At 35.0% G+C, this 72089-nt stretch overlaps 6 protein-coding genes across 6 annotated transcripts; all 6 read left to right on the top strand.

Moving 5' to 3' along the window:
* Positions 1 to 454: 454 nt before the first annotated feature.
* Positions 455 to 1435, top strand: LOC127207339 (olfactory receptor 10AG1-like). Its single transcript, XM_051166736.1, has one exon. It carries the CDS (start codon positions 455 to 457, stop codon positions 1433 to 1435), a length of 981 nt encoding a protein of 326 aa, XP_051022693.1.
* A 19105-nt stretch (positions 1436 to 20540) lies between these two features.
* Positions 20541 to 21503, top strand: LOC127207328 (olfactory receptor 10AG1-like). The gene has a single exon (XM_051166723.1). It carries the CDS (start codon positions 20541 to 20543, stop codon positions 21501 to 21503), a length of 963 nt encoding a protein of 320 aa, XP_051022680.1.
* Positions 21504 to 36830: 15327 nt separating this feature from the next.
* LOC127207351 (olfactory receptor 10AG1-like) lies at positions 36831 to 37775 on the top strand. The gene has a single exon (XM_051166749.1). It carries the CDS (start codon positions 36831 to 36833, stop codon positions 37773 to 37775), a length of 945 nt encoding a protein of 314 aa, XP_051022706.1.
* Positions 37776 to 43024: 5249 nt separating this feature from the next.
* LOC127207306 (olfactory receptor 10AG1-like) lies at positions 43025 to 43969 on the top strand. Its single transcript, XM_051166685.1, has one exon. The coding sequence runs from the start codon at positions 43025 to 43027 to the stop codon at positions 43967 to 43969; it is 945 nt and encodes a 314-aa protein (XP_051022642.1).
* Positions 43970 to 51069: 7100 nt separating this feature from the next.
* Positions 51070 to 52050, top strand: LOC127207607 (olfactory receptor 10AG1-like). Its single transcript, XM_051167042.1, has one exon. The coding sequence runs from the start codon at positions 51070 to 51072 to the stop codon at positions 52048 to 52050; it is 981 nt and encodes a 326-aa protein (XP_051022999.1).
* Positions 52051 to 60373: 8323 nt separating this feature from the next.
* Positions 60374 to 61345, top strand: LOC127207329 (olfactory receptor 10AG1-like). Its single transcript, XM_051166724.1, has one exon. The coding sequence runs from the start codon at positions 60374 to 60376 to the stop codon at positions 61343 to 61345; it is 972 nt and encodes a 323-aa protein (XP_051022681.1).
* Positions 61346 to 72089: the final 10744 nt, after the last annotated feature.

Raw genomic sequence — 72089 nt, 5'->3', positions numbered from 1 at the left:
GCCTTGAAGACATCAAGGTTATTTTTGAAATTCAAAGATAAATAATTTTGAATAATAATAAATATTTTGAAAGCTTCAATGTTTTTTAAAAGCAAGAACTAACTGCCTATAAAGGAAAACAAGCTATGAAAAGGGAAAGAGCCAGGTAGGCTACCGAAGTGACATAAAGTGGAACGTCAGGACCAAATCCATGTATATTAATTTTTCTGCAATGACAAGTGAATAAAAAAATATAGTTCTATGAACTTTGTTGATACATTAGAATATATATTTAACATGGTCACTTTATGTGGAAGACTTTATTGGCAAAAGTGGTTCTATTTTTATTCATGTGAATTCACTACTTCCAGTTTCAGAGTATGTCACCCAGATGAACAAACTGCAAGATACAGAAAGAAGCTTAAAACTCATAAAGACTAAAGCACACATCCCAATCAGAATCGAGAAGAGGAAAATGCAGTCCAGACATGTGAACCCACGAAGACCTAACAAGCTTAAAATCATACAAACAAATCTTACCCTACCTACAGAATTTATTCTCTTGGGATTTTCTGATATTCCCAGATTGCATTGGTTTCTCTTTGGTATCTTCCTGTTCATCTACATGATTATCCTGCTGGGGAATGGCATCATCATTCTCATCACGAGGGTTGAGCCCGCTCTGCAAACCCCCATGTATTTTTTCATCAGCAATTTTTCCTTGTTAGAAATCTGCTATGTTTCTGTCACTCTTCCTAGAATGCTTATGGATCTTTTCACATTGAAAGGAAATATTCCCTTTTTTGCCTGTGCTACACAAATGTGCCTATTTCTTATACTGGGGGCCACTGAATGCTTCCTCTTGGCTGTCATGGCCTATGACCGTTATGTGGCCATCTGCAACCCTCTGCACTATCCTGTAGTCATGAGTCACAAGGTGTGCACCCAGCTAGTGGTTGCTTCCTGGGTCATTGGAATTCCCATTCAGGTGGGACAGACATATCAGATTTTGTCTCTGCCCTTCTGTGACTCTAACCAGATCAATCACTTCTTCTGTGACATACCTCCACTGCTCAAATTAGCATGTGGAGACATCTTTGTAAATGAGCTTGTGGTCTTTATATCTGCTGTGCTGATTGTCACTGTTCCGTTCATGTTGATCCTTGTGTCTTACAGCAGAATCATCTCAACCATCCTGAAACTGCCATCAAACACAGGAAGGGCCAAAGCATTTTCCACCTGCTCTTCCCACCTTATAGTTGTGTTTTTATTCTATGGATCAGCTAGCATCACCTATTTAAAACCTAAGTCCAATAAGCATGAGGGCATAGACAAACTACTTTCTCTGTTTTACACCATTTTGACCCCAATGTTCAATCCCTTGATATATAGCCTGAGAAACAGAGATGTCACAGGGGCACTGAGAAAACTATTTACCAGGTTGTTAACATTGTGAGAAAATTAAAGTCAGATAAATTATTTTTATAGATTTTGTACATTTAATTAAAACAAAATTTCATTTTGAAAATGATTAATTGATAAATGAAAATTGATAATATGATTACTTCTTAATGGATCTATTTTTTATAATTATCTGCAAAATCCTTAACAACATTCTGCTTTTAAACATGTGTTTCTCCTTGCTTTATATTGGCAAATAGAGGTGCCAATATCAGCAAGAAATGATTGTGTTTTGGCTATGACAAAATGTCCTTACAAAACTCCTGTTCTTGCGTTCATTAAATTATTTTTCTTTGGACTCTTTTACCTGTTCTTGGGACACTTTACTCCTAGTGGTTGCCTCCTCCAGCTGGATGTGAGGGTTTGTGCCTTGTCTTATTGCAACTTGTTATGCAGTATTTGGTTAACATCCCTGGAAGAACTGTTCGCTTCTGAAGGGAAACAGAAGAGAAGTGGACTTGGGGCAGAGAAGAAGTGGAGTGGAGGGAGTGGGAGGGGTGGATAGAGGGGAAACTGAGGTCAGGATGTAAACCACGTGAGGAGAAGAAATTTTAAAAATATTCCTTCATCTCCCATATAGACTGCTACTGTCAATGCAAGGTTATCTTTAACATTATGACTTATTTTTTTGAATAATGGAAACCTTTTTATAAGGTAAAATCCCCACCCTAGGCTTTTTCCAGACAATGAAAAATTATATAGAAAGAGCTGTTGCTGCCAAAAGCATTGGTATAAAATATGATGTAATCAAGTTTATAACATATTATCTAAAGTTATTGAAATGATTTTCCACATTGTATATTGGTTCTGTGATGTATATATTATTATTAGCATTTGAATTTTGTTTATGCTTTCTAATACCACAATATAATTTATATTCTTAAAAGATGCTTAAAACAGTTATATTCCTAGTTCTATGCATATTTCAGAATTTATCTTACCAAATAAAACACTCCATTTTGAAATAAATATATCACTATCATCAATAATGTAGTCTTAACTTGAAAAATAAACATCTATGATAATATATTCTTATATCTTGACAGTACGACCAAAACACATGGGCTACGTAATTTTAATTCAGTATTCCAATCAATACTGTATGTATGAATTAAAGAAAATCACTTAGGGATAAAAATTGTAATTTTATTCTCAATATTTTTTATAAAATATACGATGTGATACATTGATTTTCTATGTAAGAGTAAATTCAGTTTTGATTTCAGTATTTGGAATTTGAAGGGAAGAAGCATAAGAAAATTTTGGTGAAATGGACATTCTGTATCTAGACTACTTAAATGGTTAATAATGGGGCACACACACCATTTATCCTTAGAGGCAGGTTACACAAGCCATAACCAATGGCAACTTATCATCAGCCTACTTCGTACACACAGGCTTATATTTTGGATATGAACTATTACCACCCAATGAAAGCTAACCATGCATTATATAAGACATTGGAAGGACTTCATTTCCAAACTTAGCATTCTTCCCCAGTCTTCATGGACATTTCATAACAAAATCCAGCTAATTATTGTTTTAAAATTTTTTTCCTTCATTATCTAATTAATTTACTTTACATCCTGATCACAGCTTCCCCTCCCTCCTCTCCTCCAAGTCTTACCCTCTCACCTCCTCTTTTCCCATTCTCCCTCCATAAAGTGAGGGGAGGCCTCATGTGTATATCAACAGGCCATATCAGGATGCCGTAGGACTAGGCACTTCTCCTATTGAGGCTGGACAGGCAGGTCCAGCTAGGGGAAAGGGATCCAGAGACAGGCAATGGAGTCAGAAACAGCCCCTGCTCCTGCTGTAAGAGGTCCTATATGAAGGCCGAGCCGCACAGCTGTTACATATATGCAGAGGGCCTAGGTCAGTCCCATGAATGCTCTCTGTTTGGAGATTCATTCTCTATGAGCCTATATGGGCCCACACCATATATATTTTTGTATATATATTTTTTTTCTATAATGTTTTTGTGTTGTCTTTGACATCTTGGATGGTTCAGTCTTTCATTCCCCCATTCCCTATTAGTGGCTGTGGGTTCATTAGTAACTGGGTGAAGGCTCTTAGCTTAGATCTTGTCATGTGTGTCTTTCTGGGTCTGGGCTACTTCATTCAGAATGATATTTTCTATACTTAAGAACTTAACCATTTGATATACCTATGTTGAGAATTTTCTGTTGAGCTCTGACCCCACCTCTTAATTGGGTTAATTGGTTTGTAGTGCTTGATTTCTTGAGTTCTTTATATATTTCATATATTAGCCCTTTGTCTGATGTATGGTTGGTGAAGAGCTTTTCCTAGTCTGTAGGCTGTCGCTTTGTTCTGTTGACAGTGTCTTCTGTCTTACAGAAGCTTCTCAGTCTCATGAGGTCTCATTTATTAATTGGTGCCCTTAGAGCCTGGTATTCTGTTGGTATTCTGTTCGGGAAATTGTCTAGTGTGCCAATGAGTTCAAGGATCTTCCCCACTTTTTATTCTAACGAATTTAGTGTCTCTGGTTTTATGTTGAGGTCTTTAATCCACTAGGACTTGAGTTTCGTGCATGGTAATAAATATGGATCTATTTGCATTTTTCTGCATGCAGACCTCCAGTTAGACAAGCACCGTTTGTTGAAGATGCTATTCTTTTTCCATTGCATAGATTTGGCTTCTTGTCAAAAATCAAGTATCCATAAGTGTGTGGACTTATTTCTGGGCCTTTGATTTGGTTCCATTGATAAACAAGCCTAATTTTATGCCAGTCCCATACTGTTGCTCTACATTACAGCTTGAGATCAAGGAGGGAGCTAACAGAGAATTCTCAACAGAGGAGTATGGAATGGCTGAGAAACACTTAAAGAAATGCTCAACATCCATAGTCATCAGAGAAATGCAAATTAAAATGACTCTGAGATTCCATCTTATACCCATCAGAATGGCTAAGATCAAAAACTCAAGTGACAGCACATGCTGGGAAGGATGTGGAGAAAAGGGAACACTCCTTCATTGCAAACTTGTAGAACCACTTTGGAAATCTGGCACTTTTTCAGAGAATTGGGAATAGAGCTACCTCAAGACTCAGCTATTCCACTCCTTGGAATATATCCAAATGTTGCTTCACCTACAGGAAGGACATCTGCTCAACTAATCTGGAAACAACCTAGATGTCTCTCAATCGAGGAATGGATAAAAAATTGTGGTACATTTACACTGTGGGATACTACTTAGCTATTAAAAACAAGGGAATCTTGAAATTTGCAGGCAACTGAACAGAACTAGAAATGATCATCCTGAGTGAGTTAACCCAGACCCAGAAAGATACACATGGTGTATATTGATTTATAATTGAACACTATCCCAACAGGGATGCCCTCTGAGAGTCTTCACTTGGCAGGTGATTGGGACAGATTGGGTCAGATGCTGAGTCTTCCTATTGGGACTCCAGGTGAGAGAGGTACGGCATAATAGGAAAATAGAAGGACACAGAGTATCCTGGAACCCGTCAAGAGGATCATCAAGGATGATGGATCTGAACCCAGGGGGGCCTACACAAACTGCTGTACAAACCAAAGACAATGTATGCAGTATCATAGACTCCCTATTCAGATTTAGCCAATGAACAGTGCATTCTGCACAGTTGTGTGGAGAGCAGGGACTGACTCTGACATGAACTCTGGTGCCCCCTATTTGACCACTTCTCCTTACTGAAGAGGCCTGGTGGCACACAGAGGAAGGGGAAGCAGGCTATCAGACCTCATCAGAATGAGACCTGATAGGCTGTGATTATAAGATTGGGGAGCCCCCTTCTGTCACAGGTCTAGGAGAGGGGAATAGGGTGAAATAGGGAGGGAGAGAGGAGGGAACAGGAAGATCCAAGAGAGGGGATAACAATCGGGATGTTATCTGAATAGATTTTTAAAAAAATTATTTCCTTAAAAAATCTCAATAAATTAGACACCAACCACCCATATAACCCAATTAAAAATGGGGTGCAAAAAAAAAAAAAACCAGAATTCTCAACAGAGAAATCTCTAATGGCTGAGAAGCACTTCAAGAAATTGTTAAAAAAAATTTTTTTAACAATTCAAAAAATTTCAAAATTGCATTATGAAAGTACATTCTGTGACCCAAGATAAAATCTTAGGCATATTTTATGACATGTCTTTTCTTGGGGAGCAAAAACAGAACTACTATTCATTTCAGATAGAGAACCCACAATAAACCAAAATATGCACATGATGAAAATCTAACTCACTAAATCAATTAAATATTATTGGGTCTATTTATAGGAGAATGGGTGAAGAATTATTTACAGGTGCAGAAACGACTAAACACAGATGTATTTCCAAATCCACAACAGAATGGGTGACAGTTCACATACTGGGAACCTGGAGCACACTGTAGAGCTTGCAAACAGCTGAATAATCTTTTCAAGTTCTCAGCTGTTCTAAGCCTCCAAATATAATATTGGAAATTGAGAAAGGGAGAAAAGACTCAACACCAGACCAGAACACAGTGAGGCAAACATTAAATAGTGGAGTTCTATGTTGAACAGGAGGTGGGTCGAACAAAATCTGAAGTTCTTGAAAAGCCTTGTGTCCTTTTACTTTTTAGTATATAACTTCATTGCACTTCTGGCTCCTGATCTTCCCTGAGAAGAGTCTTACCAAATGCTCACAAGCCTGGTTTCCCTGTCATCCTAAAGGTCCCCCATGTAGCTTAGGTTTCATTTTATACTCTCATGGACTTGTCTTTCGAAACTGTGATCTTTCCTTATGTCCTTGGCTTGCCAGGACTTTCTATGATATGTAAGTGGAACTTTTTTAATACTGTAAGAGTTGAATTCTAGATACTTGCAAAATTAACATCAGTAGAGGCTGGCAAGTTCTGTCATTATTTGGAGATAAATGTGTGACTTTTCAACCATGTTTGCCGCAATCTCTGTCTCTGACTAAATTCAGGAAAATATTTCTGTAAATTGTAGGGTAACAGGTCAGTGGAAAATAGCCCACTCCTGGACTGTTCCACAGCTGAAATTTGGAAATCCCTGCTCCTATGACTTAGTGTCAACAGCCAAGAGATACTTCTCACTACAGTACACTTTTCCATTAGCTCACTGAACATATTCCGCTTGCTCACTGCATATGTTTCAAAACCCTAGAAAAGCCCACTCCTCTTCCAAGCCTTTTACTTTTCCTGTTCCCACTCAGAGGTAACAGCAATTCTGTGTTTCTCCCCAATAAATCTCTTGTGTGAGGTTTGTTGTCTAGTATGATTATACGGTGTTCTTTATCTCCCTACTGCAAGATACACTTGTATCATAAAAACCCTTTCCTGATGAACATAAGTAAGGTTCAGAAAATTTTCATCTCAATGGAAATACTTCCAAATAATATATAATTTTATACTTTAAGGTTACCATGTAAGTCTGGACAGTTCTTTAGATACTGCCATGACATCATTTTATTGCCCTATTTTAAGATTTTGGTGTGTTTTTATTGGCTCAGTTATTGGTTTGCCATTCCCTCAATCTTTGCTCCATCTTTACCCCTAAACTTTTGTGTGCAAGACATAATTTGAGTTGAAGGATTTATGTGTAAATTGGTGTCCCCTCTGTCCTTTGGAGTGCCACCTGGCTATAGGAGGTGTATACTTCAAGCTCCTTAATCTTCAGTGCTAGCAGTCTCAGCTAAGGTCACTACCATAGACTACCTAGAGCTTCCCTGTCTCGGAAATGCTGCCCCCAACAGTTTCCATCCTTTCTCCTGGACCTCAACCACATCTCCCCACATGCTTGTTACTCTCCCCAACCTCTGCCCCATCAAGTTCCTTCCCTCCATCGACATCAGATGTATATATTATTTCCTGTTCTAAGTGAGATTCAACCTTCTTACTTTGGGTATTCCTTGGCTTCTTTGCAACTGAGGATTACAGCGTGGTTATCCTGTACTTTATAGCTAGTATCCACTTATAATTGAGTGCATACCATGAGTGTCTTACTGTGTCTAGGTTACCTCACTCAGGATAATCTTTTCTAGTTCTATCTTTTGCTTGCAAATTTCAATATTCTCTTGTTTTTAATACTTGAGTAGTGTTCCACTGTGTAAATATACTTCATTTTATTTATCCGTTCTTCACTTGAGGAACCTCTAGATAGTTCATAGTTTCTCTCTATTGTGAATAAAGCTGCTATGAACATTGTTGAGCAAATGTCCTTGTGGTATGGTGGAACAAATTTTGAGTTTATGACCAGGAGTAGTATAGCTGGGTCTTCAAGTAGAATTATTCCCAATTTTCTGAGAAAGTGCCAGATTGATTTCCAAAGTGGTTGTAGAAGTTTGTACTCACACCAGCAATGGAGCAGTGCTCTGAAACCTTGCCTGCACGTGATGTCACTTGAATTTTGGATATTAGCCATTCTGCCAGGTTTAAGATGGAATCTCAGAATTGTTTTGATTGTTTTTCCCTGATGACTGAGAATGTTGAACATTTCTTTAAGTGCTTCTCTGCCATTAGAGATTCCACAGGTGATAATTATTGGTTTTACTCTGAACCTATTTTAAGTGTGCTATTTCATTTGTGTTTTTTAATTTCATGAGTTCTTATGTGTTTTAGATAATAGCCCTCTGTCAGATATAGGGTTGGTAAAGATCTTTTCTCAACCTTTGGGCTGCCATTTTGTCCTTTTGACAGTGTGTTTTGCCTTGCAAAAGATTTTCAGTTTCATGAGGTCCCATTTATTAATTATTGATCTTAGTGGCTGAGCTATTGGTGTCATGTTCAGTAAGTCATCTTCTGTACCAATGAGTTCAAAGCTATTCCCCAGTTTTTCTTATATTATACTTAGTGTATCCAATTTTATGTTAAGCTCTTTAATCCACATGGAGTTGAGTTCTGTGCAGGGTGATAAATAAGGGTCTATTTACATTCTTCTATGTGGAGACATCCAGTTAGACTAAGACCATTTGTAAAGATGATTTCTTTTGTCCACTGTATGGCTTTTATTTCTTTGTCATATATCAAGTATCTCTATGTGTGTGGCTTTATTTCTGGGTCTTCAATTCAATCTCATTGATCAACATGCCCAAATTTGTGCCAATAAGTTGCAGTTTTTAATACTACTGCTCTGTACTACAACTTGAAAGCAGGGATGGTGATATCTCCAAAAGCTCTTTTACTATACAGGATTGTTTTGCTATCCTGGGTTGTTCATTTTTCCCCATGAAAGTGAGTCTTGCTCTTTCCAGGTCTGTAAAAAATTGTGTTTGAAAAAATATGGAAATTTCATTAAATCTTTTACTTCTGCAGATCCATGAGAATGGGAGATCTTTCTATATTCTGATATCTTCTTCATTGTCTTTCTTCAGAGACTTCATGTTGTCATATAGTTTTTTTCACTGGTTTGATACAAGTTACACCAAGATATTCATATTATGTGTGACAATTGTAAATGGTGTTGTTTTCCTAATTTCTCTCTCAGCCCATGGATCTTTTATATAGAGGAAGGCTGCTGATTATTTTTAGTCAATTTTGTATCCAGGCACTCTGTTGAAGGTTTTTATTATCTCTAGAAGTTCCTGGGTTGAATTTTAGGGGTCACTTATATATGCTGTCATATCATCTGTGAATAGGGAGACTTTGACTAATTCTTTTCCCTGATATCATTTAGTTGTCTGCTCTAGATAAGAACTTCAAGTGCTGTGCTAAATAGAGGAGAGAGTGGGCATCCTTGTCTTGTCCTTGAGTTTAGTGGAATTCTTTTAAATTTCTCTCCATTTAATTTGATAATGGTTAATGTCTTGCTGTTGTGCGTTTATTGTGTTTGAGTATGTGTCTTGTATGCCTGATCTCTCCAAGACTTTTAAAATGAAGAGGTATTGGGTTTTGTCAAAGGAGTATTCAGCATCTAGTGTGAAAATCATGTGTTTTTTCCCTTCAGTTTGTTTATAGGGTGGATTAGGTTGGTAGATTTTTGTATATTGAAACATCCCTGCATCCCTGTGATAAACAGTACTTGATTATGTTGGATGATATCTTGGCTGTGTTCTTGGATTTGGTTTGCAAAAATTTTGTTGAGCTTTTTTTTCATGAATCTTTATAATGGAGATTGCTCTAAAATATTCTTTTGGTTGAGTCTTAGTGTGGTGTACGTATCAGGATGACTGTGGCCTCATAGAATAAGTTTGGCAACGTTTTTCTGCTTTTATTTTGTGGAATTGTTTAAAGAGAATTGGTATTAGCTTCAGGCAAGTGTATGGAAACACGATAGATTTTTAAAAACCACTAGCTCTCCTGTACAGAAATGACAAACAGGTAAAGAAATAACTTAGAGAAACTACCCCCTTCTCAATAGTCACAAATAACATAGAGTGTCTTGGTATAACTCTAACAAACAATTCAAAGACTTGTATGACAAGAACTTAAATTCTCTGAACAAAGAAACTGAAAAAGATATCAGAAGATGGAATATGACTTATTATATTTTATTTTGTTATGGCGGGTTATTATCTGCTAGAAGCCTGTTTTCTTCTTAAATGAGAAACAGAAATGAAGTAGATATGGAGGGTAGGGAAGTAGAGAGAAACTAGGAAGAGTTGATGGAGGGTGAACTATAATCAGTTTATATAGCTTCAAAGGAAAAAGCACATAGATCTCTGTAAGTTTGAAGCCAACCTGGTCGACAGATCACATTCCAGGACAGCAAGGGCTATACAGAGAAATCTTTTCTAGGAAAAACAAAACAGAAGAAGAGGAGGAGGAGGACGAGGATGAGGATGAGGAGGAGAACAAGGAAGAAGAAGACGAAAAGGAAGAAGAAGAAAAGACCTCATAGCCTAAGCTATGGTGTTCTGTTCAGGAAGTAGTCTCTTGTGCCAATGAGTTCAAGGCTCTTCCCCACTTTTGCTCCTAACAGATTTAGAGTATCCAGTTTTAAGTTGAGATCTTTAATCCACTTCAACTTTAATTTCATTCCTGGTGATAAATATGGGCTTATTTGCATTTTTCTACATGTAGCCATCCAGTTAGACTAGCACCATTTCTTGAAGATGCTATCTTTTTTTCCATTGTGTGGGTTTTGCTTCCTTGTAAAAAATAAAATGCCCATGGGTATGTGGACTTATTTCTAGGTCTTATATTCAATTCCATTGATCAACCATCCTATTTCCATGCCAGTACCAATGGGACTTCATGAAACTGAAAAGCTTCTGTAAGGCAAGGACACCATCAGCAGAACAAAATGACGGCCCCAAATCAGCAGGAAGAAACTTTAAGAAATGATGACCCATTTCTCCTAAGGGGGTTGGGTAGGGTTTTTCTTTTCTCTCTTGGGCTACAGATACTTATTTTCATTGGGAGTTGGTTATAAGTTATTATTGGTCTTATTCAGAGAGAAAATGAGGTTGGACTCAGGGATATCTCTCTTTTTCTTTATTTCTTTTGTAGGTATGAAGATAGGGGTTGAAAAGAAAGAAGGGGGGGGATGTAGAAATATATAGAAGTGACAGGACAAAAAGTAGATTATTGAATATACTCACCAATTTAAGGCCTTAATTGTTACTCACAAGTAAGGTTATTTTTAACTCATTAGTATAGAATTTTGTATATTGATGCAAAGTAAATTAATTTTGATACATTGGTGTAGAATTCAAATTTAAGAATATTCTTCACACACATTATATATATATTTCTACTCTAGTATGAGGTATTTTCCACATACTATGCAATTATAATACAAAGTTTACTTCTAATACCTTAAAAGTGCTATTATAATCTGTTTAGGAAAACTAATACAAGATAATTGTTAGTTGATCATATCATGGTCATGTCAGTTACTAGTCTATTTTCCCACATGAATATATATTCTAGGTTTAAAATATAGATTTGATTTTATAGATACATAAAGTAAAATAGACAAGACCTTCAAAAGTCTCAGAGACCTACAGAATATGGCATTTAAAGATGTTTTTAATATTTTTGACAACAAGACAGGTTAACTCCTGACAACACCCAACATACCTCAAAGAAGATGATGAGCATCAAAGAACCTTTTTATGGAGATGGCTTCAAATGTGGCAAAGCAGCCACAAGTGTGGCAAACCAGCCACTGGGCAAAATTCTGCCTAAAATGGACAAGCTTGGATGTCAATGGCCAAACTCTGCCAAGACAGGGTAAGCAAGTCCTCAATATTTCCTGCCTCACAAGCATGTCTGTGATATATATTGGGCCAGAATGCTGAAGATGATGCTCCATTGTCATAGAGAGTTTGGGATGATTGTTCAGGCATCAAACTGTCTTTGTCGTATTTTCATTTTGGAAGCTGCTAAACTGCACTTCTGGAATACTCAGGCAAATAAGTTTTTTCCTTCTCAAGACTCTGATAGAGTTGAAGAGCAGATAGTTTGGTGATACAATTAAGCTTAGTTATTTAGGGCTTAACATGTTTTCAGGTGTAGATAGATGTGTTAAGTTGATAGAGATGAGATGAGAGATGATAGATATTGATTTAAATTCAGAATTTTGGACTTGCCATGAAAAGAAAGATGTTTTCTTTAAGACTGCCAAATACACAGAGCTAAAACACTATTAATGTAACATTTATCAATTCCTAATTTTTTGTGGGTCTTCCTGCTGTATGTAGTTACTTTTATTTATGTGTAATAATATAGATTTATATGTAAAAATATAATACATATATATAAAACAAACAAAACAAAATAAGAATAAGCAGAGACAGAAAGAAAGAAAGGAAGAAAGAAAGAAAGAAAGAAAGAAAGAAAGAAAGAAAGGAAGAAAGAAAGAAAGAAAGAAAGAAAGAAAGAAAGAAAGAAAGTCACACTTTATTCCAATTCTGCTATTAGGCTATGAAACAATATTTATTTAGCATTAAATTTGGCCACACATTTACATCTTTTCAAATTACAATCTTTGTAAACTTGAGAAACAACCATTAGAAGTTAGAGGGTTTTTACTGTTTGTTTCAATAAAAAATAAATAAAAATTTGTCTGCTTGTATTAAAAAAACTTTCTTCATCAATAATTTTCTTTCTAAAAGGAGGTTCTGTTTTATTTTGAGACATTGTTGAACACATGTTTATATGTAAAAGTAATTTTAGGTAAGAGAATTATATTTACATTGTGACATTTGAATGACAAATGGAAAAAAAGTTCTGGGTTTTTCCTCATCTTAGCTGTCAGTGCAGTGTGAAGGGGAGGGATGGTTGTTAAAAAAAAAAAAACAAGTCCCCTGATCAAAATTTTTCAAGGACTTATTTTGTTTTCTACGAAATAATGTCCAGTCATAGAAGGTGCCACATGGTTCAGGCCCAGGCTAAGCTACCATAACCCCTAAGCTCCCTGCACCTCACTGATATTGATCTCCTTTCAGAATGTACCCAGTTCTCACAAGCCCCCAGCTCTCTATGCAGGCTATCCATCTTCCTGAAGTTGTGGGAAAATATTACTCTTTCTAGAATATTCTGAAAATCGATTGCATTCCACATCATAAGTAGAATGTCCCATCCATGACTTTCATGCCATCTTCAAAGTTGCTCCAGTCCTTGCTGAATGGCCACAAGGCAGTTACTGCTTATTTTTGTCATTCTTAGTATACTTATTGTGTAAATAAACGTTTGAATCCTGTTTTCTCTCTTAAAAAAAAAAAAAAAAAAAAAAGGTTAGCAGTTAATACACAGACTTAGAACTGATAAATGTCCTGAGAATATGTTGCTGTGGATGTTTAGATCTAAATGGGATTTTTGTTTCATTCATCTTACACACAAGGGTCAGGGTACAGGACTGAAAACATGGTGGGAAGAGTGTAAATGCTGAAGGTTGAGGAGGAGTGTAAAAAGTTGTCTTTAGGATACGACATGGTTTTTGCAATCATGCACTCACATCATTAATGGTTATCTTTGTGAAACCTGGAGAAGATTTTGTCAGTTAAAAGTTTCTTCCATAGCTTCACCATTTGCTGAAGACACATAGGTTGCTCATAGTCCAGTGGATGTCATCACACACACGGACCTAACTAGCGACAGAGGAATATAGAAAAAACAAATAAATATAAATACAGGATGTCAGGATCAATAGAAAATTGGAAAACTTTGTGGAAATTGAAGAGAAAAATGGGAAGGGATGCACATAAGCTTTACATATTATATATGAATGAAATTCTCAAGCAATGTAAGTATTATTTAAAAAACAAAGCAAATATCATCCACTAGCTTTTGAAATGTAAAGTAACATAAAAACTTTGGAATACATTATGAGTTAACTAAAAAGTCAGCATTCGCATTATCATTCCAATACTAAGTAAGACTTGGAAGAAATTAAAATATTGCTAAATACAATATTTATTAATGATTATACAAAATATAAGAACAGAAACTTAGTGTGTCTTAAATTCTGAATGAAAATCAATCTCCATCACATTTTGTCATTAGCAACTTAAAACATCTATGTAGACCTAAAAACACCATAACCCTTAAACAACTAAGCTTCATTACAAAACTAAACTACCTGGTCTTCAACTCCATCAGAGTCTTGAGAAGTAATAAACTTGATTACCTGAGTATATCGGGAGTGCAGGTTAAAAGCTTTCCAAATGAGATGACAGAGACAGTTTCCTACCTGAATAGTCACCCAAAATTCTTGATTATGTTGAAGCATCTTCTTCAGCCTTCTGGCTCAATATACTTGAAAAACATATTTGTGAAGTAGGAACTATTGAGGACTTGTTTACCCTGGCTTGGTAGAGTTTGGCTGTTGACTCTTCTTGTGTCCAAGATAGGAAAGATGTTTTCTTCAAGGCTGTCAAATACAAATACTCAAAACAGTAAGAGTGTAATATTTATATAATTCCTGGTTGTGTCATGTTTCTTCTTGTCATCAGTAGTTTAGTGTATATATGTGTAACAATACAAATATATATTAAAAATAAAAAATGTTTAAAAAATGAACAAAAGGTTTTCACTAAAAAAAAAAAAAAAGAATAGAAACTTGAAGTCAACCAAAATTTCAATAAGATATGAGTAAATGCATATACCAAAGATTTCTCAGTCAATAGATTTTATTCTAAAGTGAAATATCGGTTTGCTATACTGATAGAACTAAGATCCACCTAGAATCTTCATACAGGGCAAAAGACTTCACATTTTTAAAGTATACATTCTCACAGATTATGGAATATGTATACTTGACATAGCTGATACTCTAAATAGAGGCTTTAAGGGAAATATGCCTTATATTGCTGTGAAAGAATATTTGTGAGTGATATAAAGATTATAATTTATAGTTGGAGGTGGCTTGAAATATTTTTGCATCTTTAATATCACATATTCATAAAGATATTTTTATTTTAAGTGCAGAGTCAATTTTGTAAAAAAAAGACTTGTCTGTCAGTAGTTTTACAAATTTAAGACTAACATGAGCTGGCAAATAATGAGATTCTATAAAACTCAACTGAAATTTCAAGACAGTTAAATACTTGCCTGTGTAAAGTTATTGTTTTACTTCTGTTGAAAATATTAAATATAAGTGTTATCATATCACAGTATGCTTTTCTGATTTTGAAGATTATGTTTAAATATTGAATTTTGTATTCAGTAAACATGAGCTTTTCCTTCTCTTTAGCAACGTTTGCACTCTCTGGAATTTTAGTTTATAGACTGATGTTGTGATTGACATTGACTTTATGAGAGAGTTGATCAGAAATAGCTGTGTCCATGATATGTCACTATGAATATATAATATTTATGCATTGGAAAACTTCATCATAGACACTATCACAACTACTACTGTTATATTCTACAAATCTACTCTAAAATGTTTTAACTTAGGGATTAAAAAGGACAAATTTTAAAAGCATTGGCTTTATATCTGTAAACTACGTGTCTACGTCTTCGGTCAAGCAATATTGAGTTGTAAAATCTCGACAAGAAAGTTAACTTTTATGATTAAATATTATAGATAATCAAAGACAGAATGCTACAGAACTAGAAAAATTACCTTTGAGGTTTTGAAAAATATTGACACATTCTCTCTTTTCCAACAAAGGCAAGGATTTTGGTAGAGAAAGCAGATGTTCTCCAAACATATTCATTTTACACATGACTGTATTTCTTCTTTTTAAAAAATTTACATATTTATTCACTTTACATCCGAGGCATAGACCCCTCCCTCCTCTCCTTCCTGTCACAGCTTCGCTCCTTCTTCTCCCTGTCCCCATCCCACACCAGTACATCAAGCTACATCAGGACTGAGTCCATCTTCTTCACCAATGACCTAGTGAGGCAGCTCCACCAGTGGGAAGTGACTGAAAAGCAGGCAACAGAATCCATGTCTGAGTCAGCTCCCTCTCCCCTTTCTAGGGGAACCACATGAACACCAACCTATATATTATCTTTGTATGTGTAAAGGGCCTAGGTCAAGTCCTTGCGTTGTCCTTGGTTAGTGCATTAGTCCCGACAAGCCTCCCCGGGCCGAGCCTGGTTGGATTTGTTGAGCTTCTTATGGAACTCCTGTCCTATCCAGGTCCTTCTATTCTTCCTCCAACTGTTCCACAAGATTCCCTGTGCTCTGCCCATAGTTGGCAATAAGTCTCAGTATCTGTTTCAGTCCACTGCTGTGTAGAGCCAAATAAGGACAGCTATGCTAGGCTCTGATCTGCAATCATAGTAAAGTATCATTGATAAACTCAAGGGTTGGCCTTTTCCCATGGGATAGGTCTCAGACTGGGCTAGGCATTGGGTGTGCTTCAGAGATGCCCCAATAGATCACCAAAGGACAGCATAGGAACATACTCAACAAAACCCAGGTCTAAAGTGCACCAACAAAACTCAGCTACCCTACTACAACAAGCCCTGGGTATCATAAAACACCTGAAGCACAAGAAAACAACCTTAAATTTAATCTTATGACAGTGGTAGAGACCTTTAAACATGAAATGAATTAATCCCTCAAAGAAATACAGGAAAATACAAACAACCAAGTGAAGGAAATAAATAGTTCCCTTAAAAAAATACAGGAAAATACAAGGAAGTATGAGAAGGAAATGAAAAAATAAAACTATTCAAGACTTGAAAAGAGAAATAGAAGCAATAAAGAAAACAGACAATGAGGCAATCATGGAGATGGAAAACCTAAGAAAGAGAACAGGAACTACAGACATAAGTATCACCAAAAGACTACAAGAGATGGAAGAAAGTATCTCAGGTATAGAATTTAGATAGAAGGCATCGATACACCAGTTAAAGAAAACAGTAATTCTAAAAATGTTTCTTTTTTATTAAATAATTTTTTTATTCACTTTGCATCCTGATCATAGCCTCCTCCTTCCTCTCCTCCCAGTCTCACCCTCCATCCCCTTGTCCTCAGAAAAGGAGAGCCCATAACCTTCCAACCCCAGATAATCGTAACATCAGGGTTGAGTTCATCACCTTCCTCTGTGGCCTACCAAGGCAGTCACCTCAGGGGGAAGTGACTGAAAAATAGGCAATAGAGTGTAAGTCAGAGATAGGCCCTGGTACCCTTAATAGTGGACCATAATGAGACCTCAGCTGTCCGTTGGCTACATCTACGTAGTGAACCTAGGTTCTGACCCAAGGTACATAACTGTCTTAAAGCATCAGTACCTATCTCTGTCATAGCCAATGATATGATACAGCTAGGCCTACTAATAATATTTTTTAAAGTTACAGACAAGTTGCACAGATCACAATTGACCCCTTTATGTTTGGCGCACACAATTAGTGAAATGACATATATGTTATTAGTTAAGGCTCAAAAGAGAACTTGAAGGACTGGAGTGTAGTTTAACATTGTAAATGCTTGCCTGAAAGCATAATGATGACTTTGACCCACAGGCTTTTAAAATAGCCTGAATCAATGGTTGTGTGCATCTGTATTCATATCATTTCTACATTAAGGTTGGGGGCAGAAACAGGAGTTGGAATCTCAAGGATGAACTAGCCTAAAGTATACACTGCAGCTCGAGAAAGAAAAGAAGAGATCCTTTTTCAAGAAGGGGAAGGAGAGAACTGATTCCTTGAAGTTGTACCCATGTGCCTCTTGTCCTCACAGATACACACACACACACACACACACACACACACACACACACACACACAGAGAGAGAGAGAGAGAGAGAGAGAGAGTGAGATAAAGAGAGAGAGAGAGAGATACACACACAGACATACACACACACAGACATACACACACACACACACTTATATAAGTACCCATGTACCCAAGCACAGTGGATGATTTTCTTATGAAATTTTTATTTATAACTCTTTTCATGAAATCCAGTTGTCTATGTGACTATGATGGTTGTTTATGGTAGAAGCAGAATTCCTATTTACTGACCACACAACTGTACTACATTGTAAGTGTAAGATACTTAAGACAACATTTTAGTTTCTGAGATATTTTCTGGTTGTTGTGATAGTTAAATTAATGCAAAATATTTAATTAGCTTTTTAGAAAGAGAATACAGGACAGACCAGAACGCATACCATTGAAAGAATGTATGCAGAGGTACAATTCATAATAGTCATTTTATTGTAAAAATAAGCAGGATTCAGAGCACAGAGAAAATGAGATTTAAGAAAAAGAATCTCTGTCCATTGGCTAGATCTGGGTAGGGGTTTGAAGTTTATGGCCTGTATTGTCCTTGAGTGGTGCCATAGTTTGAGCGGGAGCCCTGGGCCCAAATCTGCCTGTCATAATGTTCTACTTGTAGGTTTCTAGGACCCTCTGGATACTTCTACTTTGCTATTCTCCTATGCTTCTCTCATCTAGAGTCGCAATAGGATGTCCTGCCCTCTGTTCCAGTTTTCTGGTAAGTGAAGGCTTTCGTGGGACATGCCCCTTGGGCTAGTATGCAGATATAAGTGAGTATATACCATTTGAGTCTTTCTGCTTCTGAGTAGACTCACTCATTATGATCATTTCTAGCTCAATCCATTTATCCACAAATTTTGGGAAATCCTTGTTTTTAATAGCTGAGTAGTATTCCATAGTGTATATGTACCACAGTTTCTGACTTGATACCCTATGAGCATATACAGGGGGAGGAAATCCCCCTCAGGAACAGTCATAGGGGAGGGGAATAAGGGGAAAATGGGAGGGAGGAAAGAATGGGAGGATACCTGGGATGGGACAACCATTGAGATGTAACAAGAATAAATTAATTAAAAAAAAAAGAAAAAAAAAGAAAGAAAAAGGATCTCAAACAGACTGTGTAAGCAGGATGAACAAATATAACCCCACTCATGAGTCAATTGCAGAGTGATTATGTCATGTTTAAGCTGTGATTCATAAACACTGAGAAATGTCTAAACTGTGTTAAAAGTCATGATGATGGTTATACTTATATTTTCTTAAAAGCTAATTTAGGAGTACAAATTTCACTTCTGAAAAGAGCTTATACTACTCTCAATATGAAAGACAGAGAGCTCAGTGCAGGTGGCAGAAAACAAGGCTCATTGTCTTTTTGCACAACTTAGCCCGACTTTATGAGTCAGGAGAAATGTAACAAGAAGAAAAGCCAGATCAATGTAAGATCCTCAACTGCAACAGATGGAAATAATTCACCTATTTCAATTAAGTAAAACTAAGCAATTATTTAGTATTTCCCTTTGAGAAAAAGTCTCTAAGAAAGGAGAGTTGTCTACTCCAGCAACAGATGATGACAGAGACGAGTCCACTCAGAAAGCATGGCTCTGAAATAGAGCCAAAACAATATCATTTGAGTGTCTACCAGAAATTAAATTCACACATGAGATAAGTTGGTCTCTAGTGGTAGTATATTTATACTTTAAGAGTGCTGGGTGTCCAAAGCCAAGCATCACTTCAGCTGGGTGAGTGAGATCCTGAGGAGGGTTTGAAAAATCACAGGATAACAGGTACTTTTTTTTCATAAGTATTTGATGAAGTTCTATAAAGGTAATATTTAATTGTGTTTCTATAGTTTATTAATTATGATATTTCTTAACTGGAAAATCAAAGACAATAAAGCAAAAAACATGAAATTATGAGAACATTGTACTAACATAAGTTAGTTACTTAGTATGGTTACTATATTTATTCAGTTTCTTAATTGTGAAGTGAAATAATTATTTCAAAAAATATTAGTAATACTAAGAATGATGTTAATATATTTGACATTGTCTTAAAACTAGTACTAATAAATGCAAGGAAATACAAACATAATTTTCTGTTGAAACTTATTTAATGGTATATTAGTTCAAAGTAAATATTAACCAACTCAATTATATGTAGGTGAAATAGACTTTAGAAGAAAGGAAAATATACATTACATTCTCAGAATTTTAGAGAAAAATCATAGATAACAAATTCACATGGAGAAGGGCAATACAATAATATACTCAAAGTAGCAGCTTCTATTCATTAACATAAAGTTAATTATGTAACAAATATCATGTTTGTTTTTTTACAATGTCAATTGACCTTAAGTACTCTTTGAACAGGAAAGTTCTGTAACTCTGCCCTGCTTCATGCCCCGCCTGAATTAATAATTTTCATACACTGGATAAGAGCTGCTAATGGATAAGTTTGCTGAAAAGAGTGCAGAGGCTAATTTTTTCATGCCTGGCATATTTGAGAGGAGAAGGATGAACATTAGGGTCATGATTTATTGTCTTTTTTTCAGAAAATAATATTTTAAGAACATTGATTCATAAAATTATTAAAAGGAAGAGTTACAACCTCATTTTAAATGAACAAATTCACGGAAAAAAATCTTTGTAGGAAAAAGGATGGACTAGAGAGAAAAACATTATAAACTCGGACAAAATAGTTAAAAATAATGTAATGCAATTATATCTCAGTGGCAAAATAATGTTTGTCCACAATATACACTAGTAAATTAAATACACATCATAATATATGTCAATGAGATATATTATACTTATGTACTGAGTTGATTACAACAATATAGTCACTAATTTTTGAAATATCAACCATAAGAAGAATCAGAGTACAGTGAATGGGGAAATAATGCTCACATGGAATATCTCTATATGGTTCAGTTATCTTAATACTTGAATGTGTTTCAAATTGCAATTGCATTGATTATTTCAAATTTAGCATGTGGGATGATGAAGATCAATTTAAAACAGAAATATTGAATGCCTCTACACTGATGGAATTTATTCTTCTTGGCTTTTCTGGTTTTCCTCATCTGCAGTGGGTATTGTTTATGATATTTTTGTTCATGTATATAACTATTCTGACGTGCAACAGCATAATAATTCTGTTAGTAAAAACTGACCCTGCTCTCCAGACCCCTATGTATTTTTTTCTTAGCAACTTTTCCTTCTTGGAAATCTGTTACGTAACAGCTACTATCCCAAGAATCCTTTTGGATCTATACACCCTAAAAGGAAACATTTCTGTGCTTGCTTGTGCAACACAAATGTATTTTGTCCTTATGTTGGGAGGCACAGAGTGCCTCTTACTGGCAGCAATGGCCTATGACCGCTATGTGGCCATCTGCAAACCTCTACAATATTATCTACTCATGAAGGACAAGGTGTGTTTGCAGCTAGTAGCTGCCTCCTGGATCAGTGGGATTCCAGTAGAAATTGGGCAGACCTACCAGATATTCTCTTTGCACTTTTGCGCTTCTAACAAAATTGACCACTTCTTTTGTGATATACCCCCACTACTCAAGCTTGCCTGCGGCGACACTTTTGTGAACACGGTAGCAGTCTATGTTGTTGCAGTAGTGTTTGTCATGATTCCATTTCTGGTGATCATTGTCTCCTATGTCAAGATTATCTGCAACATTATGAAACTGTCCTCAGCCAAAGGGATGGCCAAGGCCTTTTCCACCTGCTCGTCTCACCTGATAGTTGTAGTCCTGTTCTATGGAACAGCTAGCATCACTTACTTACAACCCAAACCCAGGAAGTCAGAAGGAATGGGGAAGCTACTGTCTTTGTTCTACACCATTTTCATTCCAGCTTTGAATCCCATCATATATACTCTGAGGAACAAAGACATCACGATGGCCCTGAGAAAGTTGCAAAATAAGTTACTGACATGGTGAAAAGAAATTTAAGAAAGAAAACTACAGATGCATACAAATGAAAGTCAAGCAAACCTTCATAATGAAAGTAGTTTAAAAAACATTATCTAATTCCATTGTTTTAAAAGCTAATTATTTCATGGAGTTTACTGTGCAAATGCATTCAGTATAAAAATTAACTAACTCCTTGTGAAAATGTTATTTTAAGGACCTGTTTGTGTCCACATTGATAACTACTGTCTTTCCAGGCTACTTGTGCAGCTCAATGAAAGAGTTAATTGCATCACATCTACAAGGCTTGGGGTCATTTGCTAACATGATCTATTTCTGACCTTCTTAGTTCTGGGATTTTGGTCCTTGGTTCTAATGTTTGAGTATTTCAGAGCCGTTCCTTCCTCCAATATTTATTGTTCTTTCATATGTGGCTAAGTGTAGCTGACCACTAATTCACCTTCCCATGATATTCTCTGCGGATCTGTGCTTGTTCTCTAAACTTTGCCTTGGTGTTTTGTGAATATTTGGTTTGACTGCATTTCCATTATAATCCATAATGATCATATTTCAAAAATCTTTTGCTACAAGAAACTAGCTAGCTAAAATAGTGAACATTTTTTGCTTGGTCTTTTATCTGTTTTTTACACATTTCTCTGTATTTGCATTTTCCACAGCATTACCAAAGTTTATATCTGCTCATATATATACATATATACATATAATATACATATAATATACATATATATATACACATATATATACATAATATACACATAATATACATATATACATATAATATACATATATACATATATACATATAATATACATATATATACATATAATATACACATATATACATATATATACATATATATATACATATAATATACATATATATATATGTTCTTAGAACCTTCAACTATTTGTTCTGCTTTAATGCCTTGTTTTAGCAATCTGTTTAGAAGTGTAAGTAAAGATTACACATGAAAGTATCTAAATGTAATACATTATTTGAATGCTAGATTTTATATATTTTTAGATAAACATATGTACATGTACACATATGTATGCACACACACACACACACACACACACACACACAGAGAGAGAGAGAGAGAGAGAGAGAGAGAGAGAGAGAGAGAGAGAGAGAAGAAATGGAGGGAGACAGAGACAGAGAGACAGAGATTGAGACAAAGGCAGACAGAGACAATGACAGAGAGAACTTTTGTTTCCATATTCAGTGATAAGACAAGTCAGAAATCTCTGCCTTGTCCCATTACATGAGAGATAAAATATCTGTGCTTATTTATATTCACAATTGAAATATTTTTTTTGCTTTTCTATATCCTTGTTTTCCTGAGCTTTTACTATGTTATGTGGATACTTAGAAATAAAGACGTCATAAAAACCTTAAAGCTGTATGTGTGTATATATATATATATAATTGTGCAAATATATAGCTGTTTTAGTTTCATATAACAATGTATGTTACTTATACTTTCTTATTCATGATAATTTTTATATAAAAAGGGAAAATAATAAAAATGCCAACTGTAATAAGTCAAAGTTGCACTTCTTCCAAAGATATCATTGAAAGTGAAACTTTTGAACTGAAAAAAGTTTAAATATGATACAAGAAATTCTCCAAATAAAAACCACAGAAAAGTCAGATTAGTTTCAACAAGAATATCATATGATTGATTGAGATACAGTCAATGGAGGACACGAAGAAAACAGGGCTCTCTAAATAAACATGATGAAAGCGTCAGATGTAGTTTGTTAGAAAAAACTATTTTCAATAAAATGGAAAAACAAACAATGAGATAAAGAATGACTGAAGATGGCACTCAGTGTTGACTTTTGGCATCTACATGTGCACACACAAACACCTACATTAGTAGTAACACACACACACACACAAACACACATATATTACATGCACAAGACTATAGGAATAGGAGGACAATATGTTATAAGACTTTCAAGGTTTGTTCAAGAGTGTGTATTTCATGAAAAGTCAATATTTTACAAATAAGATAAAATATTTCAAGTATATACTAATAGTCTTATAGTAGGAATTAATGTATGTTATAACATAATTTGTTTGAGATGTAAATTACCAAATAAATTATTTTGTGCTGAAAACAACTCCAAAATGACTCTTTCATTAAAAATAAGCAAGATTGAAAGTGAAATAAAATGAGACATGCACATAGCCATCAGAGTGATAAAAAAAACAAACTAAAACTAAAAGACAGGTTTACCTTTATGCAAAAAGCATAACAGTAAAATATCAACCAATGCTGGCAAAATACTAGTTATCATACTTTATACAACAGGCTGTCTCTATCTAGGTATTTACCCACTGATGATATATACGCATTCCCATCAGTGTTTATCATTAGGGAGGTTTGTTTTATATATTCATGTTATGAGTATTTATTAAGAAATTATAAAATGTATGATGATTTTACAAATGATAACAACACAAAGTTATCAAATGAGAAATTGTTAAAAAACAAAGTGAGAAAAGCATTGTTAGTGAAACAAGCTATAACTACATTATATAAATGGTCATACGATTCGATTATATTTATAAGATTAAAAGTGTGTGGTAATGCATAGGTTTTTTTTAGATGCACTGTAGATGTATAAATTTTATAGATACTAGTATCATACTCATGGTGAAAAGATAAATTTAAAATGGACTTACTTCTGATTCTCCACCACAGGGTGTGTGGAGAGGGGAAACTTCTGTTGAACCTCTGACATGAACTCTGGTGCCCATAATTTGGTCATTGCCCCTTGGCAAGATGGCCTTGTGGGACACAGAGGAAGGGGACACTTGCTATCTTGCTGAGACCTAATAGGCCGTCGCCACACAGTGGTGTAACAACCCCCCAACGTCCATCTCAGGTCTATGGGAAGGGAACAAGGAAGAAGAGGGAGGGAGGGTTGGAACAGGAAGATAGGGGCGAGGGATAGCAATATGGATGTAACATGAATAAAATAAAATAAATAAAATATATGGTAGAAAAGAATGAGGAGTAAAACGAGTACTGCCATTGCTTGTGTGAGTGCAAACCTATACATGTACTGTGGAAATCAGTGTGGCAGTTCCTAAGGAAGATAAGAATCGATATATCTCCATATCCACCTATACCACCTTTGGACATATACCCAAAGGATGGCTAATTCTACCACAAAGACATTTGCTCAACCATGGCCTGTGTGGGTTATAGTCATAAGTATTGAAACACCTAGATATACATTTATAAAAGAATGGATAAAGAAAATGTGGTGCATTTCTATAATGTAGTATACTCAGCCATTTAAAACAAAATGACATCATCAAATTTTCAGGAAAATAAATGGAATTAGAAAAGTGTCATGCTGAGTAATGTATCCATGACACAGAAAGACAAATATGGTATGTATTTTCTCTTATTTAAATATTATCTGTTTATTTAATGATAACTATGATATAAGTCATATCTCTCAGAAGGTAGGTATAAGGCAAGATGCTCAAAATATAGGTCATTACCCACTTAGGGTCACATATCAGATATTCTGCATCTCAGATATTTGCATTATGATTCATAACAGTAGCAAAATTATAATGATAAAATATTGACAAAATAATTTTATGTTTGAGGTCAACAGAACATGAGGGACTGTATTAAAGTGTCACAGAAAGAGACATAGAGTAGACAGGTGTGGCTGGAGTCAGGGTATTGAAATGGGATGATCAACTGGGCAAAGAAAGGGCAAATGAAGTGAGTTGTAGAGTAAATATAAGAAGAGTCATCTAAAATTAAGGAGTATTTGCTGGGTCATATCAAGGCCATCTAAATGAAATCACCAAATTATGGAGGAGACAATTTCCTAACTTGTCATCAAAATTTTGACACTAAAGGAGCCATGGCTGAAGACAAAGCCTACAAAACACATTGAAAATGAATATGCCTTCCTAGCATCTACATAGACTCTTCACACATATACCACACAGTCTCTGGTAGAGGACCATACTCTGGCTACTGTCAAACTTAAAATACAAGTCAGATATAAAACCTTTATCCAGAGAGGTGGACTGCCTGCAGTATGTGCAAGGATAATAGTGGCACAAAGCATGTGGGTGTAACCAACAATTAACTGACCTGATTTAATGCCTAATCCATGAGATGGATTCCACTACAACTGAACATTGGCGATTATAAAGTATAAAGTGTTGAATTTTCCGTTGAAAACAGTATTTTTAAGGCAGAGGAAAAATAAATAGGGCTTTTTGTTTTTATAATACAGATACTCCTTCTATCACAAGTCATTTTAGTAGGTGGGTCATGACACAGGCCTTCTCTCCCCTCATTGTTCAGGCCTTAAAAATGTGAGAAAAAGTGTCTATCAGTAAAGAGGGTGGTTGAAGACCTGCACTGCAGAGTTAAGAAAGTGATTGCTCATAGTCTCTGCATCCTGCCAGATAAAGGCCACTAGAAGCCATGATGACTCAACAGCAAGAGTAGTTTTTTATATCATCTCTGGCAAAGCAACTGATAAGAGAGAGACCATGCAAAAATAAAATATGAAAGTCAAGGGAAGACATCACTTTAGTCTTTATGAAAACAGCAGGCAGTCTATGAGTAAGACGTGTACAGTAAATATTGTTGGGATGAAGGTTAATAGGCTGATTGTCTTTTATATTTATAAGTACAACTCTAAATGTTGTGAGGATGCTCTTCCTGGAGTGGTCTTCTACAACTGAAACTCTTGGGTAGTTGTACTGAGTATTATATAAACCATTTCTCCATGGGAACTGGCATCAGTGAATATTTTATCTGCTCCAGGTAGTTTTGTAGCCACCAGAAGAAACCTCTTTAAAGTGTTTTCTTTAAAACTGGTATGGGCTTCTTTGGAGAATAATGCTTATTCAATCGTCCTCAAAAACCAAAAATATTATCTGAAGCAAATGATAATTACTATAAAAAGAATCAATTATATGTTTAGGGAAAGGCCCAATAATAATACCTTTATCATAACAGTGAAATGAACTGCTCTGTGTCTTATCCATGGTAAAAAGTTACATAACATAACCAACTGTGTCATAGTATTTGAATGGAAATTTCAGGATGAATGAATGTACCCATTTAATAGGATGATTTGTATTGTGAAACATTAGTCTAGTGGGAATGGAATATCTTTCAGACAATCAGCTACTTAGTGGGATCCCATCACCATAATTTTAGTGAATTTAGTGACTCATTGTCTTGCATAGAGAAAATGGAGCCTTCTGATCTACGAATCTCATTGAGGAAGGGTCCAAGGCCCCTTCAACTATCTGAAAGAGGGGAAGCAAGTCACAAGTAGTGGCCAGTAGAAATGGCTGATTCAATTAGTGTCTTTCAATAAATTTTTGAAGAACATTTATATTATTTGGCAAGTGATTTGAAATTGAGGGCTTGTGGATACTGTCCATAAATCAGTAAGGGATCTCAGAAAAATAAAAGGTGAGACACATTATATTATTCCAGAGGCAACTCTGAAACCCATATTGTTTAAACTAGTCAGAGTTAGTGGAACATACTTCTCTTTCATATTAGGATCATAATGGACAACAACAAAAAAAATCATTCTCCTAATGAGTAAATGTGATAGAGGTGTCATTTAACAAAGCTTTAAAAAGCTAAAATACCTGGGTCTTGGGGTAGAACTATTCCCAATTTTTGGAGAAAGCACAAGATTTATTTCCAAAGTGGTTGTACAAGTTTTCACTTCCATGAGCAATGGAGGAATGTTCTCCTTTCTCCAAATCCTTGCTAGCATGTGCTGTAATTTGAGTTTTTGACATTAGCCATTCTGATAGGTATAAGATGGACTCTCAGAGTCTTTTGATTTTTATTTCCCTGATGAGTAGGGATGTTGAGCATCTCTTTCATTATTTCTTGGCCATTTGATATTCCTTTGTTTGAATCCTCTGTTTAGTTCTATACCCATTTTTTAAATTGGATTATTTAGTTTGGTATCATTTGATTTCTTGAGTTCTTTATATATTTTGGATATCAGCCCTTTATCAGATGTAGGGTTGGTGAAGATCTTTTCCCAGTCTGTAGGTGGTTGTTTTGTTCTGTTTACAGTATTCTTTGTCTTACAGAAGCTTTTCATTTCACGAGGTCCCATTTATTATTTGTTGATCTTAGAGCCTGAGCTGTTGGCACTCTATTCAGGAAGTTGTCTCTTGTGTCAATGGGCTCAAGGCTCTTCCTCACTTTCTGAAATACTCCACCCAGCAAATGCTGAGACTCACAGCCATACTTCAGGGTGGAGTGAAGAGAGTCTTATGCAAGACTTGGGACATAAAGAGACCTGGAGGGAACAAGAACTCCATGCAGAAACCAATGGGGCCAATAAATCTGGGCAGAGGAGGGAGGTGCTGCAGAGAATAATGCATCAACCAAGGACCATGCATTGTGAGGACATAGAGTCTTTGCTCAGATGTAGTGGATAGGCAGTACAGTCTTCTGTGTATCCCATAATATGGGAAGTAGTGATTACTTCTGACATGGACTCTTGTATCCACCCATTAGTAACTTCCCCTTCATTGGGTGGCCTTGCCAGGCCACTGAGGAAGAGGATACAAGTAGTTCAGATGAGACTTGAAAAGTTGAGGTCAGATGATAGGGAAGGAGGGCTTGCCATTTCTGAGGACTAGGAGAAGGGGAGGGGGCATGAAGCAGGGAGGGTGGGACTGGAAGGTGATGAGCGAGGTGCCTAAAATTAGGAATGTAAAGTGAACAAATTAAGAAAAATATGTCAGATGCGGAGTACAGATGGCAGGGGCTTCAAATCTTTTGTTTTCTTGCCTAACAATTCAGTTCAAGTTTAAGACGTGTTAAGTGACAATGTCAAACCGGGGGTGAGGGGGATCAATACCTGTAATGGAATAAACAAAATCTATATTATGCACTGTACACATTCATTCATTTCATCATTGTTTCTCCATTCAACACACCTTTACAGCTCTCTTGGTATCATGCTGCAAGATGATGTGATGGTTAACCATCGTTGTCAAGTTGATGAGATTTGGAGTCAGCTAGGTGACATACCTCTGAGTGTGTCTGTAAAGCTGTCTCTAGGTAAGTTTATCTGAGCAGAGAAGACCTGCATATGGGCAGGACCACTTAGAGTGTACACTTCTCTGTTTATTCAGGCTGAATAAAATGGAAAAAGGATAAAGTAGGGGGAAAAGCCTGAAATACATAACACTGGCACATAGTAAGGATATTTTTCATTGCTTGTGGCAACACATTCCATTGTCATTTTTGATCAAAGCCTTCCTTATTCCCTATTCCCTTGATGTGTGTTAGAGTTAAAACTATCTTTTATATCCAAGACTATAATATATCTATCAAGGGTTGCAGGGCCTTGTGCCAGGCTCTAATGTCCCATCTTGTTCATCTGTAGCTAAAAGTTCTTAAATAATGTAATAATTTCTGTTGCTCTTTAGCTTTTTTTCCTGAATGACAAATTGGAGGGTTCCAAGCACCGAGGCCAAGTTTTTTTGTTCTTCTTCTAATTTCTGAACATGTGGCAATTTCTCTTTACTTGAAGGCCATTGTTCCACCCATTCAAGTTCTCTATTGAATCTTATGGGCTCAGGAAGGGAAACAGTGGATCCTCGTACTGAGGATCAGGCTAGTTCCTCTCTCATAAGCCCTGAGCTATCGTAAAAGGCTTTATCGTTAGTGGTAAGCATGGCTCCAGCCATTTCTAATAATTGTCCTTTGCAGAAATGATTAGATAAACCGTCAAGACTCAAGGGCTTAGTTTTTCAATGTACCTATTGAAGCCGTTCCATTTAAGAAAGATCAAGAATATTTAAAAATGGACCTGACCACCACACCATCCATGGCAGAAAGGTGTTAGAACCACAGAGTACCTCCCTGATAATGGAGACATCTGTACCGGTGTCTCTAATTTCCTTAAATCTGTTTTCTTCCCCTTATATAAATATTTGTGGATTTACTGACTCAGTAGTTCCAGTCTAGTAAAATTATTTGTGACATATACATACCCATTTGATTTTAGCTTAATATTTGGAAATACTTTCTTGTGTGCAAGGCTGAAGGTTATTCTGTGAGGAGTTCAAAGGTAAACATAGCATCATAGTTAGATTTACCATGTTTTATGCAATGTTTGCCTTTGCAGCATCTGAGACACTTAGTAGGTGGGTCTTTGGAAGTAACTTTTTCAACACTGGATGGTTATTTATTGTTATTGTTATTATTATTATTATTACTATTATTATTATTATTAATTCACTTTAGAACCCTATCACAACCTCCTCCCTCCTTTCCTCCTTGTCCTACCCTCCCACAACATTCCCATCATGCCTTCTCTTCAGAAAAAGTGTCCTTCTGCACTATCCTGCTCCATCAGCACTAAGTGCATTCTCTTCCACTGAGGCCAACATGGTAGGCCAGCTAGGGGAAAGTGTTCATAAAAAAGCAGGCAACAGGTACATGTCAGCGACAGCCCCTACTCTAATTGCTAGGAGACTCACATGAAGACAAACCTGCCCATCTGCTGTCAGGAACCTCGGTCCAGTCAAGGCATGCCTCTTTTTTTTTTGGTGGTTCAGTCTCTGTAAAGTCCCATGGTCCTCCGTTAGCTGACTCTATTGGCCTCCTTGTGGAGTTCTTGTTCCCTCTGGGTGCTTCTATTTTCTCCATAAATATTCTGCAAGACTCCCTGAGCTTCTTTGAACTGCAACTGTTGAATATGATTTTTCGTAAGTCTATAATAAAATAATAAAAATTACTTATTTTTATATCCCTGCCTATTTCAGTTTTTAAACAATAGTACTTCAAAATTCAACTTTATGTGTAATGCTGAAATTAATTTGTGTAGATATTTTGATGGGAATTGTATTTTATCTGTAGATTATATCTGGTAAGATTGCCATTTTTGCTATGTAGATTCTCCCAATACATGGGAGATCTGTCCATCTTCTGAAATCTTCTTCAAATTCTTTTTTCAGAGATTTGAAGGTTTTTTTTTCACACAAGTATTTCACTTACTTGGTGAGAGTTACACAAAAATACTTTATACTATTTTGACTATTGTGAAAGGTGTAGTTTCCCTAAGTTCTTTCTCAGCCTATTTATCATTTGTGTTCAGGAGGCCTACTGATTTTTTTTTTTTTTTTTTTTTAGTTTATTTTGTATCCATCCACTTTGCTGAAGGTGTTCATCAGCTTTAGGAGTTCCTTGATAGAATTTTTATGATTACTTATGTATGCTATCATATCACCCACTAATTGGGATAGTTTGATTTCTTCCTTTCTAATTTGCATCCCTTTGGTCTCCTTAATTGTCTTATTGGTCTACCTAGAACTTCAAATGCTATAATGAAGAGACACAGAGAGAGTGGACAACTTGTCTTGTCCCTGATTTCAGAGGAATTGATTTACGTTTCTCTCCATTTAGCTTGATGTTGGCTACAGGCTTGTGTATATTGCCTTTACTATGTTTATATATGTGCCTTGTTACTCTGATCACTCCTAGTCTTTTAACATGAATGGTTATTGGATTTTATCAAATACTTTTTCAGCACCTAAGGGGATGATCATGTGGTTATTTTCTTTCAGGGTGTTTATATGATGGATTTCCATATGTTGAACCAGCCCTGCATGCCTGCAATGAGGGCTACTTGGTCATGGTGAATAATACTTTTGATGTGCTCTTGGATTCAGTTTGAAAATATTTTGTTGAGTATTTTTGCATCAATGTTCATAAGAGAAATTGGTTTGAAATTCTTTTTTTGTTGAGTTTTTCTGTGGTTTATGTGTCAAGGTGACTGTGGCTTCATAGAAGGAGTTGTTCCTTATGATTCTATTTCGCTGAACAGTTTGAAGAGAATTGGTATTAGCCCTTCACTAAAGGACAGGCAGACTTCTGCATTGGAATCCATCTGGCATGGACTTTTTTTTAAATGGGAAACTTTTGATGACTGCCTCTATTTTCTTAGGAGATATAGGAATATTCAATTTGTTTATCTGATCTTTATTAAATTTTATTAATAGGTAGCTGTCAAGAAAATTGATCATTTCATTTAGATTTTCAAATTTTGTGGTGTATATAACCCTTTGAACTGAGACCTAACAATTATTTGGATATCCTCTATGTCTGTTCCTCAGGGACATGCAAATCAAAATGACTTTCAGATTCCATATTACTACCTACTAGAAGGGTTAAGATAAAAAAAATTCAAGTGACAGCACATGCTGGAGATGATGTGGAGAAAGAGAAACACTCCTCTACGGCTGCTCAGATGGCAAACTTCTACAACAACTTTGGAAATCAATCTGGTGCTTTCTCAGAAAACTGGGAACAACACTGCCTCAAGACCCAGCTATTCCACTCCTGGTCACATACCCGAAAGATATTCCACTATTATAGGACATTTGCTCAATTATGTTCATAGTAGCTTTATACATAATAGCCAGAATCTGGAAACAACCTAGATGTCCTTCAACTGAGGAATGGATAAAGAAACTCTCGTACATTTGCACAATGGAGTATTATTCAGCTATAAAAAACAAGGCAATTTTGAAAGGAAAATGGATGGAACCAGAAACAGAAGACACATCTGGTATATATTCACCTGTAAGTGGATATTAGACCAACATAGATGCCCTCTGAGATACTCCACCCAGCGGAGGATGGGGACAGATGTTGGGACTTGCAGCTGTGCTCACGGGGAAGAGCTGCGAGTTCTATGAAAGTGATAATGGATGTAAGGATGGGAGGCACTGTCAGGATCTCCACAAGAAGAGTATCAAGGCTGATGGATCTGGACTCAGGAGGGCCTGCACCAACTGATACACCCACCAAGAACAGTGCAAACAGGAGGCCTGGACCACCTCTTCAGGTGTAGCCAATGGACAGCTCATTCTCCACATGGGAAAGAGAGGGAATGGACTGCCCTGGATTTGATCAATCCCACTTGGTAGAGAGGCCCTGTGGGAAGACAGAGGAGGGGTATACAGAATGTGTGGATGAGATCTGATGGGCTGTGGTCAGACTGCGGGGGAGGAGGACCCCATCTGTCAGAGGTATAGGGGAAGGGAATAGCTAGGAGGTGTGCGGAGGGGTGGAAACAGAAAGACAAGATGGAGGGGAATACAATCTGGATGTGATGTGAATTAATAATAATAATAATAATAATAATAATAATAATTAATAATAATAATAATAATAATAATAAAATCACAAAAACAAGCTAATTTGTTCTTAGGTTTATGAATGAAATGTTTATCACAAATTCCAATTCATTCTATGTTAAATTCCATTAAATTTGGCATGGTTGACAAAGTTAGTTATATTAGAGGGTTATTATTTGTTACATCTTGTATTGGAAACAACAATTGAGTTTCATGAATTAGTGACACTTTTTGAAAACTGACAAACATACTAACAATGATCATTAAATGAAATAATAAAAATTAATACATTTCTAGATGCAGTGAGTTTGATTTATATATGCCTACCTAAATAAATCATTTATCATAAAACATCCTAGGGTTTGTCTTTTGTTTTCATTCTGGGGCTACAAACCTTAAGAATGATATATCACATGCTGGGATTTACTCATTACATAACCGTGTCAAGTCCCTAAATGCACTCAGTTTGGTGCATAAAACTGTATAACTGTCATTACATTAAGAGTAGTTGAGAAGATTCGTGTTTTACATACAAATACAAATAATAATTATTGTGATGAGTGTACCTAGAAGTTACAAAAAAATCAACAGACTCATTCTGGGAACACATACAAATGCTTTGACAGTAGATAAAGACAAATTATATTTCAGTTTTCATATATTTTGTGAGAAAATATAAAATATAGTAAAATTAGTAAAAGGGCCATGGTGTTTTATTTTTTATTTTTTAATATTTATTCAATGTTTTTATATGTGTTTGCCCTCATGAGTATGTGTTGTATGTAAGTGTGTGTGAGTATCTGTGTGTGTGTCTGTGTGTGTGTGTGTGTGTGTGGTGTGTTCAACTGAGTGAATATATGATTTAAAGGAACTAAAGAATTGAGAAAGTAGACAACTGGGAGAATTTTTTTCTTTTCTTTTTCTTTTCTTTTTTTTTTTTTTTTTTTTTTTTTTTTTTTTTTTTTTGAGGGGTGAGCCTACATAATTAATGCCCTTTCCAGCCTTGAAAATTTTCACTCTATGGAAGTTGTGAATTACTATGTTCATAAATAGATTTTAAGTGATTTATTTATTATGTATACAGAATCCTGCATGTACACTTGCACACCAGAGGAGGGTACCAGGTCTCACTACAGATTCTCTCTTAGCATGTAAGTGTCCTTGGGCTCTATGCCCAGCACTTCAAACATAGAACGCAAACCCTGGTTAATGTTGTTACAACTTTATTGCGTGTCTGCTTTTGGAACTTACATTTCTCAATAATCACACACAAAAACAGACATACTAAGCATATATAATAATGACAGCCCAATGGATTTTTTTCATTTATTCATTATTATTACTATTTTAAACTCCTTGAGTGGCGAAAAACTTGTCCCACCTAATTAAAATTAACATGGGAAAGAAATTTATCCCCAGAGTAGCACACATCATCCACTTAAATCGCAGTGTGTCTTCTGCCAATAGATTATATTAGAAGATGGCCAGTGTCTGACAAAAAAAGAAAATTCTTAAGAACAGTTAAGCTAATTTTTAATAACTTTCTGAAATTTATCAATTAATAAAGGTAAAAATGCTAAATTTTAAGGTCCAACTGATAATCTTTAGCTACTTTGTGCAAATATCAAACTTACTTTTATTTCTACTATTATTTTTTAATATTAGTATTAAAATGGAATCATACAAAATATTGAAAGAAGCCTTGAATTTCTGCCTTCTTCAACTACAAGTATGGTATCACGCTGACTCCCTATTGTTCTTGTATTTGACATATTAGACGTATTAGATCAAATGAAAACAAAATTTAAACTTTTAAAATAGAGGGAGAATGGGTTAAGGTATTGTAATGAGTATAATTAACTTATGTGCTAATATGTACCAAGTCGTTTTAGTTATGGACTAGGAATATATTTAAATGTATTTGTATTAAGTATGAAGTTCCAAGTATATAACAGATGATGAACTGTTGATGAACATGATTGAAATGAGTTGATAACCAGAGTGTTCCTGATTATTAATTCATTATTACGTGATGTGGAAGCATTTACGTGTTTAGAGACATGAAACATCTTATTCACCATCTTTAATATACTCTTACACTTGATCAGAGAAACAAAAAAAAAAAAAACGGAGTTTACTCTGATGTTCCACTTAATATCACAGTGAGAGCTACAGTAACAGAAATTAATATTTCATAAAGAATGCAAATTAAATAAAGGTAAAGTAAATGAATCCAATACGCCTAGATTTACCTGAAATGCTACTGGTTTTCTTTTTCTTACTATAATCACACAGTTCTAAAGGTTTCCAAAAACTTTTTCCAATTGGTAGAGATATCAAACTGATGGGTTGTAACATTTGAAGAAATGTTTGGAGAGTTTGTACGGAGGGAAGAGACTATTTGTAAAGCTGTTGTCATTAAGCCCTGCATTATAGCAGAACCACAAACAAACAGGAAGAATGCAAGAAGGTCTTGATCTTACAATTGCAGCACCTCTTTCTTTCCATGTAGTTTTAAATGAAGAAATTTATAAATGTAAGTAAAATTATTTGTTCTTTTAAGAACTAAAATTGAGGCTCCCTCACCTAAAACCAAACAGAAAATCAATGAGATTTAATAAATAAGTGTTTAAAAAATTATAGTGATAGAGAAGAAATGAATCTGCTCATGGTAATTTTTCTTAATATGTTACAAGCCTAGTTTGGTTCAATGTAGAGATGCATTCTTCTTAAGCAGTGAGAAATGATGGACAAAGCTACAATATGGAGTACACACAATGAATAGAAAACCAAGATGGCATTTTCTCATTGTGTGATCTTGAAGGAGGCAGCTGTATGGGCAACATGTGGCTGAGCAAATGCTGAACATATAATATTTTCCTCACTTCAATAAATAAGCAAACATTTTAACATTGTTTACATAATTAATTTTATATTGAATTACATGGGTGAACAAATATTTACATAAACTTTTATCATTTAGTGTTGAAAAATAAAAACACTTGTGCTGTGCAATTCTGACTAAAATATCACAAATTGCCAAACCTTACCTACTAGTTTCTGCTCATTAAATATTCAGTCAATTTATTTTCATATTTTATTAATTATTTTTATCTATTCTTGGTATTTAACATTAAAATTTTTGGAAAGGAAAGAAATTATAACTTCACATTCCTATCATCATAAAATTCTCAGTGTTTTAATATATTTGACATGAGCTCAACTTGTCGCTGTTCCTTACAGCTAAACTCTGGGAACACCATCCACATGTAAGTGTTTAACTGTGACTGCTGTTCTTCCTCCTGTTTGCTGTGGATATCATCTTTCTCTTTGGCTTAATTTTGTAATTCAATAAATATTGAAGAGAAATGAGGTTCTGAGCTATTTCTGTAAGAGTAGATGAAAGTAAAGTAATTCCCACATACCCATCTACAATTGATATCTGCTGGGAAATGGGTAAGTCAGTATTCTCTAATGGAGTGTTACTGGGTGTGTAAACCACACACCATGCTCAGGATGCGCAGGACACAAAATAGACTGCTTGTTTGTTCGGTTTTGGGGGCCTATTGTTTTTTTTGTTGTTGTTGTTGTTGTTGTTTGTCTTATTCTTTTTTGGTTTTATTTGATTTTCAGGTTTTGGGGAGAGTGAGGCAGAGAAATAACATAAAGTTGGATGGTAAGAAGATGAGGAGGATGTGGACGAGGGTAGGCAAAAAGAAAAACATTACAAAAATTTATTAAAAATAAGAAAATAAATATTTATTAACCTTAAAAACATTAAGTGTAATAATTATTACACATATACACATTAGATAAGAAGAAAACATGTAAACTAAAAGAAAAGAATCATTATATAAAGGAGTATTAATTTGGAGTGCTGTCTCTGAATAGGGGATGGTTGAAAAGTGACATGCCCTATTGCTATACTAGAACATACATTAACATGCAATCAAAAAACAAAACAAAACAAAATTAATAAAATTCTTTGTGGCCCTATTTAGTACCCAATAGTATAGTTTACTACATTTTAGTTTCTTCTATGGAATTGAGGCATTGTGTATGAGTCCATTTTCAGTTTGTAGATAAATCAAAGACAATGACAAGAAAATAATTGCACTTCTGGTTAAATCTCCACAGATGGAACACACAGAGAAGAAAACAGAGGAAAATGCTACCACGGTGACACAGTTTTTCTTCCTCGGGTTCTCTGAACTTCCCAGCCTACAAGGATTTCTGTTTGGCATGTTCTCCATAATGTATGTGATTATCTTAATAGGAAACGGCTTCATAATTGTGATAGTCAAAATTGACCCTGCTCTACAGAAGCCCATGTATTTTTTCCTTGTCAATTTTTCACTTCTGGAAATCTGTTATGTATCAGTCACTCTCCCTCGGATTCTGTACAATCTTTGGACTCAAGATAGAACAATTTGTCTTCTGGCATGCGCTATTCAAATGTTTTTCTTCCTAATTCTAGCAGCAACGGAGTGTTTCCTCCTGGCCGTGATGTCCTATGACCGCTTTGTGGCCGTCTGCCATCCTCTGCACTATCCTGTGGTCATGAACCCAGCAAAGTGCACTCAGCTGGCAGCAGGGTCCTGGCTTGGCGGCATCCCCGTCCAGATAGGACAAACCTGTCAAATATTCTCTCTACATTTCTGCAATTCTAATAGAATAGAGCACTTCTTCTGTGATGTTGCCCCGATTCTCAAGCTGGCCTGCGGGGACACTTCAGTGCATGAGCTGTCTGTCTATTTAGTGGCGGTGCTATTTGTTGCCTCTCCGTTTATGATGATACTTGCGTCTTATACCAGAATCATCGCCACAGTTCTTAAGTTACCAACAGGCAAAGGTCGTGCCAAAGCCTTCTCCACATGTTCTTCACATTTGCTGGTAGTAGTTTTGTTTTTTGGGTCAGCTACCATTAACTACTTGAGGCCAAAGTCCATTCACTCTGCGGGAACTGATGAATTGCTCTCTCTGTTCTACACTATTGTGACCCCCATGTTCAATCCTCTGATATACAGCCTCAGGAACAAGGAGGTGATTGCCGCACTGAGAAGACTTTTACTTAAAATATAGAGCCATAGATTTATATATAAGTGAATGAATGGTTTCTTCCACACTTATCAGAAATGTTCTAACTGTAGATTCCAATTTACATGGCAACTCTTTCTATGTTATCATATGTACTTACCTTTTAAGTGTAATATATTTTAAGTAAAATATATTTACATAATTTTCCCTGTCAATTTCATCCTTCTAAACTCTCCTATGCTCCTAACATAATCTCTTCCAAGTTACATGTACTGTCTCCCTCTCAAAATTTATGGCTTCTTTTTTCTTTTATTATTATTTGTACATGGATAGACATATAGATATTGATATTGATAGATGATTGATAGATAGATAGATAAATAGATAGATGATAAATAGACATTAAAATGTGCTGAATCTGTTTGTGTGTTTTTAATTTTAGGGCAGATTTCTTCGTCAAATAATCTTTCCTTTATAAAAATTAAAGACAATTAAACAGAAAAAGTATAATGCAGAGAACAATAAAATTTTGAGGAATCAGGAAAACTAACATATCTTCAACTAAATTCCTGCACCCAAGGCTCAGGGAACATGGCAGAAGGGGAAGGAGATGCCTGTTGGAAAACTAGAAATGGCTACCAGAATAAGACTTAAAGAGTGACAATATCAATAGAATTAAATTTGTCAATTTTGTCATTGCTGTTACCTTTGAAGTAAACTGTGATGCTTGATATAAAACAAACAAAACAAGCAAACAAACCAAAGCAGCAGACACACCTTCCCCTAACTTTTGAACTACCTTAAAATGTCCTCTGCCGTAAATTATGCCTTACAAATTAGTTGATCCTCAGGCATAATTTTTATTTTATTTAATTTGTTATGTATATCACATTTTTCATAAATTTAAGGGTGTAAAAGATTTGAGGAAGTTTTAAAAGCAAGATTATCCTAATATTATGTCTTAAATTGCTCAGTGGTGGAGTGTTAACTTACTATGTACAGTCATGTTATTTTTCTGTAGCCCTGGAAATTACCAAATGAACAAAAGAATGTACTGCCTAAATAAATATATTAGCCACAGTATATGTTCTCCTATACTTTCCATAAATTAAAACATATTTATCCACTTACGGCATTTGTATTATGATGGAGTAAAGATGAGATATATTACTCCTTTGCTGTTTATTACAGAATATGTATGTGGAAAATCAATGATTTGATATTCTTACTATTATAATGGAATTCACATGAAATCCAAGTTTATCACAACTGTGGATATTCACAGTTTTCCTCAAAGTCTTAAGCTTGGAATCAAGAGCACAAACCACACATATCTTTTGAAAATTGAGTATGATTTCTTATTTGCAGTGAATATGCCTGTATCTCTTTAAAGGTGCAATTCTTTGTGTGAAAATGAACATAGGTGATATTTATTTGAAGACATATCTTTACGTGTTAACTTCAAATGCTTTGGGTAAATAGTAGTATATTTGTGCCATATGATAGATTAAATTTAGTTTTGTAATATCTTTTATACTGTTGATACAACAACCATCAGTGTCTCGCAGTGTCTCGGGTCTCCCTCTTATTCCTATCAACATTAGAAACTCATTCATCATTTCAGTTCTTTTAAAAATAACATTGAAATAGGATCATATCAATTTCTGCCCTCCCTTTTCTTCCTCTATCTTTTCGCAGTTACCCCCTTGAGTCCCTTATACTGTCCTTCTCTTATTGATTGTCTCATTTCCTTTTGTTATTATTGTTACAAACACACTCACACACACGTGTATGTATTCACAACCATATGTAAATACAGCCTCTGTATGCATTTTTGCTGTTGTTGTTCTTTTACATGAGTGGTGTCAAGGTGGACCATGCCGCTCTGCACATCCAATAAGGTGAATAGTCACTAGGAGGTAGCAGCTTTCCTTCTCCCAGTAGTCGTTATTTTCCTGTATTCCATTGTCTCAGGTTAGAACCTCAGGAAATTTTTACATTAGAAATTAAGCTGTCCATTGGGGTTGAATATTACCAGACAGAAAAGTAGGACAGGAAAGAAAATGTTGAAAAAAATTAATGACTATGCTAGATATTGAGGACAACACTGAACCAAACATGGTGTGTCTAACACTTATCCAGACATGGTGTCTAACACTTAACCAGACATGGTGTCTAACACTTAACCAGACATGGTGTCTAACACTTAACCAGACATGGTGTCTAACACTTAACCAGACATGGTGTCTAACACTTATCCAGACATGGTGTCTAACACTTAACCAGACATGGTGTATAACACTTATCCAGACATGGTGTCTAACACTTATCCAGACATGGTGTATCTAACACTTGTTGATCTTGAATACAATGTGAAAACAAAGCATATTTATATGTAATGAGTTCTTGTTTTAATTACATAGATAGATGTGCGTGTTTTATTTCCTTACAGTAAACAACAAGAGCAAAGCTATTGACAGTGATATTTAAATCACTGTAATTATAGCATGGCAGCCATGACTTTAATGATTTCTGTCCTACTCAGCACTGATTCTATTGCTTTCAGACTTAACACCAAATTTCATTATGTCACATTTGTTGTAATGGAAGAAGAATGAAATATTTTAGTTCCTTACTTAGTATTGTTTTAACTTGGAAAAAGTAGTTTAACTGTCATAGAGTAGATAGGAAGATATAGGGAGTGAAGTGTAAAGATCATTGTGTATTTGTGTATTGTGTATAGGCCACTAGATATTCACTGCAGAAGACGCATTCACAGATGTGAACTCACAAATGCCTCTGAGAAGTAAACATATACTTCCTTCCTCTCCTCCTCTTCTCCCTTCTTTCAGTTGTCAAATATAAATTTATTTTTTGTTTTTAAGATTACAAAATAATTACATTATTTCTCTTTCCTTCCTCCAATATTTCCATTCTTCTTTGATTCCATCACATCATTTTCACTAATTGTTAATACATGCATTACTATTTATTATAATCTTATTATGTGGTTGCATTCAGTAAGCTTTAAAAGTTATAAAATAAAATAATAAAATAATTTTAAAACATATTTAGTCAACTTTAGATCCTTATCCAAAATATACATTGTAAACATTCATATCGGTATTCACCCACAGAACATATGCTAACAATGAAGAATTAAATATCCATGTCTCTAAATAAAAACTTTTAAGAAAGATGCCTTCTGAACATTTAACTCAATGTAACAAAAATAAAAAGAACTTCTGCAAATCTAAAATAATATATGGGAATGAACAAAATAATATACAGTTTAATAGACATGTGAAAGATGGTTAACATCATTAGGTGGTAACCTAAAAGATGGAAAAACAAACTGACCTACAGATACAGATATGTTAATATTTAGGATGTAACCACTTTAACAATTAATGATTAAAGTAGAATGCTCCCATCCTGGACTATGTAGGTTTGAATGGGAGAGTAATGTTGAAGATATTAAAATGTTTTTGGATTTATGATGAAAGAAAGTTCATTGTAATTGGCTCTAAGACAGCGCACACTTTCAGTTATGTTATAATGTCTTACCATACATAAAATGCAGCTACACTTAGGGATATGTCAGGAGCAACTGACTCCAGCACTATGAATACATAAGCTGATTGATCACAGCACATTTTTCATCCCGTGGTCTCTAACTTCAAAAAATAATAGCACCGAAAAAGTGACTCGTTGGCTGAGTGTTTCTTTCCAACCAGGAAGCCTTAGTTTCAATCTTTAATACTTCAAAAAGTGTTGTTACCAATTTCTTATATTTTCAATTCTGATATTTCTTAATAATAAAAAACAAAGCCTGACTATATGCATAAGTGCCAGTTTGTTTTGTTTCATTTAATTTCTGTTTCTTGGTATGTTAAATTTATGATTGACAGGAACACAGGGCTCTGTACAATTAGAAATTAACATGGGAAAGAAGTTGTCCCCAGGGCATAGGAGTTCCTTGGTAAGTAGAATAGCATGCTATGACAGGGTAATATATGGACGATGCTTGGTCTCCTCTCCAAATAAAAGGACACTCTTAAGCTTAGAAAAATAATCATTTTTATTATTTTACTATTGTAGGTCAATAAATCAAGGTAAGAATCATAGGCTACATTTAATGGACAAGAAAATTGTATACATTTATTTTTATATTTTAATATCAGCATTTAGATATAATTACACAAAATAATTAAAGGAAAATTTAAATTATTTATTTTTGTTGTTATAAACACTATTTTAGCTTAACTTTTTACTAGTTTTCTGGCATTTGTAATTATATGATTCAGAGAAAACAGTATTTATAATACTTTTTAATATGAAAGACTGATTTATTAAGGGTTATGTTCATTAACATCCACATAGTACGGGCTAAGGTGTATCAAGCCATAATTTTCACTTAAGCATATATTAAAATGGTTCAATTATATGACATCTAGGGTTCACATATCCAAAAATATACCCATATACAACAGAGTATTAAAGTTTTGAGTGAAGATCGTTGACATGGGCCTACACCTACTATGATCAAAGCAACCCCAGTTGATTGTTATGATATTTTAAATGTGAGCTATTAGCATATTTTTAATTTTGTTGTACAGAATTTTGCTATAGCCAAAGTCTTGTGAATTAATAAAACAGTGTATATAGACACATATTTTCAATATATTTCATTATAATATAATTACCACATAAATAGATTTAAAGACACTGTCTTAATTGATTCAGAAAAGTTTATATCTACTTTTATTTTCATATAAATTTCAATTTACAAAGCATATTAATAAAGCATAATACAATACACAACAAAGGTTTTAATTTATTATACAAGTATTTGAATAAAACTAAATGCATGTAATTACTTGAAATTACTACTGAAAAATTGATTTGTGATAATAATAAGAAACAAATTTGGAAGAAAATTAAAGAGCCAACTGAAAATGAAATCACTGATTCAGGACTTGTCACTTTGGTTATTTAGATAATCAATTAAAGCAGCATGTGTTATTGTGCCATTAACAATAATATAAATTGCATTAGGTAGAGAGGGAAAAAGGACAGTGATACTTACCTTAGGGATATATAGTCAGTGACAGAAAATATATACCATGACATATGTATACATATATATATATATTCTATTTAATATAATATTATACAATGTGTAATTTTGTAAACATACTGGAGAAAGGTGCAACTATGATAGCATTACTTTCTGAATGATATAACATGGCTGAGGATAAGGAATTATGTTTATGATTGAATCGTCCCCACAGATGAGACACACAGACATCAGGGAAGAGGACAATGCTTCCACAGTGACACAATTTCTTCTTCTTGGATTTTCGGGCCTTCCTAACCTCCAGGGCTTTCTGTTTGGGATGTTTTTCATAATGTACTGCATTATCCTAATTGAAAATAGCTTCATAATTGTGATAACCAGGCTTGATCCTGCATTACACAAACCCATGTATTTTTTCCTGGTTAACTTTTCATTTCTTGAAATCTGTTATGTATCAGTCACTCTCCCTAGGATTCTGTACAGCATTTGGACCCAGGACAGAAACATTTCTTTTCTGGCCTGTGCCACACAAATGTGTTTCTTTCTAACGCTGGCAGCCACTGAAAGTATTCTTTTGGCCGTGATGTCCTTTGACCGCTATGTGGCCATCTGCAACCCTCTGCACTATCCTATGGTCATGAACCCAGCAAAGTGCACACATTTAGCACTAGTGTCCTGGTTTGGTGGTATGCCATTCCAGCTCGGGCAAACCTGTCAGATATTCTCTCTACATTTCTGTAATTCTAACCAAATAGACCACTTCTTCTGTGACATACCCCCTGTACTTAAGTTGGCCTGTGGAAACACGTCTGTTAATGAGCTGTATGTATATATAGTTGCTATCTTGCTTGCTGCCATTCCTTTTATGTTAATACTATCATCTTACAGCAAAATCATTGCCACCATCCTGAGGTTGCCAACTGCTGAAGGACGAGCAAAAGCCTTCTCCACATGCTCTTCCCACTTGGTGGTGGTGGTTTTGTTTTTTGGCTCTGCATCTATTACTTACTTAATGCCAAAATCAACTCATTCTGCAGTAAGTGACAAGCTGCTCTCTCTGTTCTACACCATTGTGGCTCCCATGTTCAATCCCATGATATACAGCCTTAGGAACAAGGAAGTGATTGCAGCTATGAGAAGATTATTGCTTAGAACATAGTGCCATGGTCTTATAATCAAGTGACATAGTTGCAACCCCAGTTCTCACATAGTTTTCACACATGTACTTTCCCTTTGAGCTGTTGAAAACTCCCTGCAAGGAACTACCTTTTTATTTGAAAGCTAGTATAACATTGCTTTTCAGGGAGGAGGGTCTCCCTCAGTCACAGACATAGGGGAGAGGAGAAGGGGAGAAATGGGAGGGAGGGAAGTATGGGAGGAAACAGGGGAAGGGCTAACAATTGGGATGTAATATGAATAAATTAGTAAAAAAATTTAAAAAAAAAGAAATACACTAACCAAAGAGATATATTGTTGATGTGCGTCTAATGAAACATTTTAATTTCATTAATTAAATTTGCTCTTTGCCATTTTTCTGCATGTTTGTAATACAGTCCCTATTCAATCAAAAACCCAGTTATTCCATTCAAATCCTTTCCTACGTGTAGGTCTTTTCATTTAGTTTCATGACTCATGGAGCTTAAATGAGGGCCTCTCTGTGACAAGTTTGAATGTCTTATGAATACTCTACTGAAGGCACTGACTCTTGCTCTCACTAAATGTTTAGTTGACAGTATTTCTGAAGACAGAATATGTTTTCTCCTCATATTTAAAACTTTCTCTTAACAGGGCAAATTTTATACATTCCCCATGAAATGAAGAGTAGCTGCTGTGAGGTCAAAACATCACTGAGTTGGTCATGCCCACGTGTTGGCAGACTGTAGCCAATCTCTCTGTCCTCTAATACTTGCACTTCTTCTGGACTATATATTTTTTCATTTTTTATTATTATATTTTTCTTTAACATATGCATTTATATTATTACTCATAAATAAAATAAACTACGTACAGCAGGAAGAACCGTGAAACAATTAGGAATTATATAAATGTTACATCCATAGTGATTAGGCTATTTGTATTTGTCAAACTTGAAGTAAACATCTTTCCTATCTAAAATTCTGAATGAAAATCCATGTTTATCATATCTCACCTCTGGGCTATCAATTTTAATATTCCTAGAACTTTATGTGGTAATATATATGTCTTGTATTGGACTGAGTATTAAATTCTCTCTTATTAGTAACTGTTTATGTGGCTGTGTGTTTGAATTCACCAGAAATAAAATGTAATATGTATGGTGTATTTAATATTATCCAAGTCAGCTGAATCAGTCTCTTTTCATAGAAATTATTTATAACTCTAAATTACTTACCTTAATAATGCCCCAAATTTCACATTGATATTTACTATTATTATGTAGTACTATATTAGACTTAATGGGTATAAAGGCATATAAAATATTTGTTGAAGCATAGAATAAGTTAATTGATAAAGTAATGAAACATTCTATGTTATGTCATATTTGTGGTTAACAGAGACTATGAGCAATGAAATTTGAAAGCAACATCGAACCTGCCATGTGTCTTAATAATATTACTGCATTCACATAGCTATATAAACTTTTATGGATTTATTTTCAAGTCCTAGGATGCCTGATAATATTTTCATTTAATTTACAACTATTCCATGAATTGTTGTAAATATTATAACATTTAATTTATAAGTGTTCTGACCTTTTTTATTTGGAATGTATTGTGTGTTTTCTTCAGCCTACACACACACACACAGAACATATTACTTGTCCTTTGTACTAATTTATTAAGGATATTTTCATGCAAGTACATAATGTACTTTCAGCATAATTCCTCTTAAAGCCCTACCTCGCCTATCTCTCCTTTCTAGTCTCTCTCAATATATATTGAAATATATATCACTATCATAAAATATAAAATGCCAAAATGCCAAAAAAAAAAACCAAGAAACATGTGTTCTTTCATAAATGAGAGAAAAATAAGTGATATATTTCTGAGAAATAATTATTAATTTACTATGATGTTTTTAGTTCTATACATTTTTCTCATAAGGACATAATTCATTCTTTTTGCCATTGAAAATTCATCCATTGAGTACATATACCACTTTTTAGTTATTTGTTTTTTTCAAGTGCTATTTAGTTAGATTTCAAAACACAGCTATTATGAACAGTGCTTCACTGAACATGGATGTGGCAGGACCTCTGTCATGTGCTGATACTAACGCATTTAAACAATGTGCTGAATCACTATAGCTGCATCATATGGCTGATTTGATATTAGTTTGGATAAACTTTAATGCTCACTTCCATAGAGGTTAGAGTGTTTTCATTTCTCAAGAAGTATTCAATGATTCTTTCTCTCTCTTTTTTGTTCTCATCAGTTTTGGGCGGTTCTTTTCTTTATTTTTATTTTCTCTTTGTGTATATTTGTATGTGCATGTGTTAGTTTATGTGCATCTCTTCAAGGAAGGTGCCCCAGGAAGTCAGAAAAGGATGTTAGATACTTCAGAACTTTAATTTACTTAATTACTAAGCTACCATTCCAGCTCTGTTATTTATTTTCTTGATGACTGAAGTTCACACTGTGGCAAAGTAAAACCTCAAGTAGTTTTGATTTCTATTCAGGTTGAGCATATTACTTGGTGTGTAGTGGACATTTATATTTACTTTTCATAAATTGTTAGTTTCATTATGCTATTTTATTTTGAACTGATTTTGAGAATAATAATCCTTAGGAATTTAAGTTTTATTTCTTCTCAAGTCTCTGAGTGGCATTGAAGAAAAAATAGTATAGTTTTACAACCTAGCTTAGGTGGTTAAGGGATAAGACCATTTTAGATCAAGATAAGGAAGTTAAGCTATTAGATCCAACAAGACAGGAAAGACACTTACTTCCAATGGGACGAATGCAGATGGCCAAGTCACTATGAATGTAACATGTATAGAACTCATTATTCTCATGATTGTCACATGGTTCTCCCTGCTGTATGTAGTTTGTTTTATACATGTGTAATAAAATAAATGTATTTAAAAAAATAAAATACTAATGTAATTACAAAAAAGATAAATAAGATAGATAAATAATTTCTGTACATCAACAAATGAAAGACCAAAAATAATATTTTAAAGGAAATAAACACAAAACTCAATAGAAATATGAAAAAAATCAACCAACATAATCTGCCATGTAAATAAACTGAAAGGAAAATAAAACCTGAAGATTTTCTTATTAGGTACTGAAAAAGCTTTTAACAAAACCAACACCTTTTCATTACAGAAGTTTTGGAAAGATGAGGGATAAAAGGCCCATACCTAAACACAAAAAAAAAACCTTACCATTGACACTGTCTGTAAAAATGGCTCATTTAAAACCATTTGTGCTTTTGTATGTGTGTGTGTGCTTGGTATGTATATACATGTTGGCATGCACATGAGCCCAGATGTCAGTGTATGTACCTGCATGTGTATGCCTTTATGTGTTGAGGCCTATGTTGGCATTCAAGGATTTTCCATTGTCACTTACCACTTTTTTTGCTGAGACAAGTTCTGTCCCTATACCTGGAGGTAGCTGATTGAGCTTACTTCCAGGATGCTCTTTCTCTAACTCCACAGCACATGGGTCACAGGCAGCCTTCAGCATCCATTGGAGACTTTTGTCATGACTACTGGAGATAATAATTCAGGTTTTCCTATTCATGGGAAAGGTTTTTTCTATTGAACCCTGTTTCCATTCTTTAGAATTCAACCTTAAACATTATTATATTAAAAGAAAGGTAAAGTATAAACATAAGTAATAAAGATATATATATATATATATATTTAATATAGATAATAAAGAGAAATAAAGTTCATATTTGGCTCATCTGTATAGAGTGGAAGTTTTGATAAAAATGATGTATGTTTTTATAATATGTTATGGAAAATGTCACAAGGAGAATACTCTGACATAGCACCTTTTACAGTTGAAATCAAGAAATATTTATTATTACTAATTTTAATGACCATTTAACTAGAAATCCTATTTCCTACATGTTAAAACAATAAATATTAGAAAGGAATAATTTTAACTAAAGTTAGGATTAGTAACATATAGAGAAGGAACAACTGAAATAAAATTACTATATTCAAAAGGATATTGAAAAAATTACTATACTATGTAGTTAGCTGTTTTCCTCTGGTGATAACATGATCGTCATTAGATATCTTTGAGTTGAGAAAACTCCTACCTGCCTTCCTACATATTGCTAGAAAAAAAAGGAGGGAAACAAATTTGGCTGAAGGAGTAACATGATGTCATCCTACATAGTTGTATGAGACTACACAGTGATAAAGCTATTTTTGCATCATTCATATTCTAATAAGTCATCCCTCACTTGTGCACAGTAAATAAGTGAAAAATGCCATTAATTTGCAAACTAGATTCTAGTCTAATATTTTAAAAAGTAGTTTATCTGTGGTTCCTTACTTGAAAAAATATATAGATAAATAGATGAATATATATTCACATTTATAGCCAAATTGACTCCAACAAAGCTTAAGTAGATTATACATTTTAGCCATGTAGCATTTATCACTATTATAAAATATTTTTTATTGTTAGAGACTAAATTCATTGTATCAACTAAAACAGAATAAAGACCAATATAAACTCAACAGATGGAGAGATAGGCAGTTCAGCACAGAGAGAGATAGTACTCAAATAGTTTTGCTTTGTTTTTCCAATTGGGTTTCTCTGCATAACACTTCTGGCTGTCTTAGAACTTGCTTTGTAGACAAGGCTTTCCTTAAATTTACAAAGATGCACCTATATTTGCCTCCCAAGTGCTGAGATTTAAAGGCATGTACCACCACTCTTGACTGATTAAACAGGTTTTATAACTCAAACAAAAGATGATAAAGTTTGGGAAACTAGTAAAGTGTGTGTGTGTGTGTGTGTGTGTGTGTGTGTGTGTGTGTGTGTGTGTGTTTATATGTGTGTGTGCATGTGTGTGGGTGTGGGTGTACATGAAATGTATAGTAATAATACATCAGAAGAAAGTCTCGTGTAATATGTAAAGACTATTTTTGATTTCTTGATCCAAAGAATGGAATTGTAAAAACCTATGGTAAATAACATAGAAGTATACAAATAATTTGATAATAAAAGAACAAAAATTGGATTAATTTGTGTTTCTGGGAAACTCATTATGTATAGAGTCTCCTGAAATTAAGTTGATGCACCAGAGAAATGCTTCCCAGGGGTGTTACTATCCTTATTTAATAGCAGTTCACATCTAAACCAAAATAATTAGATTGGAAGCAGTGTCTGCCAGAGGAAAACAAGAGCACATGAAACACTAAAGATACAATTTCCATTTGGTTTCACAAACTATTTCAATGGATGTGTAAAGGTAAGTTTGGATCTTTCTCACATGAAGAATAGGTCTGAACTTCAGCAACAAGATGCTCAGAAAACACCCGAGATGTCTAAGATCAGACTCTAAAATGAGCTACACTCTAAGTAGGTCTCACTTCTCTTCTCCTTACTAAGTGAAGTTAGATATTTGTCAGATTGTGGGAACAATATTATTGGTTAAATTATTGGTTTCACGTATGCTGAAAATGAGCACAGAGAGAATTTGAAAACACAAGAGCATGTGATCATATTTACTTCTCAATGTGCTATTTTAAGTTTTATTATGTTTTATGTGTTTGCATTATTTTCCTGAATACCACACCCATGGTAGTGTCTGTCCAGGCCAGAAGAGGACATCATATCCCCTGGAATTAGCATTACAGTGTTTTGAGACACCATGTGAGTGCTAAGAATGAAACACAGGTTCTCTGAGAAAGCAGACAGTGCTCTAAACTGCTGAATTATAAATCCAGCCTTCATTATATGGTAATTTAAAGACATCATTGGATAAGTCTAGAAGGCTAGAAGGTACACTTATACTAGGTTAGGAAATACATAAATATTTGTCATGTGTTATTAGAGAACAGGTGTTTAGGAAGTGCCATGATATTTGTCAAGCTAGTGTTGATATCTTACAATATATAAATCAACTAATCAAAGTGACAGTTTCATTTCATATTGTTAATGATTTTGCTCACATTCATGGCTCACATTGGCCAAGGCAGTCAGTGAATTGGGTGTGCAAAAAGGTCAATTTACCTTAAACCCTAAGGAAAGTTGTATAGTTAAATTACATATGTGCTACAAATAAATAATATAACAGAGATATCTGACATGACAAAGGAAACATGAAGGTAGTATTAAAGGAGAAACTCAGAGAATATTCTAGTATTCCTGTTGAATATAATTACCAAAAGTAGTGCATTGTGCAGAGCAACACAATAATACATCTCTAATTTCTTATTAGGAATGATCTGTGTTAAGATATGCTAAATCTATTCATCTCTCATTTTTAATGTGTGTGTATGTTGTATTTTATTTTAGTTGTTGTTGCTTCCTTTCATGTCTATGAGTGTGCACACCTGTAGAGGCCAAATTTTGACTTCTTGAGAAACTCCACATCACACTTCTATTTAACTTTTTGATGCATAGTCTCAACATCAAACCCATAGCTCAGAGAAATGGCTACGTTAGATACCAGCTTGCTGTAGATCCTGTCTCTGTCTTTGCCAGGTTGAATCACAGAAGGACTTCAACTTTTACTTAGCATTTACTTGGGTATCTGGAGATGTTAATTTTGTTTTTCAAGGTGTCAATCTACAGGCAAAAATCTGCAAGCATTTAACCATGGATCCATCTCTCTAAGTGCCCAGAATCACAGCCTGTGGATTTTGCAACAAAAGACTTAAAATAGCTTTTGAATAAGCATTAAAGAAAAGCTTCAAAAATCTGTGCTTTTAAAGATTTGTATTAATTAAAAATGAAGAAAAGGTATTATGAAAGCATACAAATTTTTTAAAGTTTATAATAAAAATCTCAATTTTTAACTGCAAAATACATGTATATTTATAATTTCCCTACAGTGTGCCCTTATTAGCAATGTGTGTACCAAAAAACTTTGCTGAAATGTACCTGAATATAGTCAAATATATCTCATACAATGGGTTCATTGTAATCACAAACCAGTCATTTTTTGATGTTGGAAATCACACATTGTAGTTATAAATATTATGGTAAATGACTGTTTAAAAGAACATATAAATATGACCACTCACCTCATCAAGCCAACATAAACAAATGGTGGAATTGAAGAAGTAAATTCACTAAGTACATGGAATTTGTTTTATCTACAGATGAAAAGAAATTTATAACAGAAAATTCAAATACTACAGTTACAGAATTTGTTCTCTTAGGATTTTCTGATGTCCCCCATCTCCAGTGGATGCTGTTTGGGATATTTTTGCTTATATATTTGTCTATTCTGATCTGCAACAGCATTATAATGCTAATAACAAGAACGGACCCTTCTCTGCAGACCCCTATGTACTTTTTCCTTAGCAACTTTTCTTTTGTGGAAATCTGCTATGTAACGGTCACCATCCCGAGGATGCTTATAGACCTTTACACTCAAAAAGGGACTATTCCCTTGTTGTCCTGTGCTGTACAACTCTGTTTTGTCATCATGCTTGGAGGCATGGAGTTCCTCCTCCTGACAGTCATGGCCTATGACCGTTATGTGGCAATTTGCAATCCTCTGCACTATCCCCTGGTCATGAACAGTAAGGTCTGTGTGCAGCTTGTGGCTGCTTGCTGGATTTGTATTATTCCAGTTGTGACTGGACAAACGTACCAAATTTTCTCTTTGCCTTACTGTGGATCTAACAAAATTAATCACTTTTTCTGTGACATTCCCCCACTACTCAAGCTTGCTTGTGGAGACACATTTGTGAATAACTTGTCAATCTATGTTGCCTCAGTGGTGTTTATCATGGTTCCATTTCTATTCATCATTGTCTCCTACGGCAAGATTATCTGCAACATTCTAAAGCTGTCATCGGCTGGAGGAAGGTCTAAAGCCTTCTCCACCTGCTCATCTCATCTGATAGTTGTGGTTTTATTCTATGGAACAGCTACTATCACATATGCACAACCAAAAGCTCATCAATCAGAAACCTCAGGAAGACTGCTGTCTCTTTTCTACACTATTTTGATCCCACTGTTGAATCCTATTATATATACCCTGAGGAATAAGGACATCACGGTAGCACTGAGAAAATTACAGGCTAAGTTATCAATATATGGGAACGCCTAAGATTACAAAAATATTTCCTTGTGTATTTTATATGTAGGCATAGCATAGTAAAATCATAAATCAAATTCTGCAATATTCAATTATAATAATAACTATTATGTCCCATGTAAAGTAACCATTGTTTGACTAATTTTAATTAAGTGACCCTATGGAAATAGAGAAAGAAATTTAAAATATCTTTACTTTCAGGAGTAACATTATAACACCAGGGAGTAGGGTATAATGAGCCTCCACCCCTAACTGAGGAGCTATTTGCCATTGATATATAATTGGAGAGAGACGAAAAATAATCAATATTCTTAAGGACATAGTGGCCTAAGATGGTTCTATCCAAGCTGAAGGTATTTAAACTTAAAGGTTACTAAATTGGTGGCAGGTAATAAAATAAGGATATATCTTGGAAAAGTTAGAAGATGGATTATGTGATGAATGTGATAAAATACATTACATAAAATTGTCAAATAATTACATAAAGTGTGTTTCATGCATGTATTTGTGCTGTGTATATTTCTGAATTCTAATTTACTTCTCAACTCTTGTTGATTAATAGCTGAGTAGTATTCCATAGTGTAAATGTACCACAGTTCCTTTATCCATTCTTCTACAAGGAACACTTAGGCTGTATCCATGTCCTGGCTATTATGAGTAAGGCTGCTATGAACATGGTTGAGCAAAGTTTCTTGATGTGTGCTGGAGCATCTTCTGGGTAGATTCTAAGGAATGGAATAGCTGGGTCTTGAGGAAGCCTTATTCCCAGTTTTCTGAGATAGCACCAGATAGATTTCCAAAGTGGCTGTACTAGTTTGCATTCCCACGAGCAATGAAGGAGGGTTCCTCTCTCCCCACATCCTTGCCAGCATGTGGTGTCACTTGAATTTTTGATCTTAGCCATTCTGATGGGTGTAAGATGGAATCTCAGAGTTGTTTCGGTTTGCATTTTCCTGATGACTAAGGAGGTTGAGCATTTCATTAAGTGTTTCTCAGCCATTTGATATTCCTCTGTTGAGAATTCTCTGTTTAGTTCCAAGCCCCATTTCTCAATTGGGTTATTTGGTATAGTGGTGTTTAATTTCTTGAGTTCTTTATATATTTTGGATATTAGACCTTTGTCAGATGTCAGGTTGCTGAAGATCTATTCTCAGTCTGTAGGCTGTTGCTTTGTTCTGTTGACAGTGTCTCCTGCCTTACAGAAGCTTCTCAGCCTCATGAGGTCCAATTTATTAATTGTTGACATTAAGGCCTGGGCTGTTGGTGTTCTGTTCAGGAAGTTGTCTCCTGTGCCAATGTATTTTCAGCTATTAAAAACGAGGAATTCCCAAATTTGTGGACAAATGGATTGAACTAGAAATGATCATAGTGAGTGAGTTAACACAGAAGCAGAAAAAGTCAAATGGTATATATTCACATATATCTGGACACTAGCCCAAGGGGCATGTCCATGAAACTCTTCATTTACCTGGAAAGTGGGACAGAGGAGAGGACATCCTATTGTGCCTCTAGGTGAGAGAATCATGGGAGAAGGGGGAAATAGAAGGATCCAGAGGGTCTTGGAACCCTACAAGAAGATTATGACGGGTGGATCTGGGCCTGGGGTCCTGCTCAAATTATGGTACCAGCCAAGGACAAAACGTGCAGTAAATATCAAACTCCTACACAGATATAGCCAATGGACAGGACATTCTCCACAGTTGAGTGGAGAGAGGGAACTAACTTGCACCCAAACTCTGGTGTGCCATATTTGACCACATCCCCTGGATGGGGATGCCTGGTGACACTCAGAAGAAGGATAGCAGGCTACCAAGAAGAGATATGATACTCTATGAGCATACACAGGGGGAGAAGGTCCCCCTTAGCCACAGTCATAGGGGAGAGGAGTAGGGGAAAAGCGGGAGGGAGGGAGGAATGGGAGGATACAAGGGATGGGATAACAATTGTGATGTAATATAAATAAATTAGTAAAATATTAAAAAAGAAAAAACACTCTTGTTGATTATAAAGATAGTCAACAAAGGATAATGTACTATTGAAAAAATTAAAACAGGCAAATTTATTATGTTAATATGAAGAGTTTCAAACCATGAGGTAGAATTACAACAGGTGGAAACCACCCTGTTAAATCACCCAATTTGGAATCATCCAGCTAATGGCACAATGGATAAATTGAAAAAACACATTGGTTATTTAATGAAAGTTTCCTTTTGGGAGACAATTCATCCTTCCATGGACAAATATATATCAACATTGGATATAACATGAGATATAAAAGATAATATCTAATAGAAAGGTTGTTAGCAAAACTATCATTCCATTTCCAAAAATGTTAGGGTAGCAGGATGAAGAAATTAAGAGTAAACAAGGCACTGTAGTGCACACATCTGATCCCAGCATTCAGGGAGGCAAAGGCGGGGATATCTCTGTGAATTCTAGGCCATTCTGGTCTACAATACAAGTCCAGGACATTCACGGTGAAACTCTGTCTTGGAAAACAAAAACAAAAACAAAAAAACCAACACTAGGTTCGAAACTACATTTTGGATTGGTGGCCCGTCTGTTATACAGAAGACATGGTTTCTAAGACTAAATAAATAAATAAGTAGATAAACAAACAAATAAACTTTAAGCTGGAAAAAAGAATATGTGATAGTGTATCACTCCCATTCATATAATTCCCTTCAATAAAACATAAGAAGTTTATGACTCACAAAATTAAGTGCATAGAATGCACATTTTCAAATATAATGCATGTAAACTTCATGAAATTAGTATGAAAAATATTTTTACTGAAATAGTTTAATAAATCCATTATAATTTGGCAACCTTCCTTCAAGCAAAACAATTTTTTATTTATACATACTACTTAAATACAACTTCTAAAGAACATGTAATTATAGAATAAAACTTATCTGAAAGCTTTTTATACTTTATGTTGATGTTTTCATTGAGTCTACTGGATATAATCATATGTATTATGAAAATGTATATGTGTACTAGATAGAGTTCAAAAACGTTTCAGATGTTTAGACTGAATATCTAGTAAGGAAATACTGCTTATATTAAAGCAGCCCAATTTGAAACAAATTTTCTTTGTTTACATTTATGATAGACCATGAAAGAGGAACAAAAGTTAGTTAACATATATTGGAATCAGAAAATGTTTGAGACAAAAATATACAGAACTACAACTTCAGGAAATCAAAAGAGCACTGTTCTTATTTCTGTCACAGATATCCTGGCCATGTTCCTTATGCTGTGAATTCTGCCAGATGCCTCTGGGTGTTCTTTCTCTTCTAGAATAAGTTCCTAAAACCACCCCAAAAGAAAACAAATGCATCATTCCAAACAATTTATGAGGTGTAGTCCCAGGCCAGGGTCTCATAACAACCCTTGCTATGCTTGAGGAGTCCCACCTTGGGAATGAAATGCAGTTAGAATTTAGAGAGAACCAGAAGATAGCTCTCAGCAAAGAGAATTTTGAAACTGCAGTTTCTGCTGGCGGGAACATAGATCTCAGTCCAGGAGACTCTCCCATCTTTTGAGATCTTATCCTAAAAAAGGAATCTTAGTCTCAGGCCTGTGTTATTTGAGTTCATCTCTGATTTTCTGTCTTTTCCTAGCTTCTTTTCTTCTCTTGGTCCATCTTGTTCAGCTTTAATATGAGGGGTGTTGCTTTATCTTATTATGTTGTGTTAAGAGAAAAACTTGCACATTGTAAAAATTCTTTTTGGAAAATATAGAATTTTCACGAGACAGTCTTACATTTCTTGGATAATTTTAAAGAGATATTTATCAAAATAATGTGAGGTCTAAAATATATAAAACTTATAATGAAAGAAAGATAGACATCCCTATTATCCTTTTTACATATCTACCACTATAGTGTCACTGCTCTTATATATTAGTAGATAAAATTTTAAAATCTGTTCCCTTCCATTCTGTAGCACACATTACTTTTGTACACATACACACGTGGATGCATGCGCACGCACACACACGCATACATACACAGAATATTTTTAGAATATGTATATCTTCCATTATTTTTTAATTATTCATGTAGAAACCTGCATAGTGAGTATCTTCACTAAATTTTTTCTTTTTGTCACAATATACTGAACATTATTGGATGCTTTTAAAGATTCCATCATTTTTATTTTTCTGAAAAAAAGTTATTTTGAGTTAAAAAGTCTTTACAATTGTGAATGGAAATAGTACTTTTTAAAACATTTAATTATTTTCTGTATTATATTTTTTTTCTGAACCCTTTATGTTTTTAATTAAAGACATTCAGGTGGTATTAATAACCTCACTGGTTGGCTCTCTCCCATGGGGTAGGTCTCAAATTGGGCAAGTCATTGCATGACCATTCCCTCAATCTCTGCTCTGTCTTTATCCTTACACCTCTTATAGGCTGGGCAAATTTTTGGCCAAAGATTTTGTGAATGAGTTGATGCCTTCTTCGTCTGCTCGAAGTCATGCCTAGCTATAAGTAGGCATTTCTGTCTCTGTATCCCCCACTGCCAGGAGTCTCAACTGCAGTCACCCTCATATCTTCACAGAAGCCTACCACATCTTAGGTCTCCAGCTTGTCCCACAATGTCCCCCATTGGTGTGCATTTCCCACCCTCTCACCTGCTACCCACTCTACCCACCCTTTATCCCACCATCGTTTCCCTTCCCCCATGCTATTGTCTGATGTCCAATTTATTTCCCCTTCTGATTGAGATTCATACATCTTCACCTTGGGCCCTCCTTTTAACTTAGCCTCATTGGATATGTAGATTTCAGTATGTTTAGCCTATATTATATGGCTAATATCCACTTACAATGGAGTACATGCCATTTATGTCTTTCTGGGTCTGGTTTACCTCACATAGGGTGACATTTTCTAGTTCTATCAACTCCCTCAAAAATCATGATTTTCTTCTTTTTAATAGCTGAGTAATATTCTGCTGTTAAAATGTACTACATTTTAAAACCATTCTTCAGGGGAGGACAACTGGGTTGTTTCCAAACTCTGGCTATTATAAATAAAGCTTCTATAAACATAGTTTAGCAAATGTTCTTGTGTTGTGGTGTAGTGTTGCTGGAATTCAAGCCCAGGACCCTTGAGGGTTGGGGTGAGTTGATGCAGGGTCAACAGCACAGACGCCTGGATTCAAGCAAGTGGCAGAAGCAGACTCTTTTATGGTGGAAATAAGGCATGCCTTTATACTCCCTCTCCCAATGTCTCATTGGCTCCCAAACTGTGAGCTGATCCTGTGACTCCCCCTTATTAGTTTCTACCATTATGTCATCAGTCTTTGGACACGCCTGGGCATGTCTAGGCAGGTCTCAGTGCTACTCAACATGAAGGTCCCCTTCTGTGCTTACCTATTGACAGGTGAGCCTTGTTCCTGCTCAAGGCAAGTCTTGTTCCTCCTACAATGTAACATCTTTTTGGTACATGCCCATGAGTGGTACAGCTGGTCTTCAGGAAGAACTATACCTAATTTTCTAAGAATGTGACAGATTGTTTTCCAAAGTGGGTTTACAAGTTTGTACTCTCACTGCCAAGGCAAGGGGGTTGGTTCCCTTGCTGTGCATCCTTGTCAGTGTGTGCTGTCACTTGAGTTTTTGATCTAAGCCATTTTGAAGGGAGAAAGATGGATTCTCAGAGTATGGACACTTGATTTTTGAAAAAGAAGCCAAAACCATACAATGGAAAAAAGAAAGCATCTTCAACAAATGGTGCTGGTACACTGGATGTCAGCATGTAGAAATATGCAACTATATCCACATATTTTTACCCTGCACGAACTTAAGAATAAGTACATCAAAGACCTCACTACTAAATCTAATAGAAGAAAATGAGGGAATAGCCTATAACTCATTGGCACAGGATACAACTTCCTGGTTCGAACCATAACAGCTCATGCACTAAGATCAAAGTTAAGAAATGGGACTCCATGAAACCAAATGGCCTGTGTAAGGCAAAGCACACTGTTTATAGAATAAAACAGCAGCATACAAATTGGGACAAGAACTTCACCAAATCTGTATTTTACAGATGGCTAATATCCAAAATATATTTTAAAAAACCATGAAATTAAATACTAAGAAACCAAATAACCAAATAAAATAATATGTTCCAGAGTTAAACTGATAATTTTCAACAGAGGAATCACTAAGTGTCTGAGAAGCATGTAAAGAAATGCTCAACAAACAAACAAACAAAAAGACTCTGAGATTCCATCTTATCGAAGAATTCTTTAAAGAAAGTGTTGTATGGACATTTACACAATGAAGAAAACTCATCCATACCTGAATGTATAAATGATAACACACAAGTCTACCAAATGATTATTAACTTTTCTGTTGATAAGTTTGTATACACAAATATGTGAGTACGTAGGTTGTACACACCCCCTCTCTCTTTCTCTCATGGTATCTTTCTCTGTATCTCACACATACATGTGTGTTTACATGGGTCCCTATAGGTGCACTTGCTCTCTCTCTCTCTGTGTCTCTGTGTCTCTGTCTCTGTCTCTGTCTCTGTCTCTCTCTCTCTCTCTCTCTCTCTCTCTCTCTCTCTCTCTCTACCTCTCTCTCTCTCTCTTTCTCTGCCTGTCTCTGTCTGCCTCTCTCTCTCTCCCTCATACAGACTTGAGTTAACTAGACTAATGATGAGTGTGGAAGAAGTGGGCTTATCTACAAAGAATGAAGTTTTGAAAATTACTCCAGAAAGATAACCAAACAGAAGGTTTATTGAAGGTAAATTGCTACGCAGGGGAAGCTAATCCCTCGGGCCAATAGTTATATTCTTATTTAAGAGACATTGGTGTTCAAAGCCAGTAAAAATAAATCTTGTAGAATTGGTTTGTGTTCCCGAAAAAAAAGTTTAAAGGGACCATAAATTATCAATCACTTATACTCTAAGGCTCTTCATGCAAATATACAAAGGTAAGATGTAACATTGATATTGGTAGTTTAGTTAATGGTAGTTATAAATTAAGAAAACAAAAATATTAAAAATTATATGCACTTTATTAAAATGAATGACTTAATCATAAAACTTTAGTTTATGAATTATTATTTAAATAATAATAGATGTTTTAAGTAATGAAAATTGGCATTAGAAATGAAAATGAGATTAATTTGAGAACTAGTGCTAATAAAACATAAAATAAGAGAGAATGTTTTATCATAAATTCACCAGTATATTAAATAAAAAGCACTAGTATATTGTGGTCTGGGAGGTGTGAGTGCTTGACAATTATGATAAGAAAAAGAACAGTTTTGTTTTGAAAACTTAGGAAATACACCTAAAGAAAAATGGAAGCAGATCTTCAGACATGGCTCAGTTCTTAGTGTCTGATGATGGCAATATGAAGCAGCATAAGAATTTCTGTTTGTTTTCTTCTGCTTTTAAGACTCCTTTTCATATCTGGTCACTTGAAGACCCACAGCAACCTAGAACTGTTTTTAAAAAGCTCTATAATAAAAAGATAATACTAAAAAGTGAAAATGGAGAAGAGAAAATATACTTGAAAGTGAGGAGAGAGTGTTAAATAAAATCCCCCAAAATAAAATGAAAGGAATGTGAAAAATACTATAAATGTAACATATTTATTTATTAAGAAGAATAGCTTATTCTTCAGAATATACTCCAGAGGAGCAAAAAGGAAGGTTAACTTGACAAAATAATTAATTTACAAAATAATAAAAAAAAGACAACATGAAAGAAAATGAGTCTAGTTGCAGTCTTAATAATGAAACAATAAACATTGATACAGGAGTGAGAGATAAATAACACAAAGCTTTCTTTACAAATCTGTAATATACGAGAGAGAGAGAGAGAGAGAGAGAGAGAGAGAGAGAGAGAGAGAGAGAGAGAGAGAGAGAGAGGGAGAGAGAAAGTGTCTTGGTTTATTATTTGTTCACTTCTCTCTGTTCAAGCTCAGTCTCTATCTTTCCTTGGTCCATAGAGTTTTAGGTTTTTCCTTTTACTCCAAATGTGAATCTCTTAAGTCACTTGAGCTGACAATGCTCTCAACAAAAAGCATAAACTAGCAAAACATATTTGAAAAAATAATCATCACTAAACAATTTCTTTGTGTCAATATATACTAATTTAATAAAATAGAACTGCTATTATTACCTGAATTTAAATGATCTTTACTATTTATCTCTTAGCTACAGCAGTTCCAAGTCTCACCGAAACACTATAAGTTAATGATGATATTTCAGTTATGTATATCGATCGATGTTATTCAATCAAGTACAGTAACAATGTACTTGTTAATGTAACAAGTCAATGTTAATATCAGGTATGCATTAATTAACCATGTTTTATTTATCGTGTGTAGATGATCGGAAAATCAGAACAGAAAAATCGAATGCCTCTTTTCTGATAGAATTTGTCCTACTTGGGTTTTCTGATGTTCCTAGTCTCCAGTGGATTCTTTTTGGGATATTTTTGCTCATGTACTTGATGATTCTGATGTGCAACAGTATTATAATGCTAATAACAAGAATGGACCCTGCTCTGCAGACTCCTATGTATTTTTTCCTTAGCAACTTTTCTTTTGTGGAAATCTGTTACGTAACGGTCACCATCCCAAGAATGCTTGTGGATCTTTGTACCCAAAAAGGAACTATCTCTATATTAGCCTGTGCCACACAAATGTGTTTCATTCTTATGCTTGGAGGCACAGAGTGCCTCCTCCTGACAGCCATGGCCTACGACCGTTATGTGGCTATTTGTAACCCTCTGCACTATTCTTTAGTCATGAACCAAAGGACCTGCACCCAGTTGGTTGCTTCCTGCTGGATCAGTGTCATACCAGTTGTGATTGGACAAACATGGCAGATTTTCTCATTGCATTTTTGTGGCTCTAATAGAATTAATCACTTCATCTGTGACATCCCGCCAGTACTAAAACTTGCTTGTGGCAACACATTTGTGAATGAGATAGCAGTCTACGTAGTTGCAATGGTGTTCGTCATGGTTCCCTTTGTGCTGATCATTTTTTCCTATTGCAAAATTATCTTCAGCATTCTGAAACTGTCGTCAGCCAAAGGAAGGGCTAAGGCTTTCTCCACCTGCTCCTCTCATCTGACCATTGTAGTCTTGTTCTACGGAACAGCTGGTATCACATACCTACAACCCAAGCCAAATCAATCAGAAACAATTGGAAAACTCTTGTCTCTTTTTTATACAATTTTGATCCCAACTCTGAATCCCATTATATACACTCTGAGGAACAAGGACATCATGGTGGCTCTGAGGAAACTTTTCAGTAAGTTACTAGTGTGAGATAAAGGCTTGAAAAGTGCATATCTGTTTATCATTTAGACCAAAAAGAAAAATATTTTTATTCTGATGTTCTTTGATGCTGATTAAATTTATTTTTACCACCCACACTATGCCATTCTACATTCATCTAATGGTTTGACATAGGGCTGACATATCTTCAGGTTACAGATTAAATCTGTGGCCCGGGGCTGTTCCAAAGACTTTCCTCTTTACTGTTAGCTAAATACTCTACCAGGCTACTAGAGCAGCTCCTTGCAAGCTAACTAAGTTTTTCCTGTAGCCAGAGGCTGTTTTCCTGCTCTGAGGCGGACTTACTTTGCCTTTTATGTCCTTTCTTCTTTTACTCTGTGGTTAATATTAGTCCATTGAACATTTTAGAGCTCTAACATGTAGCGGGAGTGTGAAGATCAAGCATGGGTAGAGGAGTAGCTCAAAGGATGCTATTTCTCATTAATTGTTTGTCATTGATAGATTTCAGGTGAGTAAGTCATTTTCTTTAATCATTTATGCATCAATGACATGACTAGCCCCCAGTCGATAATATTGATCTATGGCCACACAGAGGGACTTGCTTGTACTCAGTAACAAAACAAAACTAGAAGTCATGATCTTTAAAAAGGAAGGGATAGTGAAGAGGCAGGATTTATAGGAGTCAGAGACGGATATGAGAAGGTGAGATAAAGTATGCAGAACTCATTACACACATATACCCAAAGTAAAACTCATGACGCACACATAGTGTAACTCAAACTCATCATACCCATGGGTAAAATTGATGAACCACCTTGACAGTAAACAAATCATAATGCGTTAATTACATTTTGTATATAAATTGAAGCATTGTCTCAATTCATCCTTGGTGGCACAATCAGTGGAAGGCTCATCTGCTGAAGGACCAAAAATTTTGAAGCTATATTTATATTTTGTTTACTATATTTATGCTAAAACATGTACAGAAATAAGCATAAAAAATAAAAACTATTTAAGCTATGAAAACTCTTGCTAAATGAGTACAGGTCAATATTCCCACTATTAAGAAATGAAACAATTTATCTTTTATGAAAGTATGGTTATTTCCTAAATTAAGAAATTTAATGTACCTATAAACATAGGCAAAACCAACTTTATTGTCCTGACGTAATTGTCTTGGAGGCTTACTGCCTCTGTCTGATAACCTAGAAATATCTTGCCTCTTTACAATTTGATCTACTTCTAAAATGTTTTCAGCCTCTGAGATGGAGTGCGGAAAAGCATATGCTTTGTAGTACTTCTTAAACTCTGGCTAGCTGGCTCAACTCAATTTTTCTGGCTCAAACTCTTCTCCAAGCCAATTGATTCAATGTGGCCAATCTCTCATCCTCTGACTGAATAGCCCCGATTGGCCTCAAACTAATTTAGCAATCTATTCTACTCTTCTGGCTCCTTCTCATTCTACGGCTTGTGTCTTGTTTGCTCTCTCTTCAATCTCTTTTTATAAAATTCTCCTGGTAAAACTGCCTCTCAACTCACTGACTCACTCGAACTGACTGAAAAGCACTGACCAGAACCCAAGAGATCTGCATGCCTCTTTCTCCTGAGTGGTGGGATTTAAAGGTATATAACACAGTACCTAGACTTAATCTTTTCTTTACTTGAAATGTTCTCTGTACATGCCTGGACTTAAACTTTGTCTCCTGGGATTAAAGGCATGTCTGTGTTTCACTCTTTTCAGAGCAGTCAATTTCTGAAATGAAATTCCTCTACACAAATCTATTTTAGGGTTTGGAGAGATGGTTCAGCAGTCAGGGGCACTTGCTGCTCTTCCAGAGGACACGTGGAACCTCATAACTATCTTTTACTCTGGTTATAGGGGATCTGATGCCCTGTTATGGTTTCTGTGGGCATCAGCTAGGCACATGGTACACAAAAATACAAACATATAGTTTTAAAATTAATACATTTTATTTTTGAATATGTAACTGAATACTAAAATATTTCATGCATATCAAAATATACATTAAATGATACATAATCAATATATATTATTATACATTTGAAGGAATAATATATTGTATACTTATTGTCCTATATAAACACATAAAATATATTCTTTGAAAACATAAAAACACATAGTATCTTAAGAATTTCAACTTAGGATGACATATTCAATTACAAATAAATATACTCATAAAACCATAAGAATTTCAAACACTTTTAATGCACAATTTACATTATTATAGTTTAAAAGAAAAATGTGTCTCCTAGTGATGTTTGAAGCTAACCCCATAAAATACAACAAGCATGATTGTTTAAACACAAATTTAAGAAAGGATGACACTAATGACATGCCAAAGTGGACGAGAAAAAGCCCATGGGACCTCATCACTACAGCAAGTCTAAAGAAAACTAATGAATGCCTAAAGCAAGAGAAATGGGAAAGAGCACACCGATTGTTTATACAGTGCCAAATGGTCAATCTTAATAAAATACATGCGAGTAACATTATGTAAACTGAGCTGGTTATATATAGGAAAGTCTATCCATATGTACATGTGTATATAACAGCAGTTAGTGAACAAAAGGAAGCCATATTTGAAAGAAACCAGGAGAGGTTTAAGGAAGAGTTTGGAGGGAGGAAAGAGAAGGGAGGAATGTTGTGTTGTGATAACATTATAACTATATATATATTTGCCCTTATCAAAACAAACGAAAAACAAGAAGTATGGTAAATGCATAAAAGGAGGGAGTGTGTGAAATAACAATAACAATACTTTAAAAAGCCACAAGGAATCATAATAAATATTTACCTAAAAGTAAAGCTAAAACCCAATAATAACCTTAATTCCATACATAAATATTCACATATAGTTTTTGTTTGTTTAATTTTGTTTTGTTTTCTTGTTTGAGATGGATTCTCTCTATTCTGTAGCTCTAGCTGTCCTGGAACCCACTATATAGAACATACAGACTTAGTGAACTTTTCTCATCTGCGCTAACAGTGCTCCCTCCAATGACAAAGATCACCTAATAAAAACACCAATACCAGGCATGAGAAGCCCTCTTTTAAGTTACTGCCCAAGACAATCAAAATGAGTCCCAAAACATACAGCCAATTCCTGCTCTCCTTGTTTATTCTGAGGAAGAGGAATGTGAGCCCCTACTGTTGAAGGTAACATGGATTTCAGAAACACGCTGAAGCAGTCCTCAACGCCCCCTTCCTGAACGCTATCATTCATAGTATCAGAAAGGGCTATGTAAGCTCCCAAAGGACGGAGGCAACCAAGAGTTCAACCCAGATGAGATGCCTATGAAGTACATAAGCAACCATCATGATGTAATAGCATTAGGAATCTGTCCCACCGATTCCTTGGTGGTAAACTTCAGGCCTCTAAATGGAGTTAACATGAGGGATCCTGCTCAACAAAAGAGAAATCCATTTAACTATTCAGTGTTTGAATCCACAGTTCCTTAAGGAGAATCTACAGCTACTAATGTACTAAACCACAATAATCTCTAACAAAATTCTATAAATATTTGTCCTACACCTACAGGTAAGGGTAGCATTCAACCCTCATCTAGGAAACATCGCTTTGTAACAGAAGGACATCACTACAAAACAAAAACACAACAAATCTGTCAAGATGCAGATTTATGGTGTGGAGTCCCAATTGATATTTTTATAAAACACCTAAGTGCCTAATCCTCAAGAGTCAAAACAGCTCTCAGATTTGGTTTAAACTCACTCCATGACACTTGATTTTTGACAAAGAAGCCACAACCATTCAATGGAAAAAAGATAGCATCTTCAACAAATGGTGCTAGACTACCTGGATATCTACTTGTAGAAAAATGCAAATAGATGCTTACTTATCACTCCGCACAAAACTAAGGTCAAAGTGAATTAAAGATCTCAACATAAAATCAGACCCTAAATCTGTTAGAAGAAAAAGTGGGGAAGAGCCTTGAGCTCACACCTATCAGAATGGCTAAGATCAAAAGCTAAGGTGACAGCACATACTGGCAAAGATGTAGGGAAAGGGGAACACTACTCCACTGTTGGTGGGAGTGCAAACTTATACAACCACTTTGGAAATAAATCAGGTGCTTTCTCAGAAAATTGAGAATAATTCTACCTCAAGACCCAGCCATACCGTTCCAGGACATATACCTAAAAGATGTCTACCATACAAGGACCTTTGCTCCACCATACAACAAGTACATATTTGCTCAACTTTGTTCATACCAGCTTTGCCCATAACAACCAGAATCTGGAAACAACCTAGATGTCCCTCAACTGAAGAATGGATAAAGAAACCATGAAACATTTATACAATGGAATACTACTTAGCTATCAAAAACAAGGAAATCTTTAAATTACAGGCACTGGATAGAATTAGAAAAAACACACAACATCTTGAGTGATGTAACCCAGACCCAGAAAGGCACGCATGGTATGGTATACATTCACTCTTAAGTGTATATTAGTCAGCAAGATGGCCAACAGAAAACAAACTCTATGATATTCTTCTGGTTTCATCTCTTTTCATTAGGGCACTTCTTTGTCTTATTGGTCCCTTTTACTTTATTATGGCTTCAGAGTTTGTGTTCTCTCTCTCTCTCTCTCTCTCTCTCTCTCTCTCTCTCTCTCTCTCTCTCTCTCTCTCTCTCTCTCTCTCTCTCTCTCTCTCTCTCTCTCTCTCTCCTCTCTCTCTCTCTCCTCTCTCTCCTTTCTCTCTCTCTCCTTTCTCTCTCGTGCCTGAGTGCATGTGTGCGTGCGTGTGTGTGTGTGTGTGTGTGTGTGTGTGTGTGTGTCCATTTGTTTGTATCTGGTTGGAAGACAGACAGAGAGAGAGAGAGAAACAGAGACAGAGATAGAAATGGATAGACAGACAGAGAGATGGAGAGAGAAAGAGAGATGCAGACAGAGAGAAACTCAGAGATTCTTATGGGTTTTTGTTGTTGTTGTTGTTGTCCATTTTCTTGTTGTTTTCTATATTGAGAAAAAAGGGGCCAGAATTTGTGGTGTGAGGAGATGAGAGGATCTGAGAGAGGAATATTCATCAGAATACATCATATGGAAATTTTTATGTTGTATAAATAAAGAAATGAAATTATTTAAAATTTGTTTATGCTTTTTAAAAATAGTTTGAATATTTAAGATTAGATACTGTCTAACCCTGAGGAGTAAAAGCTGCCCAGGAGATAGGAATATTTTAACAAATATGTTTCATTGTGTCATATGAAATGTTTTTCATGTTCTAATAAAGTAAAGTTACTGTGGAAATTAAAAATAATATATGTATCTTAAAAGAAAATTTTTATAGAAGTAAATATTAAAGACTGTTATAATTGAAAAACCACTTGACAAAATGTCAAATAATTATTCACAGATGTTTAAATCAATTTTCTCCGAAAGGATGTGGCGTGGTTTATTAGTCACACTCCAGGGAAATCTGCATGTCCAGAAGTAGTTGGCTAATAGAAAATAGACTTAATATTTCCCCAGTGGTCAGATTATTTATTTGTTTTGGGGGGGAGTTATTGATCTTTTACTTCTTTGTTTTAGGTTTCATTTAATTGGCTTTTTTTGTTTTTTGATTTTTTGTTGTTGTTGTTTTGTTTTGAAAGGGGGGTAGGGAAGAAGGGAGAGAGGGAGGGAGGGGAAGAAGATTTTTCCTACATTGTGGATTATTAATATCAATCAATTTCTTTCCTCAAATGTTATTCAATTGCCTAAAGTATTTGTTTTAAATTTTCATGTTATGAATTTGTCTTACTATTTTTATACAATTTTCATTTATATTTGTGTGGTTTTCTACCATCAGAAGATCTCTAATAGATTTTACCAAATGTGGTTTGCTCTCACAGTACTAAGATATAGGAGGTTTTATCAGGAATTATTTTCTTTCTTTTTTTTTTTTTTTTTTTTTTTTTAGAAGAGTACACTCATAGTGATTTGGCTATTTGTATTTGTCAAACTTGAAATAAACATCTTCCTATCTTGTTGGGTCTAAAGTTGTGTTTCAAATTCAGTATAGATCATACAGCGTCTCTATTGACTTACATCCGTTATCTTGTCTAAAAAGATCTTATCCCCTAGCCAACTAGACTTGATTGTGAAACTAAACTATCTGGTCTCCAACCTCCTTCAGAGACTTGAGAAGAAATAAAACTTAAATGCCTGAGTGAACTGGCAGTATAGGTTAGCAGGTTCCAAAATGAACAACAACAAAAAAATGACTGACAGAGTTTACTGCCTAAACAGTCACCTAACACTCTCTATAACAATGGAGAGTCATCTTTGGATTTCTAGTCCAGGATCTCTGCCAGACTTATTAAGGAGACAGAAACTATTGTGGACTTGTCTACCCTATCTTCGCAGAGTTCGGCAGTTGACTCTACCTGAATCTAAGCTGCCGATATTTAGGCAGATTTCTTTCTGTGCCAGAAACGAGGACATTTTACCCAGTGGCTAGTTTGCCACATTTGAATCCAACTCCATAAGAAGGTTCTTTGATGTTCCTCATCTTCTTTAAGGTAGAATGGGTGTTGCAAGGAGTTAACTGTGTTGCTATCAAGGAATCTTTAGAATAATTAAAAACATCTTTAAATGCCTTATTCTGTGGGTCTCTGAGGCTTTAGAAGACCTTATTTAACTAATTTATCTTATATTTCTATAAAATCCTATCTATCTGTTAGACCTAAGATATATATTCTTGTGATAAAATCTGATTAGTATTTGGCATGACCATGATTTTCATCAATATACAAAATCCATACCAATGACTTGGAAATAACATTCATTACGAGTAACAATTAAGGCCTCGAGTTGAGGAGTAGATTCAACAATCTACCTTTTGTTCTATCTTCCCTTTATATTTCTATATTCCCGTTCTTTCTTTTCAATCCTATCTCCTTACATATGAAAGAAAGATAAAGGAAAAGAGAGACATCCCTGAGTCCAACCTAGTTTTCTTTCTGTATAACGCCAATTATAACTTATTACCAACTTCCAATGAAAATAAGCACCTAATGACCAAGAGAGCAAACAGAAACTTACCCGACCCCTATTAGAGGAAATGGGGTATTGTTCTCTTAAGGTTTCTTCAGGCTGATTTAGGGTGAATAATACCTTTGAAGGAGGCGAAAATTATTGGGGAAAATGGTTAAGCAAGTCAGGGATAGCATTTGTGGTTCACTTTCTAAATGTTGAGAAATTCCAGGCTTAATAGAAGTCCTGTGTCAGATAGTCTGAAATGCTGGAACAATTGGGATCAGAAGTATTCTACAATGCTGTCATGGACACTGTCCTGTTCTGATGGGTAACAAAAACTGAGGTGCCTGGGGCTGGAACATGGAGGATGCAGGATGTCGACACCCAGCTGAGAGGAACGAATCCTGTCAGGTCTGATTGAGCATCAGTGTCCAGTTCTTTTGTTCCCATAATTTATTTTTAAGAAAGTATATAGTTTACTTTGCAGTGTGCAACTACAACCATGTAGTATAATTTATTCACTGGAGCCACAGTTTAGTAACATTAGGTTATATTTGGAAATTTTTATTCATTTTATATATTTAATTAAGATAGATTCAAAATATAATATTAAATTATCATTGATGAGTCTATATTTTTCCTGAAAGTATTTTATATTTTTATTTAAGTAGTACATATTTTGCAAGGTATTTTAATATTAACATAAAATTCAAATACAAGAGTAATAATTTTTAACATTTGATCTTTATCAAATTCTCTCAAAGTGCAAGTTTAAAAGTGATTACTAGTTATTTCTGTTTGGCATCAGTGTTGGAAGGTTAACTAATGAACCCTATCAAGCACAGTTCTTAAATCATGATTGGACGTCAGAATCCTCTTTGCTGCCAGCTTGTTCCTTTGTCTTTACATAAATAACAATGTGGCAGTTGGTCAATAAATATGGAAAATAATGTCATAAAAATTTTCAGTAACAGTTTAAAGTTGTAATTATTACACAGCCAACAGTGACTGTAGACCCACACAAATTGTGTAGAAAATTCTTTCAAGATTCATTCTGAAACAATTCATAGTGAAATATTGTAAAAATAAAGTAAAATTTAATAGTTATAAATCTAGACATAAATATAGAATAATAAAAATAAAAAAGGAACACACCAATGTAATCAGGTCTGTTCCCACATGAATGTACAGAAAAAAGTTGACTAGGCTGATAGAAACATTTAGGAAATGTTTACAATGAGCTGTGGTGAGGCTCATCACCACAGTATATATTATAAAAAAAAAATGTAAGATCTATTTAGAAAAGCTTAATTATTATAGGGGCTGATAAAACCACAACATACTTCCGAGTTCCTAGATAAAAAGGATAATCCGACAGTGTTCTGTCTTGAGTTTCTATCTAAATATATGAACATGAAATGTGAATAAATTTATGACTTCCAATTTCCAAAAAGTTACACTGAACTGAAAACTCAGAATAATAGTGAGTAGAATTCAATTTAATGTGGCAACCTGTTATTCATTAATTTCATAGGAAAATGACACATAAGAATAATATTTAGAATTCACTTTTACATATTAAAATATTCTACTATTATTTTGGTCATGTGTTAAATGTAATCTTGAATTAAAGACCATAAAATACCCATGTAAGGAGAAACATACAATATGAACAGATTAATTATTAAAATAAATATGAGCAGACATTGTCTATTTGGCTTGAGAGAAAAAAATTATAATGGCAGTGTATACCATCAACCCACAAAATACAAAATATTTTTGTATACTGTTTAGGAAAACAATCTTTACTTTAAAAAATTTAGACCATGTACAAGGGCTGTACTTTTATTTCAAGGGCACTGAAAAACTTGAAAATGTCTTACCACTACTTTATAAATGATAAAAATAATTTTTTAATTATTAAAATAAATATGAGCAGACATTGTCTATTTGGCTTGAGAGAAAAAAATTATAATTGCATTGTATACCACCAACCCACAAAATACAAAATATTTTTGTATGCTGTTTAGGAAAAAAAATCTTTACTTTAAATAATTTAGAGCATGTACAAGGGCTGTACTTTTATTTCAAGGGTGCTGAAAAACTTGAAGATGTCTTACCACTACTTTATAAATGATAAAAATAATTTACAGACAAGGAAATGCTCTTCACTTTTATTTGAATCATCCCTACAGATGAACTATGCAGAAATCATGGCAGAGGACAATGCTTCCACTGTGTCACAGTTTCTCCTCCTGGGATTTTCAGACCATCCTAACCTCCAAGGGTTTCTGTTTGGAATGTTCTTCATAGTTTACTTGATTATCTTGATTGGAAATACCTTCATAATTGTGATAACTAGAATTGATCCTGCACTACAGAAGCCCATGTGCTATTTTCTGGCCAATTTTTCTCCTCTTGAAATCTGTTACATATCAGTAGCTCTCCCCAGGATTCTGTTCAACATTGGTACTCAAGACAGAAGCATTTCTGTGCTGAGCTGTGCCACGCAAATGTGTTTCTTCCTTGTGCTGCTCTTCCTATTCTCTATACATTTAGTGTTTGGTTGGAAGGATTTTATAATCTGGTCTAATCTATTTAGTCTGCTGTACACTTTTTGTATGTTTATAGGCATCTCTTTCTTTAGGTTGGGGAAATTTTCTTCTATGATTTTGTTGAAAATATTTTCTGGTCCTTGGAGCTGGAAATCATCTGTTCTATTCCTATTATTCTTAGTTTTCATCTTTCCATAGTGTCCCTTATTTTCTTGGATGTTTAGTGTCAGGAACATTTTAGATGTAACATTTTCTTTGACTGGTTTATTGAATTTTTCAATTGTATCTTCTACACCTGAGATTTTCTCCTCTCTCTCTTGTATTCTGTTGGCGATGGCACAATACATTTGACCAACATTTTTTTTCTTCATACAAGGCATATGGGGGTAAAGATGGAGCAGAAAATGATGGAATTCTCCAACAATGACTGGTCCAGTTGGATACTGATGGCATGAGAGGAAGCCTGCTCTTGACATTGTTAATGAGACTGTACTATACTTGTGGACAGGCACCTGTTATAACCAGCAACAGTGAGGTTTCAACCCAGCAACTGTCAGAAACTGATTCAGATACTCCAGGCCAAACATTAGATTCATCTTAGGGTTTCATGCGTAAGAAAGGAGGAAGGATTGTAGTAGCCAGAGGCGTCAAGGACACCACAAGAATATCTTTAGGATCAAAGACTGAGCCCTTAGTAGATCGCAGACTGAACCACCAACCAGGGAGTGTACATAGTAATGATCTAAGTTCTCTGCATACATGTATCAGTTGTGTAGCTTGAATTTTATGTTTGATTACAAACAGCAGGACCAGAGGCTGACTCTGACTTTGCTATCTGACATAGGACACTTTACTTCTTACTGAGTTGCCTCTAGCAGACTCAATAGGAGAAGATCTTCCTAGTCTTTTCCTACTGGTTGATATCCATGGGAGCCCTCCGCTTTTCTGAAGAGAAAGAGAGGAGAAGTGAGTGGAGGGAATAGAAAGGGAAAAAAAAAAACTGGGAGAAGATGAAAAAGAGGAAACTGTGTTCAGAAAGTAAAGTAAATGAATAAATAAAAAATTTAAATATATGAGATAACTAAAAAATGAATACTAAGAATATTGGCAAGTCGTTTTACAATGAATATTGATGAGCTGTTTTCTTAGAATATTTTTCTGTGGAGATAGAAAATAGTTCAAAGTAGTGATTAACACACAACTTTAAATAAAAGTG

This window comes from Acomys russatus, chromosome 24 (assembly GCF_903995435.1).
Source record: "Acomys russatus chromosome 24, mAcoRus1.1, whole genome shotgun sequence".
In the NCBI taxonomy this organism is placed as follows: Eukaryota; Metazoa; Chordata; class Mammalia; order Rodentia; family Muridae; genus Acomys; species Acomys russatus.
This window is presented reverse-complemented; position numbering and strand designations above follow the sequence as displayed.

Coding starts and splice junctions, on each gene's coding strand:
- LOC127207339 (XM_051166736.1), top strand. CDS start 455: ATGCAGTCCAGACATGTGAACCCACGAAGACCTAACAAGCTTAAAATC.
- LOC127207328 (XM_051166723.1), top strand. CDS start 20,541: ATGTGGGATGATGAAGATCAATTTAAAACAGAAATATTGAATGCCTCT.
- LOC127207351 (XM_051166749.1), top strand. CDS start 36,831: ATGGAACACACAGAGAAGAAAACAGAGGAAAATGCTACCACGGTGACA.
- LOC127207306 (XM_051166685.1), top strand. CDS start 43,025: ATGAGACACACAGACATCAGGGAAGAGGACAATGCTTCCACAGTGACA.
- LOC127207607 (XM_051167042.1), top strand. CDS start 51,070: ATGGAATTTGTTTTATCTACAGATGAAAAGAAATTTATAACAGAAAAT.
- LOC127207329 (XM_051166724.1), top strand. CDS start 60,374: ATGTTTTATTTATCGTGTGTAGATGATCGGAAAATCAGAACAGAAAAA.